This window comes from Nilaparvata lugens, chromosome X (genome assembly GCF_014356525.2).
Source record: "Nilaparvata lugens isolate BPH chromosome X, ASM1435652v1, whole genome shotgun sequence".
Classification (NCBI taxonomy): Eukaryota; Metazoa; Arthropoda; class Insecta; order Hemiptera; family Delphacidae; genus Nilaparvata; species Nilaparvata lugens.
In genome coordinates this window covers 16985616-17047016 of record NC_052518.1, presented here as the reverse complement: position 1 = coordinate 17047016, position 61401 = coordinate 16985616, and the positions used below count along the sequence as shown (strand labels likewise).

The 61401-nt window shown below is 33.8% G+C and overlaps 1 long non-coding RNA gene across 3 annotated transcripts; it reads right to left on the bottom strand.

Annotated features, from left to right (window-relative positions):
- Positions 1 to 17712: 17712 nt before the first annotated feature.
- Positions 17713 to 38279, bottom strand: LOC111048586. 3 transcript variants are annotated; one of them, XR_005573195.1, is made up of 6 exons: positions 38123 to 38279; positions 34971 to 35366; positions 32923 to 33089; positions 31350 to 31594; positions 28663 to 29031; positions 17713 to 20932 (listed from the first exon to the last, which is right to left on the bottom strand). It is a non-coding gene; the product is annotated as an uncharacterized LOC111048586 (long non-coding RNA). The 3 variants fall into 3 exon arrangements; XR_005573193.1 differs by lacking the exon at positions 17713 to 20932 and having other exon boundaries at positions 20949 to 29031; XR_005573194.1 differs by lacking the exons at positions 17713 to 20932; positions 38123 to 38279 and adding an exon at positions 37874 to 38059 and having other exon boundaries at positions 20949 to 29031.
- Between the last annotated feature and the right edge of the window lie 23122 nt (positions 38280 to 61401).

The window sequence follows — 61401 nt, the reverse complement described above, 5'->3', positions numbered from 1 at the left end:
GCAAGAGACTATAACTACCTAATGTGTTTGTATGGCACAGTGACACAGTTTGAGTTGGCTTCATGCCAAATGTTTTGGTTATGTTTTCGATTTCGATTTAAAACAATAAAGTTCTCGATTTGTTGAATTGTGTATATTATTTTCGAATACAGTCCATAATACCAGATTCGAACATTTGGCCTCCAGACCGAATACAGTGAATAAAGTGATCAGTCAGAATACAACAGTACAGTACAGCCATTATCTATTGTCTCTGTGAGGAAACATGCAGATTGTGTTGCATCATAGCAGGGAAGTGAAACATTTTATTTACATTTATCTGTTTATGAACATCATTTCATCTTTTTAAAGAACGTTTAAATCTCCTTCATTTAACTTACTAACTGCAAACACAGACATTGACTCTTGCAAGAATTAACTTACTACAGTAACTTAGTAACTTAGCCACAATAGACTGGAGCCTTTTCATCAATCGATTCTTGCAATTTCAAAACAAAATAACTTAGTGAACATTAAAACTTAACATGGTGAACTTTAAAATTTGCAGATTCTTATGTGAACTAATTTTTGATTGTTTGTGTTGACACCATCTAAGGCTGTCGATCACCGTTTTGCTTTGACTAGGCTATGCCTATTTCTTTCTTCCTAAAGCAGTATCTATCTGACTTCAATGCATTTAAGACTGTGCTTAACTATTAAAGATGTGTAGACTCATTAAGCGACCAGCGAATAAAATAGACAATCTTGTGAACAATTCAGAAACGTTGTTTGATCAAACTTAACACATGAATTCCCAATGTGATGAACTTACATATTGGAACTTACAATTCTCAATGTGATTATGGTACATCTCTGTGCATAGATAAGGCTAATTTCATCATTTTAATGGAACTTTTCTAACTTATCCAGAGACAATTTATTAAAATCAAGATTTCAATACTTTCATCTGTTTAATTTAAGTTGAGTTTACGATTTTCTGGTTCATAAAATTAACATTTTCAATAGGAACATTCAATATTTTAGGTTATGTGTATTTCTTACATTTATGTTCACTCATAAATTAATTCTTGTTTGTTTGGTTATTTAACTAGATAGTACCTTTCAATCAAATATTTGTTGGTTAACTTGTCAGTTAATTTTATTCTTTATTATGATAATTCATAGTAAATTCTTGATTGTTCATTCGATTCTATAGACAAGTTGATTAATCTCTCTACTTCATGTAGAGTGATTGAATGTGGTTTTTTTTTCGATTTATTCATAATTAATTCTAGATTGTCCATGCAATTTTGTAGATTAGTTGATTAATTCCATTGCAGTGAATTTTAATGTTGTTTTTTTTCATTGTGGAATTCAATGAATGATTCCAAAATTGATTGATGGAATTATTTGTATTCTTTATTTGTTCGTTTTAATTGCCAATGACTTATCATTGGCTAAATCTGTAGGTTCAGTCTCCTTTTCGTTTGGTTTGAGTATTTCTCAGATAATTATAGTTTTATTTGCTTACCATATTCTATTATGTTGTATATGTGATTTCCCTTCAATCCTGTGCATTACCACTTATCTAAATTATGGACTCATTTTTGAATAATTTTTTTACTGAAGTACTTATGCGAAATAATTTTTAATTAATTTAACAATGGAAAGAGGAAATTTCAAAGTTTTTTTTACAAATAGTACTTTGGGGCTTTGGCCCATATTGGATATCACTCCACAAAGCAGATAGCCTTACCCTTTCCCAACTCCGCAACGTTTCCAGATCGTTTTTAACAATGTAAAGCATGGAGCACACTGGGAACGCGCCGAGCCGCGCCGTGCAGCCATTTTCCGAACATGACTCACAACCCCACCACTGCCTCCATTCAATGGAGTGCCATGTTGAGTACCACACATCAATAGAAAAATTATTACTGCCTGTTGGAATCAATTTGCGATGATGTCCCCATGTGATTGCGCACATGTGGAAGTTCTATTTATGAAAAATATAGATCTCATGATAAAAAACAGGTTACCTTTCTGACTTTAGCTGTGCTTTTTTTACATGTATATTGTCAAATTGTTTCTATTCTCTTTAAAATCATTTCAAACTACTGTACTGAATTAATTCGTCATACTGATTTCATTTCATTTTTCCATTAGCAGCCTTTAAATACTTGCAATATGTCTGAAAGGCTAGAACACGTTGCTATTAAAAGTTGAAAGGACCACATCAGGCCACTAGCAATTTTTCACTACATTTCCAGTCTAATTATTCCTGTGTAACCTCTCATAAGAGAATAATATCCTTCCATTAGCTCACTTTTCTTGATTGTGTTTCAAAACAATCTGCATAGAGACTACTGTATTAGATGTACCACAAAAAATCTTAGTTCACATATAAGTGTGAATGTTCTTAGACTTCATAAAGAGAACAATATCCAGGAGTCTATATTTTGTAGATTAGTTGATTAATTCCATTGCAGTGAATTTTAATGTTGTTTTTTTTCATTGTGGAATTCAATGAATGATTCCAAAATTGATTGATGGAATTATTTGTATTCTTTATTTGTTCGTTTTAATTGCCAATGACTTATCATTGGCTAAATCTGTAGGTTCAGTCTCCTTTTCGTTTGGTTTGAGTATTTCTCAGATAATTATAGTTTTATTTGCTTACCATATTCTATTATGTTGTATATGTGATTTCCCTTCAATCCTGTGCATTACCACTTATCTAAATTATGGACTCATTTTTGAATAATTTTTTTACTGAAGTACTTATGCGAAATAATTTTTAATTAATTTAACAATGGAAAGAGGAAATTTCAAAGTTTTTTTTACAAATAGTACTTTGGGGCTTTGGCCCATATTGGATATCACTCCACAAAGCAGATAGCCTTACCCTTTCCCAACTCCGCAACGTTTCCAGATCGTTTTTAACAATGTAAAGCATGGAGCACACTGGGAACGCGCCGAGCCGCGCCGTGCAGCCATTTTCCGAACATGACTCACAACCCCACCACTGCCTCCATTCAATGGAGTGCCATGTTGAGTACCACACATCAATAGAAAAATTATTACTGCCTGTTGGAATCAATTTGCGATGATGTCCCCATGTGATTGCGCACATGTGGAAGTTCTATTTATGAAAAATATAGATCTCATGATAAAAAACAGGTTACCTTTCTGACTTTAGCTGTGCTTTTTTTACATGTATATTGTCAAATTGTTTCTATTCTCTTTAAAATCATTTCAAACTACTGTACTGAATTAATTCGTCATACTGATTTCATTTCATTTTTCCATTAGCAGCCTTTAAATACTTGCAATATGTCTGAAAGGCTAGAACACGTTGCTATTAAAAGTTGAAAGGACCACATCAGGCCACTAGCAATTTTTCACTACATTTCCAGTCTAATTATTCCTGTGTAACCTCTCATAAGAGAATAATATCCTTCCATTAGCTCACTTTTCTTGATTGTGTTTCAAAACAATCTGCATAGAGACTACTGTATTAGATGTACCACAAAAAATCTTAGTTCACATATAAGTGTGAATGTTCTTAGACTTCATAAAGAGAACAATATCCAGGAGTCTATATTTTGGAAATCAATCATTTATCCTTCTTTGGAACTTTTGAAAAATCTAGTGCACAATGTTCTAATTTATCAAATGTGGATAATGTGTTTTATAATAAATTAGAAAAATCTGTTAAGAAATATCTCAGTGATATTCTGATTTGTAATTGACTTGATATTGATGATTTGTTGAATTTTTTGCAATTATCTTCGAAAATACAAGATTTATCTCATATTTCTGAAAGTTTTTTTTACAAATAGTACTTTGGGGCTTTGGCCCATATTGGATATCACTCCACAAAGCAGATAGCCTTACCCTTTCCCAACTCCGCAACGTTTCCAGATCGTTTTTAACAATGTAAAGCATGGAGCACACTGGGAACGCGCCGAGCCGCGCCGTGCAGCCATTTTCCGAACATGACTCACAACCCCACCACTGCCTCCATTCAATGGAGTGCCATGTTGAGTACCACACATCAATAGAAAAATTATTACTGCCTGTTGGAATCAATTTGCGATGATGTCCCCATGTGATTGCGCACATGTGGAAGTTCTATTTATGAAAAATATAGATCTCATGATAAAAAACAGGTTACCTTTCTGACTTTAGCTGTGCTTTTTTTACATGTATATTGTCAAATTGTTTCTATTCTCTTTAAAATCATTTCAAACTACTGTACTGAATTAATTCGTCATACTGATTTCATTTCATTTTTCCATTAGCAGCCTTTAAATACTTGCAATATGTCTGAAAGGCTAGAACACGTTGCTATTAAAAGTTGAAAGGACCACATCAGGCCACTAGCAATTTTTCACTACATTTCCAGTCTAATTATTCCTGTGTAACCTCTCATAAGAGAATAATATCCTTCCATTAGCTCACTTTTCTTGATTGTGTTTCAAAACAATCTGCATAGAGACTACTGTATTAGATGTACCACAAAAAATCTTAGTTCACATATAAGTGTGAATGTTCTTAGACTTCATAAAGAGAACAATATCCAGGAGTCTATATTTTGGAAATCAATCATTTATCCTTCTTTGGAACTTTTGAAAAATCTAGTGCACAATGTTCTAATTTATCAAATGTGGATAATGTGTTTTATAATAAATTAGAAAAATCTGTTAAGAAATATCTCAGTGATATTCCGATTTGTAATTGACTTGATATTGATGATTTGTTGAATTTTTTGCAATTATCTTCAAAAATACAAGATTTATTGACTCATTTTTTTTAAGTGTTCATATCAACGAGATGTACAAATGGACCTAAAATTAAGGAGATAACATCATAAATGTTTCTGTAAAAAATGTAAAAAGATTTATAAAATACATTTTTTTCAGTGGTCATGGAAAAAAAATAATTTTTTATTCAAATGTTGAGATAAATTGATAGTTTTAGTCCCAATTGTGTGTAAGAAGAGCCTACCTTTAAGTGAAAAAAAAAACAATTCAGAATATCTCTACTGGTTCTCTAGAAAAAGGAACATAAGCTAACATTGTCGAACATAGGAATAACTGGTCCCCTTGAGTAATATCTCAGTGATATTCTGATTTGTAATTGACTTGATATTGATGATTTGTTGAATTTTTTGCAATTATCTTCGAAAATACAAGATTTATCTCATATTTCTGACAGTTATCTGTTATGATGTGGAGAACAATTTGATTGCCCTGAAGATGATACATACGACAATCATCGACACAGCATACTGGCTGCTTGGCACTCACTAGTGATCGATTTGCAAAAAGTGTGCTACCAAATTTTGGTACTCCAAGGCCAGGATCACTAGCAAGAAAGATCAATCTATTGTACTGTACCTATGTATTTACAGTGCCATACCAGTATCACATGAGAATTGTTGTACCTTAATTACCTTTGTTTTACTGGAAGTAAAAGCCAGTGTATTGATAACTAGTGTTTGTAATTGTCATTATCAAACGTAAAATGTCATTGCAGTAAGGAAGTGCTGCCCTCGAGTGGCAAGAGACTATAACTACCTAATGTGTTTGTATGGCACAGTGACACAGTTTGTGTTGGCTTCATGCCAAATGTTTTGGTTATGTTTTCGATTTCGATTTAAAACAATAAAGTTCTCGATTTGTTGAATTGTGTATATTATTTTCGAATACAGTCCATAATACCAGATTCGAACATTTGGCCTCCAGACCGAATACAGTGAATAAAGTGATCAGTCAGAATACAACAGTACAGTACAGCCATTATCTATTGTCTCTGTGAGGAAACATGCAGATTGTGTTGCATCATAGCAGGGAAGTGAAACATTTTATTTACATTTATCTGTTTATGAACATCATTTCATCTTTTTAAAGAACGTTTAAATCTCCTTCATTTAACTTACTAACTGCAAACACAGACATTGACTCTTGCAAGAATTAACTTACTACAGTAACTTAGTAACTTAGCCACAATAGACTGGAGCCTTTTCATCAATCGATTCTTGCAATTTCAAAACAAAATAACTTAGTGAACATTAAAACTTAACATGGTGAACTTTAAAATTTGCAGATTCTTATGTGAACTAATTTTTGATTGTTTGTGTTGACACCATCTAAGGCTGTCGATCACCGTTTTGCTTTGACTAGGCTATGCCTATTTCTTTCTTCCTAAAGCAGTATCTATCTGACTTCAATGCATTTAAGACTGTGCTTAACTATTAAAGATGTGTAGACTCATTAAGCGACCAGCGAATAAAATAGACAATCTTGTGAACAATTCAGAAACGTTGTTTGATCAAACTTAACACATGAATTCCCAATGTGATGAACTTACATATTGGAACTTACAATTCTCAATGTGATTATGGTACATCTCTGTGCATAGATAAGGCTAATTTCATCATTTTAATGGAACTTTTCTAACTTATCCAGAGACAATTTATTAAAATCAAGATTTCAATACTTTCATCTGTTTAATTTAAGTTGAGTTTACGATTTTCTGGTTCATAAAATTAACATTTTCAATAGGAACATTCAATATTTTAGGTTATGTGTATTTCTTACATTTATGTTCACTCATAAATTAATTCTTGTTTGTTTGGTTATTTAACTAGATAGTACCTTTCGATCAAATATTTGTTGGTTAACTTGTCAGTTAATTTTATTCTTTATTATGATAATTCATAGTAAATTCTTGATTGTTCATTCGATTCTATAGACAAGTTGATTAATCTCTCTACTTCATGTAGAGTGATTGAATGTGGTTTTTTTTTCGATTTATTCATAATTAATTCTCGATTGTCCATTCAATTTTGTAGATTAGTTGATTAATTCCATTGCAGTGAATTTTAATGTTGTTTTTTTTCATTGTGGAATTCAATGAATGATTCCAAAATTGATTGATGGAATTATTTGTATTCTTTATTTGTTCGTTTTAATTGCCAACGACTTATCATTGGCTAAATCTGTAGGTTCAGTCTCCTTTTCGTTTGGTTTGAGTATTTCTCAGATAATTATAGTTTTATTTGCTTACCATATTCTATTATGTTGTATATGTGATTTCCCTTCAATCCTGTGCATTACCACTTATCTAAATTATGGACTCATTTTTGAATAATTTTTTTACTGAAGTACTTATGCGAAATAATTTTTAATTAATTTAACAATGGAAAGAGGAAATTTCAAAGTTTTTTTTACAAATAGTACTTTGGGGCTTTGGCCCATATTGGATATCACTCCACAAAGCAGATAGCCTTACCCTTTCCCAACTCCGCAACGTTTCCAGATCGTTTTTAACAATGTAAAGCATGGAGCACACTGGGAACGCGCCGAGCCGCGCCGTGCAGCCATTTTCCGAACATGACTCACAACCCCACCACTGCCTCCATTCAATGGAGTGCCATGTTGAGTACCACACATCAAAAGAAAAATTATTACTGCCTGTTGGAATCAATTTGCGATGATGTCCCCATGTGATTGCGCACATGTGGAAGTTCTATTTATGAAAAATATAGATCTCATGATAAAAAACAGGTTACCTTTCTGACTTTAGCTGTGCTTTTTTTACATGTATATTGTCAAATTGTTTCTATTCTCTTTAAAATCATTTCAAACTACTGTACTGAATTAATTCGTCATACTGATTTCATTTCATTTTTCCATTAGCAGCCTTTAAATACTTGCAATATGTCTGAAAGGCTAGAACACGTTGCTATTAAAAGTTGAAAGGACCACATCAGGCCACTAGCAATTTTTCACTACATTTCCAGTCTAATTATTCCTGTGTAACCTCTCATAAGAGAATAATATCCTTCCATTAGCTCACTTTTCTTGATTGTGTTTCAAAACAATCTGCATAGAGACTACTGTATTAGATGTACCACAAAAAAAAGGCTGTTTGAGATCTGTGTGTACAGAAATTACAATCCACATGTTATTCCTGTCCTGAAGAAAAACCAATGGGAAAAGTGGTGATTGGTGACAATCTTAGTTCACATATAAGTGTGAATGTTCTTAGACTTCATAAAGAGAACAATATCCAGGAGTTATTTTGGAAATCAATCATTTATCCTTCTTTGGAACTTTTGAAAAATCTAGTGCACAATGTTCTAATTTATCAAATGTGGATAATGTGTTTTATAATAAATTAGAAAAATCTGTTAAGAAATATCTCAGTGATATTCCGATTTGTAATTGACTTGATATTGATGATTTGTTGAATTTTTTGCAATTATCTTCAAAAATACAAGATTTATTGACTCATTTTTTTTAAGTGTTCATATCAACGAGATGTACAAATGGACCTAAAATTAAGGAGATAACATCATAAATGTTTCTGTAAAAAATGTAAAAAGATTTATAAAATACATTTTTTTCAGTGGTCATGGAAAAAAAAATTTTTTTATTCAAATGTTGAGATAAATTGATAGTTTTAGTCCCAATTGTGTGTAAGAAGAGCCTACCTTTAAGTGAAAAAAAAAACAATTCAGAATATCTCTACTGGTTCTCTAGAAAAAGGAACATAAGCTAACATTGTCGAACATAGGAATAACTGGTCCCCTTGAGTAATATCTCAGTGATATTCTGATTTGTAATTGACTTGATATTGATGATTTGTTGAATTTTTTGCAATTATCTTCGAAAATACAAGATTTATCTCATATTTCTGACAGTTATCTGTTATGATGTGGAGAACAATTTGATTGCCCTGAAGATGATACATACGACAATCATCGACACAGCATACTGGCTGCTTGGCACTCACTAGTGATCGATTTGCAAAAAGTGTGCTACCAATTTTGGTACTCCAAGGCCAGGATCACTAGCAAGAAAGATCAATCTATTGTACTGTACCTATGTATTTACAGTGCCATACCAGTATCACATGAGAATTGTTGTACCTTAATTACCTTTGTTTTACTGGAAGTAAAAGCCAGTGTATTGATAACTAGTGTTTGTAATTGTCATTATCAAACGTAAAATGTCATTGCAGTAAGGAAGTGCTGCCCTCGAGTGGCAAGAGACTATAACTACCTAATGTGTTTGTATGGCACAGTGACACAGTTTGAGTTGGCTTCATGCCAAATGTTTTGGTTATGTTTTCGATTTCGATTTAAAACAATAAAGTTCTCGATTTGTTGAATTGTGTATATTATTTTCGAATACAGTCCATAATACCAGATTCGAACATTTGGCCTCCAGACCGAATACAGTGAATAAAGTGATCAGTCAGAATACAACAGTACAGTACAGCCATTATCTATTGTCTCTGTGAGGAAACATGCAGATTGTGTTGCATCATAGCAGGGAAGTGAAACATTTTATTTACATTTATCTGTTTATGAACATCATTTCATCTTTTTAAAGAACGTTTAAATCTCCTTCATTTAACTTACTAACTGCAAACACAGACATTGACTCTTGCAAGAATTAACTTACTACAGTAACTTAGTAACTTAGCCACAATAGACTGGAGCCTTTTCATCAATCGATTCTTGCAATTTCAAAACAAAATAACTTAGTGAACATTAAAACTTAACATGGTGAACTTTAAAATTTGCAGATTCTTATGTGAACTAATTTTTGATTGTTTGTGTTGACACCATCTAAGGCTGTCGATCACCGTTTTGCTTTGACTAGGCTATGCCTATTTCTTTCTTCCTAAAGCAGTATCTATCTGACTTCAATGCATTTAAGACTGTGCTTAACTATTAAAGATGTGTAGACTCATTAAGCGACCAGCGAATAAAATAGACAATCTTGTGAACAATTCAGAAACGTTGTTTGATCAAACTTAACACATGAATTCCCAATGTGATGAACTTACATATTGGAACTTACAATTCTCAATGTGATTATGGTACATCTCTGTGCATAGATAAGGCTAATTTCATCATTTTAATGGAACTTTTCTAACTTATCCAGAGACAATTTATTAAAATCAAGATTTCAATACTTTCATCTGTTTAATTTAAGTTGAGTTTACGATTTTCTGGTTCATAAAATTAACATTTTCAATAGGAACATTCAATATTTTAGGTTATGTGTATTTCTTACATTTATGTTCACTCATAAATTAATTCTTGTTTGTTTGGTTATTTAACTAGATAGTACCTTTCGATCAAATATTTGTTGGTTAACTTGTCAGTTAATTTTATTCTTTATTATGATAATTCATAGTAAATTCTTGATTGTTCATTCGATTCTATAGACAAGTTGATTAATCTCTCTACTTCATGTAGAGTGATTGAATGTGGTTTTTTTTTCGATTTATTCATAATTAATTCTCGATTGTCCATGCAATTTTGTAAATTGTTATGTCATTCACAAAGTTCCTAATAGGAAAATCCAGAAGGAAGAAGTTAAAAAAAAACGAATTTGTGAGAGAAAACTACATGAGACTTGTAGAGAGGCTTGACAGTTCAAATAGAGAGAATGTTACTCTAAAAGCCCAACCGAAGGATTTGGAGACAGAGCTTGAGAAGCACAAAACTCACCTAAAGTAGGCATGCATCGATATGGAATTAAGAAATGGGTTGATATCCATCCTGGAAAACTCACAACAGGGGAGAGTTGAATGAAAAAGAAGAGTGTTGTGATGGTTGCTCAGACATTATGTAGAACTCAGTTATCTCGTGTAATATAGTTTTATTTTAGATACATAGGTACAGAGGTACTGTTTACTGTACCAGCGAGGCAACTAAGCTTGATATTCAATTCAAATAAATTAGGTTGATTGTCAACATTGAATTTATATGATTGTCATAATGATATGTTTTATACTTATTTTATTTAGTTGCTCTTCATAATCGAATCCCTGTATCAGGATGCGTTGGTATCAAAAGGCCTGATTACATGATGTTTGATATCCATTCACCGTTTTAACTTTGTTATGTCCACTTTCCTTATTAAAAATCATTAAGCATTCAAGACAATTCCATTGGGAAATGGATGTCTTATCCACTAGGGTTTCTTATCACCATAACACCTCAATTTATAACTATGGCGAAACATCCTTGGCAGATGATCTAGGTAGGAAAAAAGTGATTTGTCGGAGAGGGTGCAAGTACCCTCAATGAATTATGAATTCTAGAAAATTGAAAAAAAAAATGTAATGTTCTGTGGCAATGCCAATGCCGGCTCATTGCCTTCTTATGAAGAACATTTTTGTGGACCACATGGACTGAAAATGGTCCAGCAGGGGCCTGATACAACAGGACAAAGCAAGGTTGGATTGACAGTGCGACTCATGAAGATTGGTTCATAGCTCATATTATGCTTCTTGTCCTAAGAAAAAGATGAAGGGAAAAAGGGTGATTGGTGACAATCTTAGTTCATATATAAGTGTTCTTAGACTTTGTAAAGAGAACAACATCCAGGAGTCTATATTTTGGAAATCAATCATTTAGCCTTTTTTAAAACTATATAACACCAATTTATAATAGAGAAGCTGCTTTTTTTTAGTTTTATTTTGTTTGTTCTTTAATTTTTTTGTGGGAAAAATATACCACTGTTAGTGGAATATATAGTTATATATTTGTTTATATGATTGTAATGATAATTAGTGAGGCATGTGACTGTTAATGATAGAGTGTATGGTAAAGACAGTTCGTGATTTCCTTCCTTACCCCCACCCCTCCCTCTTCATTGTAGAAGGAAGCAGCCAAAAGCAGCTTCCCCCTCCAGTTTCAGTTGACATGAAGTTCACGAAGCTACATCATCATTGCTGCTTTGAAGCCCCGGTTTCAACTGTATTTTCTTCAGTTTTTCAAGTGAGTTTTCGTTTATAATCACACAGCTCTTTTCTTTTGTTCACCCGCAGTCCTCCACTTGTAAAATTTCTGTTTCTAATCACCATATTGGTCCTATTCGGGTCGGATTAGATCAGTGTTTTTTGGAAATGCATTCCGCTCATTGTCAGTGTCTGTACTTGTGGTGTTATTTAGATGTTTTTAAATGTTAAAGTCCCGTTGTTTTGAGCTGTGTGATTCGGTAGTGTGTGAACTCAAAGTGAAAATTCCGTTTATTTCAACCCAATGCATTGAACAGTTCAAAAGTTATTGAATTTCAAAGTTTCAACCCAAGCCATAGTTGGACATTTTGGATTTTGTTTCCCTTTCAAAATCGATCAATTATCGAACTTTGTTAATGATCGGCAAAATTCGGTTTAATCAGTGTCACGTGATCGATCCTGTGAATCAATCAACGTCAAGTGCAGGAAGGAGAGAGAGCTACTCATGCAACGGAGCCAAGCAGACGACCACAACAAAGCCTGTATGAACCTTCCTTATTCCATTCCTTGCACATTGTGTATCGTTCTCGTTTGCAACGCACTTCGCAACCATTTCAGTATCACTTCCTCTCATTAACAGAAATTAGATTCAGTAGGTTTGAGTGCACTGTATCTGTATTATCAGCTGGACAGTTACTCAGTTACTTGTTCTTGTTAGTTCTGACATGAACTTTGAAATCTTAACCTCAACTCACAATGTCAGACCATGGAGATACCTCGCTTACTGAATTGCATATTTTACACGATACAACTCAAAATGCAGCCACCTAGGAAACTAATATCAATGTTACAGTCAAAGCTAAGGATCCCACTATGGAGTTGAAGCTTTCAACAATAAAAAGAAACAGAATTATTATCAAAATAGAGTCAGCAATCAAATCCTTATCAAACAATCCCTCTGAGCGTATGATTCTAGATTTAAGAAATGATTTTCTAACATTTGAATCAATTCAAGACAACATCACAGAACTTGCTTTATTAACTGATTCAGTTGATGAGAATTATGATGTTATGGGCAAGAAGTTTCTTGAACTCTATAGAAGGTACACTTCATTTTGTAAAGAATGAGCCAACAATTGATTTTGTAAAGCCAACAATTGAAACTGTACAGCAGACCAATCCTAGTTCTAACATCAATTTACCACAAATAAAGCTGCTTAATTTTAATGGTGATATTGAACAATGGATCGAGTTCTTGAACATGTTCAATGCGATTATTCATACGAATAGATCACTTTCAGATATAGAAAAATTTCATTATCTGAGATCCAATGTGTCAGGCTCAGCCGCTCAAATGATAGCTCATTTGTCTCTATCAAATGAAAATTATCTTATCGCCTACACTCAGTTGTGTGACAGATACTCGAATCCAAGAAGATTATGTTCGTATTACATCGATCAGTTACTAGAGTTTAAGCAAATAGATAAGCCCGATTATTTGTCATTAAGAACATTTGTTGACACTCATTCTGTTTGTATTTCTGCTCTCAAAAGACAGCAGATTCCCGATTTGAGTGACTTTATTCTGTTAACGCTGTGTTTAGACCATTTGGATAAACGAACTCGACTTGAGTTTGAAAGTAAGATAGCTGATGTCTTTCCTAAATATGAAGACCTAATGAACTTTTTAGTGTCTAAAACTCGTATGTATGAGTTAGTGAACCCTTCAACTACACTTCAATCCGCAAGAAATATTGAATCTAAGTCTACTCGCTCAAATGAAAATAAATCTGATAAGAATTTTTCACTAGTTGCAAGTGATAATTCTTCAACTGTCAAACCTAATCAAATTGTCAAGTTAAAACCGCTTCAGTGTATTGTGTGTGGATCAGAGGATCATAGTATTTATTTATGCCAGCAATTTGTCAATTTGTCTGTCGATCAAAAGTATGATTTCCTCAAACAAAAAAATCTATGCTTTCAATGTTTTGGAACTCATAATCGTGTTCAGTGCAAGTCACAAAAAACTTGTAAACTATGCAATTCTAGTAACCACCATACATTATTGCATGCTCAGAAGGAAAAGACCCCTGCCACCTTTGTGTGTAACACTTCAAGTCTATCCATTTCAGAATCATCTCTATGTCTACTTGGCACCGCTAATGTTGTTGTTTTCGACTCTTTCAATAAGCCACATATTGCGCGAGCTATTCTAGACTCAGCTTCACAAATAACCGCTGTTACAAAGGAGCTAGCAAATAAATTGAATTTGAAATCTACTTATTCATCTCAAAAACTCATTGGCATCGGTACTAAAACAACAAGTACAATGGGTGAGGTTAACTTAACTATCTCTTCACAGATTCAGCCGAATTTCAAGTTGAATACTAAAGCTACAGTGCTATCAGTCATAACATGTAATCAACCCTCTGTTTCATTGAACGCTGAAGATTTTAAGCATTTTTCAAGTCTGAAATTGGCTGATGAAAAATTCTATGTGTCAGGTAAAATTGATCTGCTCATAGGAGCTGGCTCATTTCTTCATACTCTATGTGCTCAAGATCACGAAGTCACAAAGTTTTATCAAAATTCTCCAGGAGGCTTGAGCACGGTTTTTGGCCATGTTATCATTGGAAAAATAAATTCTAATGAACTCACATCACAATCAGATTTAGCTACCAGCCTTCTAACCTATGCAGAACCAGTTAATCAGTTGCTTCAAAAGTTTTGGGAAACCGAAGAGATATCTATCAAAGCTGAGGAAGACCCGTCTCATGTGTATTGTGAAAACCTATACACAGAAACTACAACTCGGTGGCCTTCAGGTCGTTATGAAGTAGCGTTACCATTCAAAACTCAGAATGTGGTTTTAGGTGAAAACCGAAACTCTTCAATGAAAAAATTCCTCTCACTTGAGAAAAGACTAGCATCAGACAACTCTGTTAGCAAACAATATCACGATTTCATGAGCCAGTATATTGAGTTGGAGCACATGTCCAGAGCTTTAACTTCGTCTAAATATGTAATACCGCACCACTGTGTTCAAAAGGCAGACAGCTCCACAACTAAGTTACATGTCGTTTTCAATGCATCAGCATCTTGTAACAATGGAGAAGTGCTCAATGAATCTCTCTTACCAGGCCCCAAGCTCCAAAACGAGCTTAGTCATATCTTTTTAAGTTTCAGAACTCACAAAGTGGCAATTACATCAGATATTAAAATGATGTACAGGCAGATATCAGTGAGAGAAGTTGATCGTAATTTTCAGCACATATTTTATCGACCAACACCACAAGAAGAACTGATAGAATTTCAACTCAATACTGTCACATATGGTATGACTTCAAGTAGTTTCCTTGCTCAAAGAACATTGCTTCAATTAGCCAGCTATTATGAAACCGAATTTCCTTTGGCTGTCAATGCCATCCGTCAGCATACTTACGTCGATGACGTGGTTAGTGGCGCTTCCAGTTTGAGTGAAGCTAAATCACTTATCTCACAACTCAATCAATTGATGCTGAAGGGTGAACTCCACCTGTAAAAACTCTTACTATTCCAAGATTGGAATTATGCGGTGCTCTATTGCTGTCAAAATTATATAAAATTGTTCTACCTCAGTTCGAAAAATGTATCTCCAATACACGGCTGTACTCTGATGCAAAATTAGTATTAAATTGGCTCAGAACTCCAACTCATAAACTCAAGATCTACGTGAGCAACCGAGTCACACAAATACTTGATTTGACATCACCAGAAAATTGGTTTCACGTACCTACTGATTGTAACCCTGCGGATCTGGCCTCGAGAGGTATCTCAGCACAAGATATTGTAGACAACTCCTTGTGGTGGCATGGACATCAATCATTCCACGTGCAATTTGAGAAATTGATTATATCAGAGGTTGATAGGATTGAAGACGACTCGGAATTGAAACCTCAACTTTCAATTCTCACAACTACAATAGTTGAGAAGTCTCACGCTCTTAAGTTCTTTGAAAAATATTCCAACCTTCACAAAGCAACACGTATATTTGCGTTTGTGTTGCGCTTCATAAAAAATTGTAAGCTGAAGGAAACACACAGGCACAATCTTCGCAGCCATAGAGCACAACCGGCGCGCCTCACCTCTCCGCATCTGTCTGTTGCTGAATGTTGTGCAGCACTATTGAGTATTGTCAAACTTACTCAAGAGTTCTATTTCATTGACACTTTCAAGCTTCTCAACAAGGGAGAAAACCCACCCCAAGAATTACACTCTCTAGCGCCATTCATCGATCCATCCGGTTCTCTCAGGGTGGGCAGATGTCTCGAACGATCCTGTCTTCCGTATGACAGCCGTCATCCACTGCTGCTGCCGAAATCATCTCACCTCAGCACCCTCATCTGCGATCAGATGCACCGAGATCATCACCACGTCGGCCCTCGCACCACTCAATCACTAGTTGCGCACAAGTATTGGATCATCTCAGCACGTAACCTGATAAGAAGCCAAATACGTAATTGTGTCCACTGCACTCGTATGCGAGCCCAACCTAATCAGCCAGTGATATCTGATCTTCCAGACTTTCGTGTTAGTGCATCGTTCCCATTCACCCATGTTGGCGTTGACTTTGCGGGTCCTTTCTATACAAAATGCAGCCCACTAAAAAAGACAAAATTATACAAAGGCTATCTCGCACTTTTTATTTGCCTGGCTGTAAAAGCGATTCATTTGGAATATGTGTCAGAATTAACAACTGAGGCCTTTCTCGCTGCATTCGACAGATTCACATCATGCCGAGGTCTACCATCGCATATGTACTCTGACAACAGTTTAAATTTTGTTGGAGCCACTAAACACTTATCAGATATTTCCAAATTTCTGTCTGATAATAATACTGAGATATTAAATGGACTTGTCCAATGTGAGGTAACTTGGCACTTCAATCCACCAGTTGCCCCAAACTTTGGGGGAATTTGGGAAGCTAATGTTAAAACTGCCAAAGTGCTATTAAAAAATCAGATTGGTGACACACCAATGACTATGGAAGAATATTTCACTGTTTTTTCTCGTATTGAAGCCATTATGAATAGCCGTCCACTGCTAGAACCCTCCCCGGACCCCAACGAAAACACACCGCTATTGACACCTGGTCATTTCTTGATTGGACGACCACTGTTTCAGGCCGTGGAGCTTCCTCTAAATGACTCCACCTCAAATCGGCAATGTTGGACTCACCTGCGTCAATTAGTACAGTCGTTCTGGCGTCGATGGAAATCTGAGTATCTACAAACACTCATTCAACGAAATAAGTGGAAAACTCCAACAGAAAACATCAAAGTTGGACAAATTGTGCTTATAAAACATTTGAACACTGCACCTACACTATGGCCTATTGGTAAAATTGAGAAAGTATTTCCTGGACAAGACAAAATAATAAGAGTAGCGTTAATCCGCACAGCCGGCGGTACGCTCATCCGACCTGTGAACAAACTTATAGTGTTTGTTGCCAGTAGTCTAAATCTCGGCAGCCCCTTCTGAACCTTGTGTAAATATTCTATTATCGTCTACCCCGCTTCGTGTAACAATCATATATGTAACAGTCTCTTTGTGTGCGCCGTATGTGTGATATCCGCTTCGTATTTATATGTTCTAAATCTCAAATAAACAATTACATTTTCCTCGATAAAACTCCGATGTAGTTTTAGGTGGGCGGTTGGTAAAGACAGTTATCGTGATTTCCTTCCTTACACCCACCCCTCCCTCTTCATCGTAGAAGGAAGCAGCCAAAAGCAGCTTCCCCCTCCAGTTTCAGTTGGCATGAAGTTCACGAAGCTACATCATCATTGCTGCTTTGAAGCCCCGGTTTCAACTGTATTTTCTTCAGTTTTTCAAGTGAGTTTTCGTTTATAATCACACAGCTCTTTTCTTTTGTTCACCCGCGGTCCTCCACTTGTAAAATTTCTGTTTCTAATCACCAGTGTAAACCGGCCAACTGGACGGATATAAAATCCTACAATTAGGGTGCTTTCCACAAATTCATAATAAATCTTGTGTACTGCTGGCAGGACTGTTCTTTGCACCATTATATAGAGGGAAATTTTACGTTTCATCACAAATAAAGTTGAAGTTGGTAGCTTTGTCCAGTCAGTAATGGCTTTCAATCTGAGAAAGGGTGATCGCGTCTCTCTTTGTTTATGCGACTTATTTTGACAATCCAAACAGTGACAATGGATGGAGTAAAAGTGGTTTTGGTGACAATTAAATATACCACCAAGTGCTAATGCCAAGCTCATGATATTTATTTCTGCAACTGCAGTAGTAGTCCAGTCACAATATACATTAATGCTTGCATTTTATATTGCAGTTCTGATTTTAAAATTTGATTTTGAAATTAAAATTTCATGAAATTTTAAGATTTTAAAATTTCATGAAATTGCGGTTTTCCTCAATTTATAACTATGATGAAACGTGCTTGCCAGATGATCTAGTAGGGAAAAATTATTTGTCAGAGAGGTTACAAATACCCTGAACGAATTATGAATTGTGAGAAAATGATTTCATTTTTTTAGGAATTACATAATCTAAATGAAAGGCAAGAGCAAATTTTTCCTCTTATTTACAGGATTTGCTGGAAAAAACTGAAACCTGAACCAAAAATACAAAGTTTTTGGGCTACTTTGTATATATCATAAGGAAATTTTGCATGAAAAACTAGGTTCTGGACTTCTCTTATGTATCAAAACAATATATTAAAAAATCAAAACTGCAATATAAAATGCAAGCATTAATGTATATTGTGACTGGACTACTACTGCAGTTGCAGAAATAAATATCATGACCTTGGCATTTTAATAAACAAACTCAAAAATCTAATCAATTTTAGCAAATAAAAGCTCTGCTTTCTCGATTAAAAAATTAAACAATGTGCAAAGTCGAACTGGGGGGAAGGGGTCCCCTGGCCGACTACCCAAATCGCCCCACTCCCCCACCACGTCAGGGTGCAGGATCCGCGCCTGGACTGGCAATAATGTTTCATCCTAATCAGGTTGAATAGAATAGTTAGAACTTGTAAGTGAGGATAATTTCTATACATTATAAGATAGGTTAGTTATCAAAAGTAAGTCATCAGAAACAGGATCTCTTAAAACTGTTCTTGTACCAATTGAAACAAAAAGTTTTAGTATCTGAATTAGAAGAACAGAGAACAACAGTTTGTTTTTCAAAATACAACTCAACATAAATTCTATTATTCTATTATTCTATATTGTGAAGTTTATGATCATGTTTTTCACAACACTAGCAAATTGGTTGTGTTATAGTAGAATATATTGATACTTGTTCACATTAGGCTATATCATCAGGTTTTTCAGGTAGACCCAAGCTGGTTCATTCAAATGATTTCCAAGTTCAATTGAATATGACCCAGTTATTAGAATATGTTCATTCCTGCTGTAAGGTTATATAGATTTACCCCCCTCTCACTTCAAGTACCTTATAAGTTCAAGTCATTCTAAATTCTAACTTATGAATATTATATTTCATATCCATCCTGTGCAGACATGAAATAATATCATAGATTAGACTGCCATGTGATACACAGTTTCGGTCTTGAGGTGGGTTTCCTGGACTGAGCTGGAAGAAGAAAATTTCCAACAGCACTGCATTTATTAGCATATTTTGCAGAATTGTCTAAAAATGTGAGCCCTTCAACTGCTTGAAGTACTTATTCGTTGTTGAAATTGTCAATAAAAGTGAAACATGACTTGCATATAAGTAACTTCTAGAAGGTAATAGCATTTTTGAAAAAATACCCTGCAGGCTACATCCCTAAAAATCCAAGAGTACAAATGTACTCTTCTTTGTGATCAATTTGAATAACATCAAGAACAACTTGTTCAAAAATCTAGTGCACAATGTTCTAATTTATAGAATGTGGATAATGCATTTTATAATAAATTAAAAAATCTTGTTCAGACTTTTTGTTATTAGCGTGCTCATAGGAACTCTCCCCCATTCTCAGACGTATAGTCTTCTTGGGGGATTCCACTTTTCAATAATGTTACAATTTTAAACAAAATAGAAAAGTAATTTATCTTTATATTTATTGTAACTTAACTATATTGTACACATTTGTAATTTCATGTGGAAATAAATTGAATTGAAAGTAATCTGTCAAAAAGGTTTAAAACAAGTTGGACAGGTAACATCTGGAGAAAGAGGTGAACTTGTTACAATGTTGTGCTTTATAAATGCAGTTGGGGATACAGTCCCACCTGCATTTGTTTTCCCCAGGAAATTTTTCAAGAATCATATGTTGAACAATGGACCCGTGGGAAGTCTTGGCCTTGCTCATCCAAGTGGCTGGATGACTAAAGAAAATTTTATATTGGCATTGTCTCACTTCATCAGCCATGTAAAGTGCTCCAAAGATGATCCAGTAATTTTTTCCAAGATAATCATTCAAGTCATGTGAATATAGAAGTAATCAACATAGCTACGGAAAATGATGTCAATTTGATTACTTTTCCACCTCATTGCATCCACAGGCTTCAGCTACTTGATAATTCTGTCTATGGGACATTAAAAGTTAGATACAACCAAACATGTGATGCATGGATGACATTTCATCAAAGAACTTTCTAATGCAGCTTATATGACTTCCTTCACAAAGGAAAATATCAAATCAAATAATTTATTATCTAAATTATGGACTCATTTTGGAATAATTTTTTTACTGAAGTACTTATGCGAAATAATTTTTAATTAATTTAACAATGGAAAGAGGAAATTTCAAAGTTTTTTTTACAAATAGCACTTTGGGGCTTTGGCCCATATTGGATATCACTCCACAAAGCAGATAGCCTTACCCTTTCCCAACTCCGCAACGTTTCCAGATCGTTTTTAACAATGTAAAGCACGGAGCACACTGGGAACGCGCCGAGCCGCGCCGCGCAGCCGTTTTCCGGACATGACTCACAACCCCACCACTGCCTCCATTCAATGGAGTGCCATGTTGAGTACCACAACATCAATAGAAATTCTACTAATTAGTTGAAAATATAATTTTTGTACCCGGTTGGTTCAATCGTAGACCTATGTCTAGCCAAGAACTCATCTTCATATTGGTGTCATCGTACTTGGCATGTGATTGGTCATACATATTGGGGTAATGTTGTATGTAATGAGCGACTCGTAATCCATTCTAACAAACCATAAATTAATATGAATTAAATTGAATTATACTTTATTGCATAAAAATATTTACATTACCTTTATGGCAATCATCAGTATTATTATAATTATAAGCAAAGCAAGAGAGTGGCGCTTTGCGCAGCATGGGTCATTCATTCTCTTATATATTAGAAACCATCATAACAATATTGTTATTTTTCAATTAAAAAATAAATTGGAAGCCACCATCTATTTCGCCATTTAAAAATACAATATAATTCGTGGGTTCCAGAAAACAGGAATTTCACCATTCAATGCTCAAATATTCACTGAGAATGCTTTTCTCATGTCATCAGTGACTGATCGCCAACTTTCAGAAAATGCTATGGAAGTTACCCAGAATGTATCTACTGAACCTATTGAATCCACTGAACCTACTGAATCTACTGAACCTACAACACCAAGACCTTGAACATCGAAAAATCCAGAACCATCTCTAATATCCTCAACTCCACAGCAAGTACATGCATCCACTGAACCTATAACACCTTCAGTATTAAACAATCAGAGCCAATCAAAATCAAAGGTCCTAACTCCACAGGAAGTACAGCCATTTACAAAAGCTGCACCAAGAAAGACTAATAAAACTAAAAGACAGAATGGATCTACAAGAATATTAACAGACACACCGAAGAAAAACAGAATTCAAGAGCTTTCTGACAGGAAGAAACCACCAGTTAGAAAAATTTTAGAATTGACAAGTGAATCAGAAAATGAAGAACTGGAATCCTTAGACACTTGGAGAGAATCAATGGAGATAGATATCAGAGAGAAAAATATTGATTATCATACTGCAGGAGTTAAAAATGGAAATTTTGTTGGTGTAAAATTCCCTTTGAAAAAGTCAATTGTGTATTATGTTGGAGCAATCGACCACTGGTGACAGATTTCTTCAGCAACATCTCCAAAGAAGTTAAGTGAGTGCCAAGCAGCCAGAAAGTGTGTTAGGTATGGCAAAGAGTACTTTGCTTCACAAATTAGGCAGTTATTTGACCACTGAGCAGTGTCTATATCACTGGGGCAAACTCATTAAGCCTAATTTGCCACATGTTGCAAAGTCAAATCTAACAAATCTTTTGTCATTTCCAGTCACTCGTCATGCAACGAGTGTACTCACAAAAATGACTCGATTATTCCTAACCCTTCGTCGAGCGTGCGAAAGATAAACAATCACGATTCCGCACCCTCTTGCCAAGCTAACTCGAACTGAGTTAGAAAGCAAGCCGATTCTAAGCCAACCTGTTTTTTCTGCAATGAAAATTCGCATTTCGATTAAATGAGATCGCATTATGCGCTGACATTAAAATGATGTACTGTCAGAGAGAATATTTGAGTTTTCGTGAACCCAAAAATGATATGCAGAAAATGTGACAGATTGTTACTGATTATAATAATAATAATAATAATAATTATATGTTAACAAATAACAAATAATTGTATGTGAGCAATTTCGATGTTGCAGGAAGTATGAATCTAATGGAGAGCCAACTCTCAGAAATAAATGCCCAACAAATGAAAAGTGCCCAGCATCAGCAGTGGATACCATGCCACAAATCTCTGATGAACCGAATTACAAATTAGTAGCCGCTTGGTTCCCAGTGTCAAATTTGAAAAAGTTTGAGGATTTGGAAATGCGCCTGAAGGATTCAGATTTTCGGGAGAAAATTGTGAGTTTTCAGCCATAGAAACGAATTTGATAGTCATCTATATTTACATAAAATAAATTTTATCTTTTATAGAGCATCGACTCTATCTCCGAGGAGGAGGAGGAGAAGGGTACTATCTCCCAGCAGAGCTTGCTGAGACCCCCCAGTCATCGTTAAAACCACATCAAGTAAGTCGATCCGCATTTTATGTATTTTCCTCGGTCCTCCATATTATCTAAACCCTCAAAGTTACCCCGCGTTGTTCAGTAGTTTATGCAACGGTTGTATATTGGGAGCCTTTAAAGCATGAGTGAGATGTGAGTTATAAATATCTAAATATCTCACGAATGCTTGAAAGGCCTATTACAACCGTTGTTGTATGTATAGGAATTTAATTTGATGATTCCTATTTTGAAATTGATTGAATGGAACTAAAAGAATGATGAATTAATTATAATGTTTGAATGACAAAATTTAATTTTTGATGAATATGAAAATAAAAATGTTACAAGTGATAAACAAACTTTGCCAGTTGAAAACATCACAGGTGGCGGTGGCAATCATATGATTCGCCACATATGCACTATTTTACCCACGACCACCAAAAAACTTTCTTTATGAAACTCTCATCACAAAGTTCAAACTTTCTTCTGGGGTTAGAAGAATTTCATTCTCACTGTCACTCATTATTGAGCTATTTAGAATAGAAGTTGAGTTATCTGTAAGTGTACTATAAAATTCAAGATATATTCAACTATTTATACTATATTTAAACTTTAGACTATTCAAATACGTAATTCATCACGATAGAAAGCTATATTCAAAGTTTTGTTGCAATCCATCCATTAATTTTCAGAAATCGTGATAAATTACGTATTTAGATAGTTAATTAATTTGAATAGTCTAAAGTTTAAATATAGTATAGTTAAATATATCTTGAATTTTATAGTTATAGTCCTAGGTGCTCACTAAGAAATCTTTTAACGATACTTAAACTTTAAAGGTGTTCCAATGTACGATTGACAGTTCTGGATTTCGAGCTGGATGAATGAGCTGATGACTGTTCAGGTTTACTGTTACACAGAGCCACTCAGTAGCTTCTTTATGTTCACTGAACACTACCCTTGATAACAAAAATGCGTAAGACAAGCATGAATAACCATGAATACAGTTCTTGAAGTAAAAGCTGAATCTGTTTATAATCAGAAAATGCTTTGTTTCCAGGTGCTTTAACGGCTCTCGGGGCTGGCAGTAGCAGTAGTTCCAGGGCACCAACATGGATGCTGAGAAATTCCATGACTGCGAATTTAAAATCCATGTTTTCATGGAGTTGCCAAAAAATGGCAGTTGAGAAAATGGCCTTCAATGAAACAAATTTTCAGAAGTTTTTATTCAGTAAGTGAATAAGTTTTAATATAATTAATTTTCTTGCTTACATGGATGTAATTTAAGAAACTTATAAAATTAACACTGGAAATAGAGATATTGTGGGATTACTCCATATTAATGTGAAATGAAAAGATGTCAATTCCACACTGGTAGTCAATTCCACCACTGATGATGATGCCAAGTGCATCAAAACTAGGAGACGAGAAGAATGTCTTCTTTCTATTGGTGTATGTATCATTCTCATCCGACCAATAGTTATTTTCAAGTTAGTGATTATGTTCGTCAATGTCAAGACATTTCGAGCAGAAAACACGAACTTTGATTATTTTGCTGCTTGGGTAAGACAAATTTATTTGAAAACGGCAAATAATTTTGAATTTTTGATTACTGATAAGTATCTATTTTATGTGCATTATCATAATGTCAAATAATAGATTGAATAAAGGGAGCCGTTCTATGATTATAATGAGGTTAAAATACAAGTTGAACTTTGAAACTGATTTGTGAGATAAACTATTTTGACATAGGTATTTTTTGCACAAAGCCACAGATATAATATTATGTGGGCACTTAATTTGTGTGTCAACTGAGGATGTGAACTCTATGTGACCTGACATTGACAATAATCAGGAGTCAAAGTGGGACAAGCATAGTGATTTATGGAGGAGTTACTCGTCTACCAAACCGAAAATACCGGCTATGCACTTCAAGCCGATGCATCTGCCAGGTGATAGACAGTTTCGGTCTTGAGGTAGGTTTCCTGGACTGAGCTGGACTAACATAACACATATCGTCGGCTTAGTTCCAGAAGGTTCTATGTGACAATTTTTGGCAAACATTTGAAAGTGATTTGAAATTATATTCAAATAGTTCATGAATCACAGTTTTGTAGCATTGGAAATAATTGTAAAATCTTTTAAAAGTAATTTGAAGTGATCTCAATATACTTTGGAATGCTTCAAAATTATTTAAAAATTAAACAATAAAATCATTTTAAATTGATGTTACTTTATCACTTGGAAGTGGAATGTTTAAATTGTAAAAATACACCAATCGAAAAATTACAGGAGTCGCACATTCACTATTTAAAACGATGATGAGAATAGCTGCTGATTATCTGCAGATTTACAGAGAATATTTTTAATTACTGCCTTTGGATATTATGAGCACAGGTAGATTATTCTCAAAATTCATCAAAGGTTTCTGTACGAGGCAGCCTGTGTGAATCAATCCAATAGGTGAAATTCCATCAGAAGTAGCCACTTTTCTAAAATTGGCGCACCTTTATACTGGACATTGTTTCCGAAGAGTTTCGGCAACACTCCTAGTTGAAGCAGGAGGTAACATGCTTCAGTTTAAAAGGCACGGAGGATTGAAGAGTGCTACAGTAGCTGAAGGGTACATTGAAGAGTCTATCACTTCAAAACTTAGCACTAGAAACATGATTCTAGGACAGAACAATTTTGAAGAGTGCTACAGTGGCTGAAGGGTACATATTCAAGAGTCTATCACTTCAAAACTTAGCACTAGAAACATGATTCTAGGACAGAACAAACATGTAGGACTCCAAAAGCAATACAATCAACACCAACTCATACGGTCATGCATACGGAATCACAACATTTTGCAGAAGTGACGTCTACTGCAGCTGCAATTGTAATAAATAACTGTAACAGCTGTACATTCAACATCAGCATCACCAACAATAAAAAAACACTAACTTCTTTCAATATTATCAAAACAGCATTATCATGAATCTAATAATTATTATCAATATAAATTATGCATATCCAATAGGTTATGGCAAAGTGTCACAATCAATGATAGGAGATAAAATAAATAATAACCCAAGTTTAACAGAGAATGTACGAATAAAAGGGAGAAATTCGAAGAATGTTAAAGGAAATAAAATGTATTATTTTAAATTTTTTTATTGTACACAACAGTCATGATTCTATCCAGTAATGTGTTATACCCTATGCACGCGGTCATAGTTACGAGCGCGTTACTTTATCTAGATTATTGCAAACTCAACTTATATAGAACCACAAACCTCTTCATCCCATGTTGTTGCCTCTCTGAAAGGAATTCTCAGCTAACATCAGTCTGGATGTCGAGGTGGACACTGCACCACTTCAGCCTTGCTCTGTTCGTGTACATCTATCTGTTCATGTCTATCTGTCCATGGATAAGACACAATCTACACTGATGGTTTTGATCGACTTGAGTGAGACTGTATTTATCATCTGCTACTCTTGATAAAAGCTGAGAAGTTTTGGTTTTTCAAAGAGTAGTGTGGCAAGTGTGAAATCGTACCTTCTTGACAGGCAGCAGTGTGTTTGAATGGATATCATATCTCAACGGAGTGTGGTCAACAAGGGCGCCCCCTAGGGTTCTGTTTTATAGAGACCACTACTATTTAGTCTCTATGTAAATAACGTAACCGACCGACATAGACACTCTAGATATCATCTTTGCGCAGACGACTTACAGATTTTTCAAAACTGACAACTGAGATGCAGCAGTCGGCCTCATGAACGAGGACTTTGATAGCGAACAAGGCTGCTGCCACACACTGGACAGAACAGCATGGATTAAGCTGTGCAAAGGCTAAAAATAAACTTTTTACTCGTGATATTTTTCAAAGTTTTTCGATTTGTATATCATCAAGCTATCAAAATGAAAAAGTTTTCTCAGGAAAACATTTTTTTCCGATCATTACTTTTTGAAAAACCTACTTTTTGGTTTTTTAAAAACCAAAACTACCATTATAGGTAACATAAATACTTGTCAATGTTTAACTTCCATGTGCCCTCCTTCAATGCTAGGAATTCTGACTTGTTTTCTTTGCCTAGAAGCAGGACTGTGCATAATTATTTCTCGCCTCTAACTAGAGTGCAGAGACTTATGAATGAACTGAGTAGAGAGTTACACTTAGGTGAATCAGACTTGGAAGTAATGTGATTGATGGAGTCAATTGCTTGTTGGTAGTATGCCTACTGGTTCTGGGAAAATTGTAGTGATCTATTTCAGTTTTTGTTGTCTTGCTTTCTGTCCATTGGAATATTGGCATGATCTTGTTCTTTGTATTTTTTATTTACACTCATCAACATAGTCGTCGTCGTCATCATGATAATCATCATCATCATATGGGTACGAGTACCCCTCGTTCTCATCTTCAATTGTTGGTTTAAAATATTGAAATCATGATCTTGTTCATTTTTTCTTACTAATTTATACTTATTATCATTATCATCATCATCATCATCTTATTCCTCTTTTCCATCTTCAATTTTAGTTTTAAATATTTATTGTGGTTTCTATCTTTCTTCAATTTTGTGAATTTTCTATATTAGATTAGGCTTATCCTATATTATATTATACTATTAATATATTAGAATTGTAATTTTGGTTGTGTCAAGAGGGCTATTATGGGAAGTATATATTCCTGGTGCCCTCATATTGTAATGTAAATAAATAAATAGAAGAATACTAAACTAACTTGACCTAAATATCTGATCATTCATTGAAATTCATTGATTGAACGGACCTACTACCTCTTGGAATACATGAGTATATAATATAATTTCAGTAATCCTTGTTATCAATGTCATAACATTCTATCAGATCAATAGAAAATGGAGCTGTAATGTATTTTGTGTAATTCAGGTCAAGTTTACTGTGGGTGCATTGTGTGTTTGAATCGTATGGAGAAATTAACTTGAAAGAAATAGTTCTTGAATAATGAAGCACTAAATTACTACATATCTTAGAATTATGCAAACTAAAGATGATTCAATGGTACATTGATTCTGAAACACATATATGTACTGGTAGTGTTTCATAACGTGTGATCACGTTTCGCAGAAGTCGTATGAAATATTTCAATTCAATTATATCAAACATAAGATATGATGAAGTTACACATTTTTACAATATTCACAACTTTTCAAAATCACAGATTCTCATTATCTGTTCCTAAAAAGGCTGGAATTTTCTCTATTCTTCCTCAAAATTACATCTAATTCATAAGTAGCTCAAATAACTAGACAGATTTTTCCTTGTAGAAAATCAGAAGCATCTATGAGGAATATAATGAATCAGTTCATGTATATTGCTCATTAATATATCCGCGCTCAGATTGTTCTTAGTGGAATGTAATTTTTCCAAATATGACAATGTATTTTTTGTTCATGGAAAATAAGATCATACAAAATGGGTTGATTGAACTTGAAATAGTATTTTAAAAAATATGTTTTATTTATTGAGACATGTTAACAGCAAGGCAGAGAAACTCAGACTGAGCGCTCCCGCCTGGAATAAATGTTACAATACATAACTGGCTCAGCCTACCTGGGACTTATATTATGTATTATACTATTAATTTATATATTATGTATTATATACATAATATGAAATAACAAAGTGGACAGCTCAAAGAAGAGAAGCAATGTGCATGTTGAAATAGTATAATTTCATACTAAGTTAGTGATATTTGAAGATAGTGAAGCACTGATATTAAAAAACTTATATCTTCCAGTACCATTGAGTCATCTTTAGTTTGAGTAGAATATGAAATTTTCTTGAGTACCATAATTCAACGACCCATGTTCAGAAAGATTATTTTAAAAAACACATCGAAAAATCTTCAATCTCTTCGACTTACATAAGCTAGTGAGAGATGAGTTGCAGACGATGAAGTTGATGAGTTGCAGACGATGAAGTTGATGAGTTGCAGACGATGAAGTTGATGAGTTGCTGACGATGAAGTTGATGAGTTGCTGACGATGAAGTTGATGAGTTGCTGACGATGAAGTTGATGAGTTAATGACGATAAAGTTGATGAGTTGCTGAAGATATCAGTCTCTGCAAGACAGTTCGGTATCGCTACACGCAGCTGACTTGTAGTCCTTCTCTTGTAGAGTGAATGTGAAGTGGTTGGATGTTGATGACACGACTTGATGCAGTGCACTATAATTCGTAGTTAGACAATCCATACAGCATCTCGCCACTCTGACTACCACAATCTTGCTCTCTGCGAAAAATTGTTTTTAATGTTATTATACAATTCATCACTAAACGTTTAAACAATATTTCAAACTAATTTGCATGTGAAATTTATTTAAACTCAACAAACGATATTTTTAAATTACTTATAACATAGATATTTAAGAAATGCCATGTAACACAAAAACGTTTTAATAAATTACAATTTCACTTGAATTTTGTGATGGAAGAAACTTTCAAGTACTACATATTATTGAATATGATCACTTACTACAAGCTTCAACTCACATGAATATGTATGATAATAGTGAAGAATTTAGAAGAATAACTCATTACTAGGCTATTGAACATTATTGCTCACTAATTTGCAGATGATAAATGAATTGATTATTGAAGCTCAATAGTTATTTTTTTGAATGACTGCTAACACAGGTATTTTTCAAAAACCATACTCAACACGTGCTTTGAAGACAAGTTACGTATATCACAGAGATTAGAACTGTTTTTCGAATTCATTCAAAGAAATTTATATTATTTTCAAATGTTTAACTAGCATAATATTATTTGAGTTTTTCCAAATGAATTTCTGTGTTTTAATATTTTCTAATCTAATAGTAGGCCTATTGATTAATAACACATTATTACAATAGTATTTCACATTACACCAATTCATAAGTATTTCCAAATAAATAGAGAATATCTGACTTGCTTGAATATTGGCAATGCTTTATAATTAATGCAGATTAAGACTAGAAAAATGAGCCTTGGAAGAAATACATTTTCTCATATTTTATATCGACAAAAGATTGAAATTTGCATATAAGTACTGTTTTTAAAGCCAGCGAGAATGGTGGCTTGATTAGTTTTTCGACATGGATTCAAGGGCACGAAGATAGCAGCATTGTTTCCTTCGCCTCTAGATGCAGCACCTGAAGTCTCAACCAGTTCACGGACTTTGCCCATATTATGCACATGCTATGTTTATGCTCATAGTCTAAATTTGCTTCATGATATAAACATCAACTGTCATAGTGAATAACGAAACAAATATTTGGTTATAAGTTTAACCAAACGATTAATAATGAAAACATACCGATTTACTTCATGATATAAACATCAACTGTCATAGTGAATAACGAAACAAATATTTGGTTATAAGTTTAACCAAACGATTAATAATGAAAACATACCGATTTAGTCAAGCCAAACTCAGTTTAATAATGAAAACACAACGATTTGATATAGTAAACTATAGCAAATTCTATTTGGTGAAAAACACCAACATGTTTCAACGCATATAAGCTTAGCTATGTTTTGATTTCTCTCAAAATAAAATTTGGGACAGCTGACAACAACTTTCTGTTCTCATTACGAATACAGATCGGTGATATGGTGATATCTCTAGATCTCACCAAAAACTGTCAAAACACATGTTCGATTATTAGTTGAAAAATTACAAAAACTTAAATAATAAAGCATTCTTTCATTCTTTCTATTCGATACACTAATTGACAGAGATCGTAAACTGAACAAAATAACATAAAGCTATGAATCTTACAAGGTATTTATTGTAGTTAGAAGTTTTGTGGAAAGGTTGGGTGGCATGAGAAGCCCGAATGGGAACTGTGAGGCCGTTTCAGACCATTTGACTCGATGTAGCATGTATGCAACCGTATTAATAGGTACGCAAGCTATATACAGTTCACACAATTTTTTTATTCTTATTTGTTGCTGAAGATACGGAACTACGGCTACGTTACACCGGTTTGATAAGATTGATTAACGTTGGGAAATACGTCTTTCAGAAAACGTTGCTCAAGCTATGTACGGCGGTCTGAACAAAGCGTTACCAAGATATTCACTGTCAAAGAATGTAGTCATTTTTTGAAATCCTCTGTATATTCGTGTACTAAAGTAACTTAGTTGGATAAATTTGCATAGTTTTTGATAATGATGGATTAGCAAGCATTTTATCGCATAATATCAGTTCTGCAACAGTAATGAATCAAGCAGACCCAAGAGTTTTGCGAAGTTGTATGACCTCGTTATGCCTCTAATCATACTAGTGAAACATATCCACACCAACATTTTGAGATTCTTTAGGCTTATATAAAAACTATAAATGCATTCAAGACAGATATCAATTTTCCAAATAAAAGAGGAAATCTTCACATCAGAATAGAAATGTCAATTTCCCTTTACATGAAATAAATTGTTAGGAATGTAAAACATTCACAAAAACGTATAGTGATAGTGAATATTCAAGATTGAAATGTTTTTTCATCTATTGAGTAGCCCTGAAAGAAATATATTATAAGGAATATTGATAATCGAAAAGGTACTTACAAGAAAAGCGTAGGAAACATGAATCACTGTCGTTGATTAATTAACAGACTTGTGAATCTACGATGCGGTATTCGACATAAATTCTGAGCAATTGGTATGAGACTGGAACAGACAGGTATATGAGCGAGATGATGAAGATACAACATAATCTTCCAGTGAGTCTCCATTTGTAAACACGTCAACTAGCCAAGGAGACTTGCAACACTGCAAGAAAAGAAGGTCCAAATCTGGCATTGGTTACTCGCCTGGAAAAAAATATATTTTGTTCATTTATTTGATTCTAAAAGCATAAGCTTTCTATTTTTTTCCTAAAAACTAACAATTAGGAGAAGGGTAGAGGTCACAATAGTCACTGGTCAGAAGAACCATGACAAAATCGAACCTGGAACTACACATAAGGAATGGAATACAATAAATACTTGTAAAAAGTACAACATTGTCAGTTTTTTTTTGCTGCACGAAACTATTGGATCCAAAACTTTCTCCCCATCACTCCACTGAGTTGCAGTATCAACCGAGTCTTTAGGTGCCATTTAGTCGCGACAGTGCATAAGTCGCACTGTGCATAAGATAGAGAAAGACTGTATACGGGGACTGTAAACGAACGAATAACACAGAATTTATGACTTTGCTTGGTGTACCTTATTGGGCTATGAAATGCAAATCATCCAATTGTTCATAGGCGTAAAATAATCTAAGAAAATGGAAAACTAATTATACACTTAATTAATATGTTTTGACAGTAAACAGAGTGCATAACACTTGGAAAATTGGATGTTGTAAAAAGTACAACACGCGACTGCTCGTGTGATTGAGTAGGGCGCGACTAGCGGCAGGTTAAGGAGCACATCATACCATAAATATGGTATGAATGGATGAATAAAAAGAATGTTTAATAGAAAAAATAATTCATGAAGTTAAACTGCCAAGTACTCTATCAAAAAAAATATCGCTTTCCTCTTAGTCACAAGTAGTAGCCTAGTAATATTAAAACATACAATAGTCTCAATGTTGAAAAATGTTATGCTGTCCAAATGATTCACTACGAATAAATGGAGAACTGATTCTCATTCGGAAAATCTGTATATACAAGACTAATGAAGTCGGCCAACTTCAACTCGGTTGAAGCGACAGCTAATTTTCGGACACCACTAAAATTCTATGACATAATTATGTACTTTTGAACTCAGTATTTTCTATATTCAAGTGAAAATTGAATGAAATATTCCTATTCTATTTCAAGTTACATATCTAATCCATCTGAATTCAAAATTTATAGTTGCATGATCATTCTGGTGCTGAAAATGGTTCAAATTCTGCATGAAAGACAAACAAACCTTCATTTGGGACAGTGTCATATTAACTAAATTTGGGAGAAAAAACACTAGTTTTACCATATTATTTCTCTTACAATGTCATACATTTAGTGTTATTTGTGCAAATAAATGAATAAAAGCATAAAGAATATCGTTACTTCAAGTTCGAAATTTGGCATATCAAAATTTGAATGAAGGTCATGGTTGTACAAATGTTCAACTAGAAACAAGCTTCTTGTGCGCTAGAAAACACTTACCAAGAGTAGGACCCTTGAGAGTTACTGATGCTGGAAAAGGAGATCTCCTTCTCTGTCTCTCCGTCTCTCTTCTTCCCGTCATGTGGCGTTTTTATCATGGCTTTAACTGCGACTGAGAATGACTTTTCATAGACTAGTTCCTGATGTTAGAATGAAAGCTCTGCAATCTGCAATCGAATCAATACACCTTTCAATAGAATGGAATCATTATGAATTGCTTAAAAATAAACACAAGAACAAGTATTGATAACATTACCAGTAGAAAAGACAATATATTGTGTTTTTAATTCATTATGGAAAATTTATACATCAAATAATGCTGTGTTCAATTTGCTAACCAGTTTCTTTTGAAAACGATAGATACAAAAGGAGGGGCAGAGAATGTATACCGTTAGGATGGCCAAGTAGTGTGACACATATTTGTTAACACACTTGGCCATCCCTAACGGTGTACACACATGTCTTCGAACAAATTTTTCAAGTTGAGTTTTTGTATATCTTCGGTTTTTTGTTGTTCATTTTTTCTACGCTCTATATGAGGTTGAATTATTTTTGTTAACATTAAAATTTGTAATTTCCAGTGGTTTATTTATTGTTATTGGCTTTTAATGTTTTGTTAGAAGCTGCTGTGGACACACTTGTCCTGTTTTAGGGACCAACCTAAAGGGGCGTTTACATTAGTCAAGTTTACTTGTATTCAAGTTTTGTATAGAATGAATGTATTTAGAAAACTTGAAGTCAAGTTTATATGAACAAATCAAATTGGTTTCTATTTATCTATGATAACAGGGTACAAAATTTCAAATCATACAATAACGTTACATCTTTTGCAAACAAATAATCATAAATAAAACTTGAAATAAAATAATTAATCGTAATAACTAAATCTAACTGCAATATATCATAGATACAGAAAATACAACACTATTTTTTTAATAAACTTCATGAAAGCTATCCACAAAGGCAAAGCCTGTGTGTGGAAGAGGGTCATGACGATAATTTGCTAACGTTGGACTGATCTCAAACTTGCATCAATCAGATTATTGGGTAAACCAGATATTAATAGCGGAAAATAATCAAAGATTTAAAGATTTAGAGTTTAAAGAGTTAAAGTTTCAAAGATTTAGAGATACACTTGGACCATCATTACACGAAATTTGCTTCATCTATACAATGAATGAATCATCATTCATTGAATTCTGTAATCGTTCTCCCAATCTCCTTCAACCAATCATTAACAGTTGTTTTATAGATATATTTGGATTTACCTTCGGTATTACGTAGTAGTAGTTCGATAGCTATGCTCGATTTACCTGAACATATATATCTTTATGATTTTTGTACATGTATAACAATATATATATATATATATATATATATATATATATATATATATATTACATAAATTTGCCTTATACTTGAAACATTGAATTCTTCAAAAATTTCAGCAGTATGAGTGTGTATACGATTTCTTAATGCTGTTTTAATAATAGATTTCTGTGTAACTTCCAAGGGTTGTAGTAATGTTTTATAGGCTCTCCCATAAGCCAAAATTCCCAATTCAATAAAACTGAACATCAGAAAAATAAATATTTCGTAGCTCTTTTAGTGATAGAATTTTATTTAATTAATAAAAAAATAAATAGCTTTGCGAATTTTACTTTTCAAGAATGCAATGTGGTCCGACCAATTCAATTTCTCATCAATCATTACTCCTAAATATATGTAGGATACTACTCTTTCAATAGATTCACAGTTACATTGTATATTAGTAGGTTCAGTTCAATAAACTTGAATTCACTATACCAATGTATACCATTCATCACGTTTGGTAGATGTTAAGCATATTTTGCTTTTGGATTCAACTTGAATCTTGAAGGTAAAATCACGAGAGACACTATAGTACTTGAAATGAGATTTCAAGATCCTAGTTATTTATGAGTTAGTCCATAATGTGTGTGATACGCCACCAAGAAAACATCAACAAGTTTGAAGCTAATAAAGACGCAAAAAACAGTAAACACAGGAAAACAAAACTTGAAACTCACCAAGATGAAAAACTCACGCAGAGTATAGCGGGGTTCCCACTGATAGACCTCTCAGTGGCCTTTGAAACAGTGCCGCTGATACATCAATACATCACTGGATAATACTGACAACTTGCTGTATAGCCTTATGGACAGCTGGACAGGGCCTGTCTGTGTTCTGCACAGCCTTAGGCTTGGGCCCAAGGGCTTGGGACGTAGGGTCCAAATATCTTAATGATGGTGATATCTGGTCTCTAGCTCTTCCACACTTGCATGTGTCTTGCAGCGCGTGTAGAGATGAAAAAGGAGTAAACTGTGAGGATCCTCGTCTAATAAACCGAGGACTACAGTGGGCAAGTCCATTGGATACACAAAGAATCTTCAATGACTCTTCTGAACTCTGGGCCCGAACCACACCTGAAAAACGAAAGTAATACAACTTTATTTAGTGAGCAGGGATACGGCATCTCAAAACTTGAGTAGTATGAATCCCAGATTTACAAAGATCAAACTATTGGAAAAAAGATCTTGAGCTACTTTTAGTCTTGAATATTGCATCGCAATACAGTGGGTTCCAAAATAAGTTTATATATATACTAAGTGACAGGATTTTTAAGCTGTGGTCGAGTTTCATTGTATTGTTTAGTTGAAAGTGCATGCGATGTCCCGAGTTACGGCTACCATAGCAGTGGCGACGCATATTATGTAGCGACAGCGACGCGATGTCTGTTTGAAATAGACAGATTGATTATCATTAAGGAGATACGTCTTTCAAAATAGGTCGCTCAAGCTTCATACAGCGGTCTGAATCAGATATTCATTGTCGCAGTATGTAACCCCTCAGTAGATTGTTTTGCTTTGACACCGAGCACAGGCAAATTCCATGTTGGTTACTTACCGTATTGATGATTTAGAGTGAAAATATGAATTTACAAATCACACTTCTCTGTTAATAGAATTTCAACAGATTTATCATTCACTTTAAAGGCTATAGCGCAAATTGAGAAAGTTGATCATGCAGCTATAAGTTGAATCCTTCATTCAATTATATCAAGAAGTTTAAAAATACCATCTCCAATTACATCGACAACTGTGCTTCAAAGAGTAAGATAGGTTAGGTTAGGCTCAGCATGACTGAATAAATTACATGAGAACAATGACTAACAAAATGACTAATAAAGATTAATATGAACAATAAATTACATCAGAACAATGACTTAGGGCCGTTTGCACAGTATAGATTGCTAAACTCGATTAATCTGAAAGTTTAAACTTGAATCGGATTTCTCAGTGGATCTACTAATCCAGTTCAAGTTTAACTAGTTTAGTGATAAGTTGGTAATGGAAAGTCATCGTTTACAATATCAAGAAAGCTGATTTCTGAACCATCTAAAAAATTCTTCATCATCCCAGAAATTGAAATGATTCCTTATTTGCCCAATTTTTCTCAGTTTCAAAATTTCTTCTCAGTCATCTTTATCAATCGCATTGGAAACTTCTATAAATTCATTCATAATAGTTATTTCTACGTTTAAAAAATTATTCACCATAACCTTAATAACATCGTCTACAGCAGAATTAAAAACAAACGTCGAAAAAAATTTAACTTAATATCAGTTTTTACCCCATCAAATCTTTACAGATGTCAAGTTAATCCAAATTATTTGGTTTAAACCTACTGCCTTGGAGGTTTTTAAACTTTCCCAGAGTTCAAACTGATACGGAATTTTAGTTTATACGAAGAAAATCCAGATTTGGTTTAAACTTTAGGTTGAACTTATACTGTGCAAACGGCCCAAGTATCAACTTTAGAATTCATCAATATCGGATACATGGTGATTATTTCCAATGGACACATCAGGTATTTAAAAATAGGTAGGCATACTTACTCTATTCCTTATAAAACTTATGGATTTGATTATGCGATATTTTGTTTAACTTGAAACAGCAATTTTTTCTTTGCATTTAAATTATATTAATATAAATCCTAGAATTAACGTTCTTCACTCATCAAGGTTAGGTTTGGTTTTGTTTATGTTTTCCATCACTAAAATGATAAACAATCATATGGTTGCCTAGATAAAATTATAAAAAATAAAGATACCTACTTTATATTATAAATGCAAAAGAGACCATTCTGTGTGTAATTATGATCATTTTTTGTAATTATGGTTGCTCTTTATGAAGAAAAAGAAATCTTAGTTTATATTTTAGTCAACAAAGTTTATTCAAAACTGTTGAACATATAGTTGTTTCAAAATGGATTGTGTTGGTTGTAGAGTAAAATATTTAGGGAGAACGAGGTTCAAAGATGAGGAAGTTTTAAATTTTATGTTAAAACACAATATTTTTAAAAGTGTGACATGGTGTAAAATGTGTGGGGAACAGTGCAATTAGGCCAAAAAGTGAAATAGGCCTACTAGTGATCAAATAGAAGTGACCATACCTAGATTTCGTGTAAAAAAGGCCGACTTCCCTGGCTATCTGGTTGAGTTCCAGTTTAAGAGAAGATATGACGATTGTGAGGAGCGCATTCAGCGCATCCACAATTTCTTTGAGGCGGCGGTAAGCCGTATGTCCCCACGCACTAGTAAGGTTTGGTTGGGATGGGTTTGGTGAAATTAGTTTTTCCTCTTGCATTGAAGTTTTGAGAATTAAACAGTGAATTGACAGTTGTCACAGAAGATTTTTTCGAAGTGTTTTAAAAAAAAAAGTGAAAACTAAAAAAAAGTGAAAAATACCTGATGTGTTTGTTGGAAATAATTACCGGATAAATTTATAATAATTCTTTTGAAAACACTTTAAACAGCTCGTACCTGAGTTCTGATGAACTATTTTTAAAAAGCTTAAATTAAAGAAACTAGATCAAGCAACATGATTCTAATCTAAAATGATATTAATTAACAAGCTCAAGCATGGCATACCGGCATCTTCAAATACAAAAGATCCTGAAAATATTATTCTCAAATAAAGAATGGTCCAGCCGGCTTCAATTTTGAATTATGAAATAGAAGACCCTTGCCATTAAATTGAATAGAACCAATCATCTTCACTTGAACTTGAAAATTAAATTACAAATATGTTCACATGGAGAATCACTTTCTCTTCACAATCAATTTGAAAACTAACAACATTAGTAAGGTTAGAATAAATATTATCATTAGTCCACTCACCTTTATTATTCAGAATCATCTTAACGAATCAAACTATGAAAATATTATAAATACAGTAGTAAACTATACACAAGAAAAATTAATTAATTAATTAGTTATAGTTATCTAGTCTGTTCCAGAAGCTATTAAAATTAAGATTATAGAAGAATCCAGAAGGTATCAGAAATCAGAACTACGGAGCCAAGCCGTATTTCCCGCTGATTAAAAAAAAAATATCCACAGAGAAAACTATGATTGGTCACAAGTGATGAATAATATTTTTAAAATATTAAAATTATCAATAATTATACAGTATGTATATTATATCATGATCGAAGATTTTCAAAACCTCATAGTGAGCATTATTTGTTTGAACATTTTCTGAAAAGTTCAATTGCTCGTACCTGTATAGAAAGTACGTTTTCAAGTTGTTTGAAGAGTGTAGGCACTTCTATCGTGAGGTCCACGTTGTAATGGCATAATTTGATTATCATTGGTGTTGCTGTCCTTGTTTATTTTTTGAGAAAGCAGATGACGCTTTCGTTTTTTAGCTCAGCAATGTTGCCAGATCGTTTTTTGACAATCTATAAATATACAGTAATTAATATCAATATTATGAGAATTTATTATTATTCAATCTAAGAAGTATATTTTCTTGCCGGATAAGACACAATTGATCATTTTAAACAAGAATCAACAGTTAATCAGATATTCTGGTATTGGCTATCCTCTATAAAAGGCAGAGAATCGGCAATGCTGTTATCTTATTTCTATTATCCACTGCCATTATTAACGTGAACCTTTCTGTAGTGTGAATTTACCTGATGATCAACATTGGTTTACTAATCTTCTCTATCATTGGTCAAATCAGTTAGCTCTATCCATTTCTACCTCCGCATATTCATCACATCATTTGAAGAAATATCATGAACTAACAACATATTCTATCACAATCATGATAAAATATCTTTTCTTGACAACTAAAATATAATTTATCATCATCAACCAGAATCAGCAATTGATATTATGGTACATATTAACATTACTGAAATAATTTAAATCACAGCTAACTTACGATATTTGGTTACCGAGTGGAGAACATGTTATAAATGTCAGCACCTGATTAACATTGATGATGCTGTCCTTGTTTGTCATTGGACAAAGTTAAATCCTCTCTTAGCACAATAAGGATAGCACTATCTGCTTTGTCTAATGATAGACAAGAACAGCAACACGAAATGTTAATCAAATACTGTCATTATAGCATGGACCACACTACAGAAGGTAGTTTAATGCAGAGCATCGCAACACTGTTGTTCTTGTTCTATCATTTCCACTTACTCCAGCTACAAAGCATTAATCTCATCATACATCACCAGATTGTGAATTACTTCTTCAATAAAGCTCGATTCACTTGGAAATTATATTGATACTTGTACAGTGTATATTTCTTACACAATTAACAAAAACTTCTCAAATTCAACCTAACCTTTCCAGTATGACCCCAGCAGCCAGCATTAATTTACAACCTTTAACTTGAACCTTTTCAAAGTTAAATTTTCAGAAACTATGACCCTAGTATTTCGGTTGATTGATACCTTGGTATAAAGTTTAGTTCCCTTACACAATAATATACAGAGTGAGTCATATATATGGGAACCCCTCAATAAGTTGGAGGCTGTTGTGGATGTAATACTGTAACTTTCAGGATGAATTTATTGGATGAATACTCTACCTTTTGACGTACAACTGAATTTCAACCCCTTATAAGGGAGTGACTTAGGGGTTGTAAATCGAATATTTTAAATGTAACCACCAATTGTGTCATCATGTTAAAGGCCTTTTTGAAACAAGAAATATTACATCAATAAAAAAGTTCTATGATGCTTGTATCTAAAATGACGACTGATTGAAGTTTTCGTTTTTAAAGAAATGAGGGGTTGTAACTCAAATGCCCCCTGTGGGTTGGGGGAGCTTTGAGTTGAACATCATACTCAAGAATGTGTTGAAAACCAGAATTCACCCACAGTATCCCTGCTTGTCGTAGGAGGCGACTTGAAGGGGCCCCAAGAAAACTCCAGAAGTTGCCTTGCCTTCAAACTCACGAGATCTGCCCCATCAGTGCAGTTTCGGAGGGGCAAAAAGAAAAACCCAAGAGACCAGAGATGGGTGAAACTCCAGGCACAAATGTAAGTCAAGAGGCTGAGTCAAGGGTGACCAGGTGCCCTAGAGGTAATTTGGCAACCCCTCCTTCAGTGCGGAAGAACCTAGAAAAAAACTAGGAGTGGAACTCACATAGGTCACGAGTTCATCGTGGGTGGAGAAGCCAAAACTCACCACTGCTCAAAGAAGGGCAAAACTTCTTGGGAGAGGTGAGGCTTTTGACCCTGCGAGGTTTCAGAGGGGCGAAAAGAATAAACCCAAGAGATCAGAGATGGGTGAAACTCCAGGCACAAATGTAGGTCAAGAGGCTAAGTCAGGGCAAATTGGCCGCCCCTTCCTCAGCTGAAGGACCTTCAAAAAAGGTCATGAGTGGAACTCACGTTTATCAAGAGGACTACCATAATCAATCTGAGAGACTGCCAAGCATATCACACTGGATAGCAACAAGCCGCCATGTGATGAATGGGATGTTTGTATAGGGAAGAACTCTTTGGTTCTTGTCAAGGACACAGGTATTGGTTTGCCTTTAACATACTACTTGGGAACACAATAAGCTTCCGTTGCCATGTGGGGCTCTTTGAACCTTTGGATCCTCAAATCCATCCCTTCAAAAACAATAAACTCAAATATTTTAAATGTAAACACCCAATGTTGTGTTACATAATTTTAAAGGCCTTTTTAAAACAAGAAAGATGACAACAATAAAAAATTTCTATGATGCTTGTATCCGAAATGGTGGCTGATTGAAGTTTTAGTATTTACTTGAAACTTCAATCAGCCGCCATTTTGGATACATATCGTAGAACATTTTTATTGATGTCATCTTTCTCGTTTTGAAAAGGCCTATGTTATATCACACAATTGGTGTTTACACTCAAAATATTTGAGTCACAACCCCTCATTTCTTGAATGACTAATAAAATGCTATTCTATTCTATTATGTTGAAAATGATTGTATTGTGTATGAAGGAGGAAAAATCGGATTCTTTCTGTTGTCTCCATTATTAATAAAAAAATATTAAATTATCAAAAATGGAGCTTGATCAATGACACTAGGAAAGGGCGATCAATAATATAATTTACAAAAGTTGTAACAATTATATCAGCTGGGCAGCTACCAAAAATGACTGACTCCAGATCACACGGTTCAGATTTGAATTGCAGATCAAAAATATTTGTTGGCTGGTATTTTGAATAGAATAAAATATTTTTAAAATTGTATAAATTTTTATCGTCTACTAATATTAAGAATATAATAATTATCATACAAACATATATTTCATGAGTTGATCAAATTTCTGGTTGTGGTATTGAATTTAGTTGACTCAATGACAGACACCTCTATTATGCTTTCTCATCTGAGCTTAGACCTTCTAACCTATTACAATGTAAATTTCAAAATAGAGATGCTCTCCATGTTATTTAAATGGAGTCACTTTTCCTCCCTAGGGAGTTTTTCTGTTTTTTACTACCGAGAGCGAAAAAGTGACACTTTAGTATTAGGTTTCAGGAAGTAAAGTAAGTACTTTAGACAGTAGGTGGAGGAAAAATTATTTTGTAAGGTTGAAAGACATAAAATTACATTTTATTATTTAATATTCCAATAAATTCATCTAGTATTGGAATTACGATACGTTGAAAAATGCCACCAGTAAAATCTCTAGAACCCCAAGCAAGCAAGGAATCCGCTAAGAAGAAATTCCTCACTCAATTTAGCATTCATGTGAACAATATCAAAAGACTGAATTTTGGAAGTGATTATTATATTTACAATAAATTTCAAGTATTAAGCACCTGTACTGGCTAGTTGATAGCATTATCATAATAAATGAATAAATTTGAGATAAATAATTTTCTATGCCAATCTACACAGACATTAAAATAAGTGGCGGAAGCACTTATATTGGGACTTGAACTAACTAGGCTAAATTTAGAAATAAAATTATGAAGTTATCATTAGAAATTAATATTATTGCCAAAATTGATTACCTATAGAGACACTCCACTTCAAGTCCTTTTCAACTTACAGAGCCATGGCTTCATGCTAAAACTATGTATTTTACTTAATATTTCAAACGTGATTTCGGACCATTTGCATGGTATAATCTAGACTTGTATTTACTAGATCAGTAAGTTTCATTATCGGTCGATTGATATCGTTAATTACGTGAAATTTCCAAATCAAACCTGACTGGAATTGCATCTGAAAACGCGCGTCTGCATCGCGCTTATCTATGGTATGCTACCAGTAGCCTAACTACCAAATGACTTGACTATATATGAATGTTACTCGTTCAATCTTATTATTTTAGAAAAAATCAGCTAATATTTGCAACTATTCGATTTTCATTTATTATTCCAGTAACATAAAGTAATTGAAAGAAATACTATGATGGATCTTGACTATATATATGAATGCTACATGTTCAATTTCATTATTTTAGGAAAAATCAGTTAATATTTGCAATTATTCTATTTTTATTCATTATATTCTAGTAATATACAATAATTGAAAGAAATACTATGATAGGTGACAATTACTATTGGCTTAAGCTCTAGAAGTTGTTCACAATTATTATTACGATAGATAAATTCGTTGAAAACATAATAAAATCTTATTTGCATAATAAAGTGAAGAAAATATCCTTTTGAGCAGTTTTGTTGTATTAACAATTCTTTAATCATTCTAAATAACCATTAACAAACTCCTAGGTTGTAATTATAAAGTGAAACAATGTTAATCTCTTTGTATCAGAATAACTTAGAAACGTAGATAATTGACAATATTGGAAATGAGTTTTTAGTTTTTTCTTTGTTGTCTGATGATCTCTACTGTATCATCTCATCATTCTAAATAAAATTTTACAAACTCATTATAAACATGTTAATCTCTTTGAATGAGAATAACTTATGAACCTAGTAAATTGACAATATTGAAAGTAAGTTTTCAGGCGGGCTCTTTGTTGTACTGATCTATGAATCTACTGTATTATCTCATCATTCAGCCTCCAGCACAATGATAACAACATACTGTGTACTTCAGATAATTATTTTGATGATAAAAATGAACTTCAGCATTATCTAAACCAAATTAATGATAATAATGTTGCAGAATTTACAAAATATTGAAAGAAGTCATTATTAAATATGATAATTTGAAAAAAAAACTATAATTGTTACATGATTTTGTAGTATAGGTAAAACTTATATAGGCTACTAATGAATAATGTTATTCCTGACAGTTGTATACAGCTGAATAATACTGTGTTAGAGTAAGGTATCCTGATAATTTTTCAAGATTAAGATTGAGTACCTCTATCATTAAAGTTCAGTTTTTATGTTTAAATGTTTTGAACTAATAATAGAAAATGATTCTCAGCAATAGTTATTTGAAAAATGGAAATTGAAAAGTCTTTCTGTTACTTCAATTAATATGGAAATTTGCAGACTTTATCAATTTTTAGTTTTATGCCAATGATTCCCAGTTTATAATAACGGTGTATATTGAAGTTTTTGGTGCCATATTGATTTGATGAGTTGAATTGTATGAGCATACATTCTGGATCCATTCCATATTTATAGAAAGTGTTTATCTGAAACCTGAAAAGAAAAGAAAAAATCAATCATATACAGTTGGCTTGTATATAACATCAAAATGACATTCAATTACTCATCATCATCAGAACTAAAATATTCTACTTGATCAAATACGTTAAAATTCGGTAGGTACGGTATGTGTTCAGTTGACCACTAATTATATAGGCACACTAAAAGAACTGATTTGAGAAAATTTCAAAAGATTGCCCAAAATCTAAGTCTTTCCAGAGTTTTTTTTGCGTTTTTTAAACTTTTACAAGAACAAATGAAAAGAAAATGTTCAAATTTAGTACAAACGTTCAGCTAGTACGTTGTATTACGAGGACTTGACGCCAAAGGATGAACTCCAAAGAAACGCCAAAAATAAAACTTTGTTAGCGCTTTTCAAGGGTTTTATCAACAGAAAATGTTCAAATTTAGTGCAAAAGTTCAGATAAGGTATGAAATTGTCGTTGTTATGAAAATCTAATTCTAAGGATATCGTTAGAAAGAGGAAGAAGTTTCTAATAAAATCAATATAATTTGTTCCTTTGCTTGATTTTTTTGAACTTTTTATGACGTGAACTTTTTATAAATTTTTATGGCTTCATTCAAACTGTTCAACATTTTGCTTTAAACTAATCTTTTTTCAACTTTGAGCGCTTATAAAAAGTTCAGAAAAGTCAAACGAAGGACCAAATTGGACTTTATGATGAATCCTATTGGAAATTTCTTTCTTTCTCCAACCATATCTTTAGAATTAGATATTGACTAAGTTATTGAGATATTGACGTTTTTAAAAAATATCAAACAATTGATACATCTCGAAAACTGAAGTCGACCTACTGTTGGCCTACACGTACCTTTAGTAGGATGCTGTGTATAATGGAAGCAATTATCAATCAATGAACATATATAATGTATTGGACTAAATATAATTTCCAGAACATCAATAAAATTGGATTGATTATCTTATTATGTCATTCTGTCATTGTATGTTATTTTTTCCACACTGATCTTTGTCATTTCAGTTATATTTATAATGCATGGATGAAGTATTTTAAATATACAGTAATCTATATATCAATTTAAACATTATAATTAAGAATAATTAGGTATACTCTGAAAGTACAAATAATTCTTTTCATCTATACCGATAAATTAAATTAATTTATTGCAGATGTAAATCACTCTGATGTTCCCACATAGATAGTGTCTGTAGACTTACATGTCTGCATTTGGGTCTTGGCGTCTGTAATGTTGAATTGCAATGTAATAAACCAAATCACTCCCAAACATATCCTAAAAGTCTTTTCCATGCACTACTCAGTTGCAGCAACTATACTTTTATTGATGTAACTTCCGATTTGTAATACATTTTTATAATATATATTGATGTAGGCTAGCCCTACGTGGATATCATGTGAGCACGGTTGTCAAGGTGACTATTTTAGCAACGAACGTTTACAAGTAAATAACTAGTTGAAGTTAGAGTTTTATGAGAGATGTTAGAAGATGATGTTTTATTTTTATTTTTATCTTGCTCGTGAATGAAAACTTTTAATGAATAAAGTGTTAATTACAATAGCACATTTACAAAATTGGTGTCAGAAGTGAGATTTAATCATTAAAAAAAAAAATGTGCTAAAAGTTTGTTACAAAAAAAAGTTTTACATGAAAACAAGAGCAAAGTGTCAATTACAAAAGCACATCAGTCCGGAAATGCAGAAGCATGGCTGTCTGGCAGGGAGGAAGTGTGTCTGTCCTGAGGTTTGGCTGAGAAGAGTATTTTCCGATTTACAGGTTCGGGACAACGTTGGTGGGGACGCGATGAAGCTCACAAGGTGGATCAAATGTTGCTATATCCAGTTGTTTAAGTTTCATTGGAAATCCAAAGAATCCAAATTGTTTATTATTCGCAAGAATTGAATTTGCCCATAATTTAAAAAAGAAATGTTTGCACAAAATTAGATAGAGCAAGGGAAGTCCCGTACTACATTGTGAAGAGGATAGTAATAGTTGTGTGTACAGGATTGAGAAAACTGAATGAAGAACCAAACCAAAGGTTGTACACACAATCGTCTATCACTTATCAAGGATATCTGGATATTGGAGACCAATATCCCTAAGGGGGGGATAGTGATGTAGGCTAGCCCTACGTGGATTTATCATGTGAGCACGTTTGTTAAGGTGACTGTTTTAGCAACGAACGTTTACAAGTAAATAACTAGTTGAAGTTGGAGTTTTATGAAGAGTTCTATGAGATACGTTAGAAGATGATGTTATATTTTTATTTTTATCTTGTTCATAAATGTAAACTTTTAATGAATAAAGTGTCAATTACAAAAGCACATTCACAACAATATTATATCTATCGTATGCAGTTACTGGAACGGCCTTCCATACTTGAAAGCCACATATATTTTTCCCCTATATCTGCATAAATCTATGGATGGATAATATTATCCATAATTTATTATTGAGAAGTGTATTATAAACAATCCAGTAAGATTAGAATAAGTTTGATGGCGTACCTGATTTTTCAGAAATAGTTAGATGGAAAGAAGTAGATCACAAGGGGAATAATTCCGATTGCCAAGGCTCCAATCACATACAATTCCCAGAAGCTTTTCTTCACAACCTTTTCATCATACTCGGATATAATGACGTATTCTTCAAACTCTTTTTCGTAGTTTGTTTGCGGAGCTTTGCCATTGTCTTCCAATTGCAACACGTATGATTTTTTGAATTCCAAAATCACACGTTTCCAGTTTGCGTCGCGAATCTTGGCTTCGAAGGAAGTGGAAGATGTCGAGTGTAGAAGTTCTTCGGGAAGAGGAAGATCAGCTTGGCCTTCTCGCGACACCTCTCCTTCACTCGTAGATGTTGTGATTTCGTGCTTCGTAGCCTCAAAATTATCGGTTCCTGAAGCCATTTTATGAAAATGTCGAAAGCAAACCAAATGAGATATTTAAAATAAATAGATGTGGAAAGATACCTTCACCAAAATCAGTTAATGAACAATATGGATGTTCTGTGCACGAGCTACGACGCATATAGCAGACACCAGCCTACTAGACTAAGTTGAGTACGGTAACTGAGCCAGTAGACTGAATGATAGTGAACCGTTTGCTTACATATCAATAATTGATGAGTCACACTTAATTCGTAATATCATAAGAACCAATAAAATAAAGAATTACTGTAGGCAGAAGACATTATAATCGTCATCGTTGACACATGCAAAAATAATTGTAGAATCAAAATCATAAAATAAAGGGGCGGGAATTCGAAAAAATACCTCCTTAACACTTTAAAAATACCTCCTCTGTTGTGTATTAAGGAGAGAAACTCACTTTAAACTAGAAAAATTAGTTGAATAAAGAGCATTAATTAATTGTCTTGAGAGTTCATTCACTTGAAAATGACTTCAAAGTATTTTGTAAAAATAAAATACAGTATATGTTAAAGAAGGTATTTCGGTTTTCAATTTTTATTCAAGTACAATTAGCACTGAGATTAAAGTGGACACGTATAGTATTATAATAAGGCGTATTCATATTGAATTCATTCTCCCACAAATAAAATATTATCAATACAAATGAATCATAATATTCATAATCATAATACTGTACAACATACGAAACAAAATACGTGGTCATTTTTTCAACCTCCGATCACATAAATTATCATAAGACACAGAAAAGCGGTGAAGGGGCGATTTTCACAGAGCTGAACAGCTTATCTACCTACCAAACGCCCTGTAATCGATGGGGCCAGATCATCAATATTATTGTTGCCGAGTTATATACATACAAACATGGCCGCCTCACTTGAGTCCACCGCCAAGTGCTAGTTGCGTAGTGTTACTCGTTTACAAGAAAAAAGGAAATAGTTCAGCTTGTATCTATCGAAGAATGATTCAATTTTAAGCAGGACACATAATGAGTAATAACTTTCTGGGTGAAGACAAATTTATTACGTTACTTGAAATGAGTTCTGAATTGAGACGGTATAGTCAGTTTCATGTATATTTATTGATATATAGTTTGTTATAACTTACATGAGTATTAAATAAATATGAAAATAAAAGTAAGCATCTTTATTGGATGAGCATGGATCATTCGACAAGACAAGACAACTCCTCGTTGCCCAGCTGTTTTTTTAACAGTGCTGCCACACTCTGGCAGCATAATGAATAATATGATTGAGTATAGTATAGTATAGTATAGTCAGTTTGGTGCAACCAAACGGCTTATCCAGCTGATCAAACGGGATAATTTCGATCACCCATCATACAAATCTGACATAGACTCTAGTAACTTATATTTTTTCCCCAAACTCAAAATATAACTTTGAGGGCAGAGCTCTCAAACTATCGAGGAGCTCCAAAACAACGTCATAGCCCTCTTCAACTTATTATTTTGCCGGCAGCATTCTATGAAAAGAATTTTGGTAGGCTGGTCCACTGGTATGACAAATGACTCAATCTTCATGGATAATCATAATAGTCCAGTCAAGGAAGGGTTATAGAGGGAAAAGTTTGGAAGACAATTTTTGACCCTGCAGTTATGTTCAGGGTAGTTTAATAAGGTAAACATATCAATAGTCTCAACCCCTAACCCCTGTGCTAAGGGAGTGATGGTGGTTCAAAGGTACCATTTTATGGTTTATCGTATGGTATATCTTTCAAGCATCTTAGGAACATGACTGTCCAACACAAAATATCGAAGCTTACATAATTCCCTACAATACTGATTTTACAGTTTCTTCCATATCTTTTATAGTTTTCGAGATATCCACTCTTGAAGATATGACATTTTTCAAAAAAGAACGTTTGCCTCTAATTTTTTGCTACTTTTGCTCCTATAACTTTAAAAAAATCCATGCTTGTTTTATTAATACTTCTATATTCAACTATGATATCCTTCTTAGATGATACTTCAGCTATTACCCACGGTAAAACTTGAAATGAAGTTCACACCATAGATGAATCTCAAGAGATTATGGATTCACTATCTCACCAGCTGAAAATTCGATAGCAGCGCGTTGTTGAATTCGCGTTTACATAGCACCAGAACATGACACCATACTTTCACTAATCTAACCAAACTTGTGAATGCAACGCTTTCAAACTGTGGAACCGTGTAGAGGATAAATAATAGTCCTTCCACACGCCACCAGGCAAGCTTCTGAAGGTTATTTTTGTGCTCTACGAGCATGTGTGCATTACTTATCAGCCTACCCTCGTATTTCCTATTCACAGATACGTAGATATAATCAGTATCAGGGATTCAGCATCGTTGGGTTTATCGTTTCCCATTTCCTGATACTGTATTATTATATACTCATCAATTTTTCCACTATTCTTATTTACAGTCTCGTCATCACAAACACTATGAGGTATACAGTCAGCATTGTTACAATCACACACAAATGTCAGTTCATTATCATTATTTTGAGTGATAGCAATCACCTTGATGACACCTCTATTGACTGGCAGTCTCTTAGCATGTCAGTATCAGTATCAGTATCAGTATCAGTATCAATATCAGGGGGCAAATCATTCGTTCCTCCAACTGAAAATAAACAAATAAACTTTGAGTGTTATTTGTTGACTGATACAGTGTTATCAGTTTCTGTTGCTTTCATTTGGTGTACCAGTTGTTTTCCAGTGCGGAAGAAGAAAATAAATCAGTCTATAAATAACTCATTCGATGAGGAATAAATTCAATACATGTACATGTTCACAATAACTTGCTCTCAGAGCATTTGAGTAATTGAATGAAAAGAAAATTAGTTAATATGAGAAATGAGACAGGAGAATGAATCATGTCATTATCACTGGTTGATTCCACGGTTGGATAGTGCTGTACTGATCATACATGAATATGGATTGGATACATGAATAACTGTTTTGGTAGAATGCTGAACTTGATGAGAAGCAGAGTAATTTAGTTACAGCTTTTGTTAGATGAGGTGTTAATGATATGTTCCAATTAATATACTTTACTACAAAATACTATGGGTGCTCAGTGATAGAATATTGTGTATGGGTCTAATCAAATCAAATTGTTCATTGCTTAAGAACATTTTAAATGTAATAACAACGTCAATATCATAATGCCATTCTAACAATGTGTATTAAATATACAATCAATATCATAATTTTTTGATTATTGACAGATGAGAATAAATTGATAATTCTAGATGAACTTTTCCATGACTTGCATCCAGTGTCTCTTATGAGTTTATGAGAGTGATTTAAAAATATCTGGTGTGGTACACTCAAACAACTTTCCTTGCTCATTGAACTGTAAGCATCATTCTTAAACGAGAATAATTTAGGGGATAACGGGAATAACGTAATGACGATTGGCGGCTACATATTTGAAAGTAGGATCATACAATTGTATACAATTGTTTTCAGAGTATATTTTCCTTTGTGTAAATTATTGTGAAATTCGATAATTTTTCAAAAGCCGTCAAAACAGCTGTTCTACAGATGAAATATCTCTATTTGTGTTCTTTTGAATAAACTGCTCCACCTAACTACCTATCTCATGCATGGGAAGGAGATTACAAGGTCCATTTCTCAAGTATGAGGAAGACCTCCTGTTAGTTTCTCAGGAAGGATACTTATGCCAGTTAATAGAGTTGATAAATAAATATACAGGGAATGAATTTGAAAAAAAACGGTTGAGTCCTTTTTAAGAAAATTGTGATAGAAATTTAAGAAAATCCATTTTTTCAATAATATTACGGAGCTCCTGCAATTTTCCCAGAAATGAGACTCATGTCAGTTGATAGGGCTTATAAATAGCTATCCAAGGAATAATTTGAAGAAAATCGTTAGAGCCGTTTTCGAGAAAACCGTGGAAAACATGGTTTTTAAATCATTATCCGCCATCTTATCTTGAATTGAATTTTATTGAATTTCTTGTTGTCGGATCCTCATGGTATAAGGACCTTAAGTATGAAATTTCAAGTCAATCGGTTAATTAGGAATGGAGTTATCGTGTTCACAGACACACACACACACACACACACACACACACACACACACACCACACACACACACACACACATACACATACACACACAGAAGAGAAAAAGAAAGAGAACTTGGATTAACATTGCTTGCTTATGTTGATTAATTCTCCGGGAAAACTTTGTAAGGGAAGATGCTAGAAGCAGCAGTTGAACCAAATTCTTACACGATTATTATGGCTTACACCCTGCCATGTATAATTCTTGAGAACTTGTGAAATTCACGAGAATAGTAATTGGTAAGCTTTGTGGAGTTCTGGAGAGCAGTAGGCTTATTTTGTTATGTTCTACCATAGAAAAAGGTAACGCTATTGAATTAATCATTATTAGTTTATTTATGTACAATCGCATCATTTGTTTCTGGTATTATTCACAAAGCGGACATCTTCTAAAAAACAAGAAAACATTCTATGAAATAGTAATTATTATTAAACGAAAATCCCAATTAAGACTTCTGCTACTGCAAATATTGACAACAGGGTTATTTAATTAAGATTTTCGTTTAATAATTATTATTTATTAGTTTGCATTTGAACAAATGTAGCTTCCAATTTATTTCCATCTGTATTCTATGAAATAGTCTCCATTCATTAAAATTATCATATTCTGAGTATGTAGTTTCCCAATGAATACCAGATAGAATATTGTACATGTTCTAATCTTGTAATACTTCAAATTTCTTAAGAAGAAACAAAACGTGACATTATTTCCATGAAACGTATACTGAGGAATAAAACAAAAGAAAATCTTATAAGAGCAGTGAATAGATTAGATATAATTCAAAGCAGATAATTCTATTCATTTTCTAACGCAGCAAGGATGATAAAATCTTCGAAATTTTTCCTCAGGCTCCTTATATATTATATATAAGTAGAATATTAAAAGTTTCATTCCCTATATTACAATTAAAAAGAAATAATTCTTGTTAAATTGACTTTGAAATTCAATCAGAATCATCAATATCTCACAATATTTAGATAGAAATGCAACTGGCTATAATGAGATACCATAGTCAGTATCAGAAGTCCGTATCTGGAAGGTGAGTATCTGTTGGAAAAAACGGGTTTGTGATCCTTGTATGTTATAAGACAAAGCAGATAACTTCATTCATTTTCTAACGCAGCACCGATGATTAATTATTGATGTAAGGTATGTAGAAGTATAATAAAGCAGGCACCAGAATACTGAGTGTAATTCATGGAAACATATAATTAAATCATGAAGAGATATATTCTCCTCTATATTTGTATACCGGCATAACTTGAATCACAACTATTACTTATTTTACAAGGCGGTGGAAAAAGTAAATAGAACGAATGTCAACAATAATGCTCTCCCATGAAATCCATATTTAGAAAGAAGAAATCTATATAATATAGAAACCTCCACTAATCAATTATCTGCAATGAAACATCAAATCGAGCTCATTCCGATAAATAATGAGGGGGACATCACCTGTTGACAAAATCGTTTTTCAGGAACAAATTAGCTTTTCCAAGTGGAGAAATTTCTACTCTCTTTTAATTTTCCAGTAATTGTAAAATTCATGTATCATTTAGAAACCTTTTGAGGAAATTATTCAAAACAAAATATTTTCATTGAATGATTATTAATTGATCGAATAGTTTGATTGGAAATGTAATGGATTATATGACAGCACAATGAGAGTTGTCGAGAACTGGTGGAGAGAAATGAGTAGAGGATTTTAGATTATAAAATATAGAGGTTTAGCGAGTGAATGAACAAGTTATAGTAATGAGCATGAGTAATATGAGCATTTATTATCTCCTTTGATTTCCATGAATGAAGATATTCTCAAGGTATAGCAAAATCTTATTTCTCATTTGAATGATATCAATAATAGAATATATTGAGCTCTTGTAGTTGCATTTGTCTGCTTGAATTTGTTAGATGAATTGACAGATTTTCTCATGTTTTAATGCTTTGAGCGATTTACAAATGAAAAAGAGTTATTGAAGACAAAAATATCATGGAACAGTCAAGCTGAAGGATGGTGAATGTTTTCCTATAGCTTTCTAATTTATCGTATCTCCGTGAGTTCAACATTCTTTGAAGAATACCATGCTGAAAAACGATAACTTTCTGAAATAGCATCTCCACACAACTCTCCAAAAAAATCTTTTGATCCTTCTCCAATGAAACTATGAAACAAATATAATAATGAAAAATTATGAAGGAGAATATATGTATCTATGAAAAGTACACTAGTGAAAAACGATAATTTCCTCTTTAATGATAATCTCACGATACGTCTACAGCAAATTGCAAGAAACCTAGCAGAATTTATTGTTTCATTGACTTCTCTTCAGCTCGATATTACATTATTGTTCTCCATCGATTTGAAGCTAAATTATTGAACTAAAGAAATAATCAACTTGACACAATCATTGTACAATAATGAATATGTAATACATTGATTTCCATGATCAATATACAGAGCTATTCTGTATAATTATTATTATTATTATAACTATTCAAAATATTTAACATCTGGAACATAAGAGAAATCATCTACATTTAGAGGTTAGTCAATAGAAAACTAACTTGAGATAAATAAGTAATGTCAATAGGTTTTCAATACTCTTCAATAGCTAGTCAATTATTGAGAACACTCATTATGATTCGAAAAGAAGGCAAAACTCCAGCCCAATTTGAATGAGATTTGAGTCTTTCACATTCCGTATTTTTTAAATGAGAATTACTCCCACTACAGATGAAATTCACGTACGCTAATTTCTATCATATAACACAAGTTCGAAAATAAGTCGAACCTCTGTATAATGAAGTCAATTATCCCGAGAAAAATTCGCTTCACAATTCAGAACACAATATTTTCATTGAATCTATAATGATTGTTAATTGATCGAATAGTTAGATAAGTAATGTAATGGATTATCAGTGGGGCTTCAAGGCCTGTGATGGGTCCAAGTCTATTTTTAACCTTGGGCAGGGCAACAGATAGTTGGAAAGGGTCAGCTATTGTTCCTAGGTCTATGAATGCCCATTGTTGGTGGCTAGTATGAAAGTTGGACCCAAAGGTAATTCGTCATCCAAAGAGAGCAGGATTTTGAGTTATGTTGAGTACTTGGCTACACATGCATATTGGCAAGTGGACCTATGTATTTAGGAGTTTAAGGACTATGATAAAAATAATTGATAATAGTTACTAGTGTTATTACAAAGCCCCCCCCACCCATAATCTATCTTTACTCACTGATACAAAATTACAGGTTACTGAATTAAATATAATTATATATATATATATATATATATATATATATATATATAATGATTATGACGATTACTAACTATGCTTTTGAGTTGATTCTTCATCAGTGAGGACTGTAAGCGAATCATTTTCGAATCATTAAGCGATTTATTTTGAGGAAAATAATTAAAGCTCCCCTAGATAATAAGTGAATATTGTAGCTAAAAAGAACAAAAATTATATTATATTATATTATATTATATAATATTATATTAAAAAATGAATTGTTTTCTTCAAGAGAGAGTTACATTTAGTCAAGCAATTGAATGAGTTCATCACTGATTCAAAGTTTGGTTCTTGTAATAAATTTATCCACATCTATAACTACCTACCAACCTACCTATAGTTCATTTGACAAGAAGATAAAGTAAAAGCATTGAAAAATCATACTCTCTAGAGGTCAATCTGTCTATGGGAAAAGAAAACGATTATGTGTGTATCTATGGTAAAAGTAAAAGATTATCTGTGTGCCATAGACAGATAGATCTCTAGAGTCTATGATTTCTTAATGCTTTTACTTTATTTTCTCATCAAATGAATAACTATACTAGGTACTGAATCTCAAGGTTTGATTCGAAATAATAATTTTGTGGTGTAATGAAAGTTTGAAATGTAATTTCATAGCAGTTTCATACCGGCCAGTATGGGGCTGAATAATACGAGTGGTAAGGACCTCTCATGGGTCCACAAAATATCTACTCTGAAACGTGTTCTCTATAGAGTCAACAGCAACAGAGAAGGCTCAAAATCGAGAAAATGGTCATACTCTCCAACTATTATAGAACAATAGAAAAAGGATGAAGGAAGAAATATTGCCACCTTTATAAACAAAAGGACAACCCTTTCCGATCCCATCAACCTGTTGCATTTCTACCTTCAGGTAGTTGGACCCACCAGAGACCTCAAAGCCATCAGTGGGATGAGAGCTTGATGAGAGGTGTCGAGAACTGTTGAAGAGATATGAGTAGAGGAATGAACAAGTTATAGAAATGAGCATGAGTAATATAAGCATATTATCTCCTCTGATTTCCTAGAATGGGAGATATTCTCAAGGGGTAGCAAAATCTTATTTCTCATTCGAATGATATTAATAATTGAATACATTGAGCTCAATACATTTGGAGACAAATTCTGTATAATTATTATTACAACTATTCAGAATATTCAACATCTGAAACATAAGAGAAATCATCTATATTTAGAGGTTCGTCAATAGGAAACTAACTTGAGATAAATAAGTAATGTCGATAGGTTTTTAATCTTCAATAGGCTTTCAATACTCTTCAATACCTAGTCAATGATTGAGAGCGCTTATTATGATTCAAAAAGAGGGCAAAACTCCAGCGCAATTTGAATGAGATTTGAATCTTTCACATTCAGTATTTTTAAATGAGAATTACTTCCACTACAGATGAAGTTCACGTATGTTAATTTCTATCATGTAACACAAGTTTGAAAATATTCTCAACCTCATATTCTTTGGTCTATAGCCTACATGTAATATAAATAAAATGCAATTTCTCAGAGTTTTCTTCATTTTTTTTTTGTGGAGGATAAATTCTCCTAGTTTCAGAAAACTCTCCTGAGCTCGAATAATTTTAATCTAGGTACTTTTTACACTAATACTGTATTATATTTAACGCAAAATACGGTAATTTTGTCAATAACTTCAGGCCCGGCCCCAGGGGTGGGCGGACCGGGCGGCCGCCCAGGGCGGCAGGTTTTGGGGGCGGCAAATTTAAAGGAACGGAAAATTTTAAAATACAAATAAATAATAAATTCATAATATCAAATGTGAATGGTAAAATTATATAATAAGCTTTTCAACCTCGAGCTAATGAAGACTTTTCTAAGATCAACAATGTCCCAGGAACGTCTGAGTGGTCTAGCGAACATAAAATAGTTCAGAAATTGTAGTTGTAATTACTTAGCAAGTTAAGTAGGCCTAATACTATGTTGCAGTCTACGTCTTAAGGCTGTGCAAAGGCTAAAAATAAACTTTCTTGTACTGGTGATATTTTTCAAAGTTTTTCGATTTGTACCGGTATAAATCAAAATAAAAAGGTTTTCTTAGGAAAAAATTTTCTTCCAATCATTACTTTTTGAGATATGAACGCCTAAAGTTTACATTTTTGGGACAGGACATTTCAAATTCGCTACGAGATAAATTCTTCATGGTATTGTTGATTGAATAAAACAAGAAAATTTTGAAACATTTTCTGAAAATATCAATTTTTGAAAAAGTTATTGAATTTACAAAAAAAAACTCAACTAAACACTATTTTTGGTCATTTTTATTAAATTGAATAAATTTCTCAAAAATTGATATTTTCAGAAAATTTTTGTTTTATTAAATAAAAAATACCATGAAGAATTTATCCTTTCAATTTTATGGATTCATCTCGTACCGAATTTGAAATATTCTGTCCCAAAAATTTAAACTTTAGGCGCTCATGTCTCAGAAAGTAATGATTGAAAAAAAAATGTTTTCCTAAGAAAACTTTTTCATTTTGATAGCTTGATCATTAAGCGATCCTTGATCGTGTCCTCGCGCGCCTCTCCACTAGGGAATACTGAAATGAAGTGCAACTAATGGGTGATTCTCAGAGAACATAAAATCATGAGCTTATATCATTGTGCGAAATATCACTGTGAAGACAATATAGATGGTGATGATGGTTGAAGCTAAAAATGAGGTGTTTTTCACAATACAATGAGCATTGTTGTCAATTGTACCTGGAAATCTATAAGAGATAGAGCGCTCTACCTAGTCTCAGATTTTAGAGCACAAAATTTCGCCCAGAGGGATTTTGAATTTTACATCTAGATTGTAATCGGGATATATTGTTGATCAAATACTAAATATGATCAAAATTGATTTTTTCCTCAAAATATCACTCATATTTGAAAAATCATAACTCAGTACTCATTGGAGATAGAGTTCCGAATGATCTCATTTCATTCAGAATTTTATGATCTTAAAAAAGGCAAGAGCAAATTTTTCTGTCCGATCACTGATTTTGCCGGAAATAGCTGAAAACTGGAAAATGAGCCTAATATACGAACTTTTTGGGCTACTCTGAATTATCACAAGGGAATTTTACATGAAGAATTTGGTTCTGAACCTCTCTCATGTATCCAAATAGAATATTAAAAAATCAGAACTAAGATATAAATTGCTAGCAAACCCCCATTTTTGTGTCTATATTGACTGGACTTTACTGTTCCCCAATATTTATATTTGTCAAATATTTGTTTAAATGTCAATAAATATTGTTAAACATAATTTTTTAGAGTTTACAGACTCTGTGGTGTCGCATCACAGCGGAGACACAATAGTAACGCTGGTTACACACTGGGTGGTTTCTGCCGCAGCGGTGAAACTGCCGTCGAAAAAAAAAGTCGAGCTTACACATTCAGCGAAAAAAATACCGCCAAACATCGAGCGGCAAAATTACCGCCACGTATGATCAGTAACCAAAATAATTATTGTAGTTCCTCATCGTAAATGTGTTGTGACTTCTCTGTTCCATGAGTGTTCAGTTAATTGTATTTTGCACATTTTTCAAAAGTATATATTATTAAGTGTTTAACTTAAAATGGAAAGGCAACAACTTTTACCACTTTTGTTGTGCCGTCGAAGGAAAAGAAGACAGCAGAGAAATCGCCTTGCTTGGATTCATTGAAATGAACGTTTTTATTAAATAGACAGCGATATACAACATATTACAGTTTTTTCCTTGTCATCCAGAGTTTCAAAATCCCCCCTAATCACCATACACACTTCATTTCACGCATTCCTTGTGGCATCTCAATCCTTAAATGTGTCGAGGGTTTTGTCCCACAAAACTGGCCTCTGTTCTACAAATGATATTAACAACTCATTGTCTATTAACTTACTCATTTTCTCACACTCGTCAACCACAAACACTTAAAACAATAAATAAATGTTATAAAAAACTTACAAACTTTACAACAAGACACAAATTAAAAGGCTGATTTTCAAAGACCTCTGACTTAGAGCAACTGTGAAAGACGACTGATCAGCGGCGACGGTGGACAACCGCCAAATGTGGTAACGCCCATTTGGTCACGTACGCCACTGCATAGACCAGAGCGGCAAAAACACTGCCAGCCGCAGTGGCAGTGGACGGCTGCACAGCTGCCGCGCAATATAGCCGCGCGGCGTTTCTGCCGCCCAGTGTGTAAGCTTCCATTCAAGTCCATAGACTACTGCTCGAACGGCGGCGACGGCGGAATTACCGCCCCGGCAGAAACCGCCCAATGTGTAACCGGCGTTAGGCGATCGCTCAAGGAAGGGTGGAACCCGCGATTAACAATTAAAGACGGGATACTTGCGGGGGGGGGGCAGTTGCCGATCTCGCCCAGGGCGGCTAAGTCCCTAGGGCCGTGCCTGAATAACTTCATTATAAATACTATAATCACTCAACTTCCCTATTTTTTAATGTTTTATTTGAAAAAGTGAGTAATTTTCGGTTGAATTTTGCATTTGAATGAAACATCATGTTCAATAAACGACTCACATCTATTCAAACAGTCGAACATAAAAAGGCTGGTACACTATTTTTCAGATTTAATCCTTGCCTGATAATTTTGAAAGCTTCTAGAACTTTTTGATCTGACGGATTCTTCTCCTCAAGTTCGTCACAACCTTCATCATCTTAGTCAGTTCAAAGAATTGAAATGTGTGACAAAAGCAAGATTTAGAAAGTCCAGTCGTTCACCTGCCTGGTCTACAAATGACAAGTTCTTGAAATCCAATTTAGAGTAACTTGCATTCAATTTCCGACATGTCTTTCAACCTCTATTGACTGTCCACCACCAATCTTCTTCCTACCTGAATTGCCATTATTTTTAGTCTATTGACCTTTCTGCTGAAACTAAACAATTCCTTGAAAATGATCGTCTGCTTCCTATACACACTACATTTTGTATGTTGAAGTCAAGAGAAAACTTTGTTGTTGAGAGGTCCGAAATTCGTTAAATAGAGGTAAATAGGCAGCCAAAACTCTAAAATGTGATAGGACCAGGTAAAAATTCGTTTTGTAGAGGATTTCGTCAAGTGGAGGTTTGTTATAGAGAGGTTCGGCTGTATTCTCAACCTCATATTTTTCGGTTTATAGCCTACATGTAATATAAATAAAATGCAATTTTTCAGAGATTTCTTCAATTTCTTTTGTGGAGGGTAAATTCTCGTGATTTCAAAAAACTCTCCTGAGCTCGAATAATTTTCTTCTATTTAGACAATACCATCTGAATTGAGAATTCTTTCAAATTAAAGGCTCTCAATCCGACTTGAAATGTAGAGAATTGTACCTCTCACAAGTTCAATTATTGTTCTATACATTATATCATTCGTCAACGGCATTAATCAGCTTTAGAATCCAAGCCAGTTTCAATAATTAGTAGCTATAAATTGGGAGAACTGAGAAGCTTTTTTGCGCAATTTCCCCCCCTCCCCCCAGCCCCACCCCCCTGAGTTTGCGCAAATTCCCCCTCCCACTCCCCCTCTCCCTCTCCTTCTCCTTCTCCTTCTCCCTCTCCCTCTCCCTCTCCCTCTCCCTCACCCTCTCCTTCTCCCTCTCCCTCTCCCTCTCCCTCTCGTTATCTTATCTCCCCTCTCCCAGTGAGGACGAGGGGGTTGAAAAGAGAGAGATATATCTCTCCCCTTCCCCTTGCCAAGGTGAGGGAAAAAAAATTTCCCTTTTTGGAGGAAAAATTCCCTCTCTCTCTATAGTGACAGATTAAAGTGAATCCATATTTCTACATCTAATGCTATACTGACAGATTAAAGTGAATGCTAAATGAGGGAAAAAATTCTCTACTGTCAAATTAAATTGAAACCATATTTCTACATCTTTATACTGACAGATTAAAGTGAATCCATATTTCTACATCTAATGCTATACTGTCAAATTAAAGTGAATGCTAGATGAGGGAAAAAATAATTTCCCTTTGAGGGAAAAATTCTCTACTGTCAAATTAAAGTGAATCTGTTACATCTTTATACTGAGTGAATCTGTTACATCTTTATACTGTAAAATTATAAAGTGATTGCAAATTAATACATCTAATAACTTATACTGTATCTACTGACAGATTAAAGTGAATCTGTATTCTCTACTGTCAAATTAAAGTGAATCTGTTACATCTTTATACTGTAAAATTATAAAGTGATTGCAAATTGAATAATTCGGAGGGTACAAGAGAGAGTGATACACCCATCGTTTCTCTGTCTCTCGCATAAGCTTAAAGATTGTGCAAACTACTAGGTGGAAAAAACAGATGGCCCCATGCGTTATCTCCTATTCTCGCTTACTCGCACCATATCTACTGCTTTTTCCTCTATTACGAAAGCCATGTGAAAGAGAAATCAGTCGTGAGTTCCTTTTTAATCCGTCATTCGTATACTGCCAGTTAAAGTGAATCTGTTACATCTTTATACTGAGTGAATCTGTTACATCTTTATACTGTAAAATTAAATTGATTGCAAATTAATACAATTGGTTTGCTTTCCACCCGACAGTTAAGAAAAATTTCACAAATTTATATTGAAATTTTCTATGTGCTGTACAAACCGCAGGCGTTACTTTTTTTGGTAAGTGTGTTCTCCGAGAATATCTATAGTAAATTTAGTATGAACAAGCATTCCAAAAATGGCTATAGATATCCTCAGACCTATATCACTTGGTGTGGACAAATCATCATCATCAATATCGGTACAGTTCTCTTAGGAAAATTCTATTTCCACTGACATTTAGTTCCCACGACCGAGAAAGAAAACTTTTAAGCTTATGCTTGTTTAGTACTAGAGAATACTCATTCGGCAATTTGATAATTTCCTTAAAGTCCCCCTCACTATCAATATCTATAATTTCAAGGTGAATTTCACCATTATCGGGAAATGTTACATTTGTTACTCTAAACCAATCAAAAGGAAAATGGTCAAATCCCCAATTGACTTGCTGGTCTGCATCAATTGAGAATTCATTAAAACTTGTGCAATCAAAATAAGCAGTCATTTTCTCGTCTTATCAGTTCGAACGATTAGAACCAAATGACTCTCTCTCTCTCTCTCACACAAGCAGCAGACTGGCTTGCACCCAACTCGGGCCCCCTGGCACGTTGCCGCTTTTCCTCTATTGCAAAAGCTATGTGAAAGAGAAATCAGTCATGAGTTCCTTTTTAATCCGTCATTCGT